This window comes from Chenopodium album, chromosome 17 (assembly GCF_948465745.1).
Source record: "Chenopodium album chromosome 17, dcCheAlbu1.1, whole genome shotgun sequence".
Taxonomy (NCBI): Eukaryota; Viridiplantae; Streptophyta; class Magnoliopsida; order Caryophyllales; family Amaranthaceae; genus Chenopodium; species Chenopodium album.
Window position 1 is genome coordinate 47,036,252 of NC_137850.1, and position 72,089 is coordinate 47,108,340.

Here is a 72,089-nt window from a genome sequence, read left to right on the forward strand (position 1 = left end):
TTTAATTTTAATTTTATTTTAACAAGGAAATTTTGATTTTTACCACCTTCAAATAACGACTTTGTCGAATTTACCACCTCCAAAAAAAAAAAACATTTACTTTACCACCTCATAAAAAAATTTAACATCAGTTTTACCACCAATCACCTCCAACTAACGGATTCCGTCCAAAAATCCGTTAGTGGGGCCTACCTTGCACACGTGTCGTCATATTATTGGGTAAGTTTTAAAAAAAATAAAAAAAAAAACAAAAAAAAAATAAAAAAATACCCATCAAGCAACCGGTGGTTGCTTCCACCGTCGGGACCCCCACCGCCGGACCGGCTACGACCAGCCCCACCACCTAACCGTTACGACCAGCCCCCACCACCTAACCGCTACCTGCCACCGTCGGGACCCACAACCACTGCACCGATTTAGACCTCAAAACCCTAGCCACCACCTAACAACTACGACCAACCCCACCACCTAACCGCTACCACCGCACCGCACACCACAGCCGCACCGATTTTGACCCCCTTTCCACCAATTTCCGACCTCAAAACCCTAGCCACCACCTAACAGCTACGACCAACCCCACCACCTAGCCGCTACCACCGCACCGCACACCACAGCCGCACCGATTTCTACCCCTTTTCACCAATTTCCGACCTCAAAACCCTAGCCACCACCTAACAACTACGACCAACCCCACCACCATCCAAACCCAGACCAGAAACCACCGCCAGCTAGACGCGAAACCACCGCGACCCGAAACCACCACCACCCAGACGCGAAACCACCGCAATCCACCCCAGCCAACCTAACCCCAAAACCAACCTAACCTCAGACCAGGAACCACGCCACCCAGACGCGAAACCATCGCGACCCGAAACCACCACCACCCAGACGTGAAACCCACATGAAATTCCGATCAACTGAGGTAGTTTATTTCGTTGCTGGTTGGTTGACATGGAAGATCGGGGAAGATGAAGAAGAAACGTCAAAAATGTGGGCCCTACTAACGGATTCATGGACGGAATCCGGTACTTGGTGGTAAAATTAAATTTTTAGAAATTTTGGTGGTGATAAAGTAAATCTTTTTTTTTTGGAGGTGGTAAATTCAATTAAGTGGTTATTTGAAGGTGGTAAAAGTCAAAATTTCCTTTTAACAAACAATTTTTTTTAATAGGTTTTAACAAATAGTTGGTACTAATTGATTAACAATAATTTACTATTTTTAATTTTTTTTTCAAAAAAAAAACCCACCTAAAAATTAAAACCACCATCACCAGCCCCAACCACCTCCCCGCCGCCCATACCATTGAACCAGACTATGCCCAGAGCCGCTAGCCCCAACGGGCCAGACCCAGCTCCTCTGCGATGTTCGCCAACCCTGCCCTACCCTCTTGCTCCACCACTAAACCACCATAACTAACCATTATCGACATAACTCGACATTAAAGTGTGGGAAGGGGAGAGAATGAAATCGATACGTGGTCAGGGGATGGGGCCGAAATAAGGGCGTGGGGAAAGGGAGGGGGTCGAAAAAGGGAAAGAGGAAGTGGAGGTACCGGAAACGTGGCAGGGGAAGCGGAAAGAGGTCGGGATCGGGACGGGGAAGGGGTTTTTCGAGGGTGGTTGGTTGTTCATATCATGGGGAAAGGAAAGGGAAGTTGACGGTTCAGGCTGGAGTTGGGAGGGTGGTCGGCCGTTGCGGCGCGGTGTTCCGATGTTAGCCGGCAGGCGGAGGGTCGAGCTGGTGGGTGATGGGAGGCCATAGATGGTGGTTGGGCTGGAGGGTAGTTTTTTTTTATTAATTTAGTAATGATTTTTTTGTTTTTTCTTTAAAAAAATAAATTAGTTTTTTTTTTTTGTTTTGATGAATCAGATGTCGACACGTGTCATGAAACCTGCTATAACAAATTAAATGACCGGCTGGGACCATTCAAAGCGAATTGACATTAAATGTTGAATTATTATTAAAAAATAATCAAAATGTGGGATTATTTTGAACGGATGAGATAAAGGTGGGATTATTGCGGGCAATTTTTCCTAAGTTAATAGGTAAAAGGTTTTAAAAAATTTGGTGAACTAATTGCTTTATTTGGAATAGCGAGAAAGGGCGGGAATATTTTTAATATTAAAGTGACACGTGAAGCTATTTTTTGTAGTGTCCTTTGTTTCAATATAGTTACTAGTTAATGCCCCAGCCATGCTCGGATTTTTTATTTAATATATGGTTGAATTATCTTTATGTATAATATAGAAAATTAATTTTGTTTGATTTTTTTTAAGATGTATGATGATTTAATTAGTATCAAAATTAACACACCTCGTATTTTATTCGGTCAAAAATGAATATGGGATCTTAAATAATAAGATAAGAATAACTTCAAGTTTTTTAAAAATAAAATTAAATTATTAAAAGAAAAAACACAACCAAAAAAAAACAAAAAAAACTCTTATGTTTTTGGGCGGGAAAATATTTTTGGATATTTTTGGTGATTACTTTAGTCTAGAATATATAGTTATAGGTGAGTTTATTTCACTAATTTAGCTGTTTTTTTTTTGTGTGTGTTATTTATTTATTTGCATCATTTTGGATATTTCAAATTGCATAAGCATTTTGAGAGCCACCTTAATAGTATGTGCTTATGGAGGATTGTATTATGATTGATGAAAACTGTAGAAAGCTAAACTATGGAATTTTGGAGTTTCGGGTTCGAAATGTTTGATTGGTATATATATACTAATAAAAGAGAAAAGCTAAACTTTGGAATTATGGAACTTTGGTATATGCAGATTTAAAATGAATACTTGGGTAGAGTGGCTTATATGTATCTGCACCAGAATCATATTTGAAAGAACTTCTGCATGAAGCATATCAAAAAGCTTCTAACACAGATATTGCATGAATGATGTTCAGTCACCAAACTCCGCCTTTCATTCATTTTCTGCTTAATATCTATTACGAAACTAATGACAGTTTGTCACGAGCATATCGTGTTTCACCATCCTTTTTATCCATCCCAGACCTATGTAAAAGATTGGGATGGGGATGATAGATCAGCCCATGATATATATACACACAAGCCAATATCTGGTTTGGTAAAAAAAGCATAGTACTGGGCACAAAAGATGGACCAAAAAAACCTCGAGATCAAAGGCAAGGTTTGCGTAACAGGGGCCTCAGGGTATCTAGCCTCTTGGCTGATCAAGCGCCTCCTTTCGTCTGGCTATTTCGTCATTGGAACAGTCAGGGACCCAGGTTCATCCAATTTTCTATGCTCTTCTGGACTTTGTGCTAAACTAAGTGTTAGATGATTTGTATGGACTAAGGATAATTTTTTCTTATAATGTATTCTAAACTTCTTTCTATATATTGATTATGGGGCTCTACTAATAATGAATTAATATGTGAAATAATAGGTGATAAGAAAAAAGTGGAGCATCTGTGGAGGCTTGATGGGGCAAAAGAGAGGCTGAAATTTGTAAAGGCTGATTTAATGGAAGAGGGAAGCTTTGATGAAGCAGTTAATGGCTGTGAAGGTGTATTTCACACTGCTTCCCCTGTTTCAGGATCCAAGAAAGACCCAAAGGTGATTACTCAGCTCCAAAATGATATTACATTACTTGTTACTTGTTTATTTTTTAGGATACTTGTTATAAGAGTAATGGGAGTTTACTATCAATTGTGCCTGCAATTTATATTTAAAAGTTTTTCTCAATATATAATTTTAGGACTATCTATTTATTGAAAATAAATTCTTGTAAAAATAATCAGGCAGAAATATTGGAACCTGCAATAAAGGGAACATTGAATGTGCTTCGGTCATGCAAGAAGAACCCATCACTAAGACGTGTGGTTCTTACCTCATCTTCTTCAACTGTTAGAATAAGAGTGGATATTGATCCTGATGTTCCACTTGATGAATCAGGTTGGAGCTCCACTGAAGTTTGTGAACAATTCCAGGTGCTCATACTCATAATGTATCTCATGCTGTTAATTCTATTATTTTCATTTCATGGACTATGAAACTGTTGTTTGTAAATTGAACAACAAGAATTCCATCATTAGCTATTTGTTATGGAAACCTTTAACTTGTAAATACTTTATAGTGATTTCTGTATTCAATATTACAACTGAACTGTGTTAGTTTGCAAATAAATAACGTGTTTCCGCATGAATATAGGTATGGTATGCACTGTCAAAAATCGAGGCAGAGAAAGCAGCATGGAACTTCTGCAAGGAGAACAACATCGATTTAGTGACTATTCTTCCTGCTTTTATAATTGGACCTAGTCTTCCGCCTAATCTTTGCTCTACTGCCTCTGATGTTCTTGGCTTGTTTAAAGGTATCTGGACATCTGAACAATAGTTCCATAGACTATATCGTCTTGAATCATTCACATAAACCATATACTACGTATTTTTGTTTATTTCTTAAGAACTTCTTCCTCCTTCTAATTGCTCTTCTGAGAGGATAAAAAGTATCGCCATCTATATTTTTTTTTTTTTTTTTTTTTTTTTTTTTTTTTTTTTTATACTTATCATGTTATTAACTATTCAAATAACTAACAGGGGAAACAAGCAAGTTTGAGTTTCATGGAAGGATGGGATATATTCACATTGACGACATAGCTCTGTGCCACATCTTGGTTTTTGAGCATAAAGAAGCGCATGGTCGATACCTTTGTAGCTCCACTGTTATGGAGCATTATGAATTAGCGTCATTTCTAGCATCCCGATATCCATCTTATCCTATTCCAAAAGGGTAAATCACTTCACCTTTAACTATTTATTTTTAATGAGTTCATCTTTTAACTGTTTGATAGCTAGCATGAAGGCAGGTTTTATCTACATGAGAAATATGAGGTGGTATACTTGTATAGCATTGATCAAACACCAAATTTAGTATTGATTTCTGATAGCTAGTACTGTGTACTATATAAAAGACATGAGAGTTTTCAAAAAAAAAAAAAAAATATAAAAGACATGATGATCTAGTAGTCTATCTAAAACGAAGTGTACCTACTCTAAAGCTCACGGGATCACCAGCACTAATGGTGCTCCTGGGTCCAAATTCGTTTTTCTCATGTCAAGCATGTGTTGTGTGTCATTTATCAGGTTCACGAAGTTGGATAGGCCATATTACACCTACAACACTTCCAAGATTGAGAGTTTAGGGTTCAAGTTCAAGCCACTGGAAGAGATGTTTGATGACACTGTAAAATCACTTATAATGCAGGGCCATCTTCAGGAGACAATTACCACATATACGTGTAAATGAGATCATGGCGCTTAGTGCTTTTGATAAAATTCCGTACTACTATAAACAAAATCAGCTTATGTTACATTAGAATTTCAGAATACAACAAAACTATATATGAACTGTTATTTTCGACATAGTTTGACTGCTTATCGCATACTGGTAGTAATACTTGTATTTTTCCATTGAGTTCGTAGGGGAAGCCTGTAATATATACGTTTCATAAAATGAAACAGTGAGCTGAGATTGTCCAGTTTACTCTTTCATATGCATATCACTCTCACGATCTTGAGTGTGGCCTTGTTGCTTTGCCACGAATTTTTGGTATTATCCAAAAAAGTTTGTAACAATGATATATACTGATGATATGTATCTCTGAAAGATAAACATGGAGTTCTGAAAGATTAAACTTGTACAGCACTAACAGTTGAAACATGGAGGTTCCCCTCTAAACACTACAAAGTACAAACATACCCTACAACTTTGCAAGTGCCACAAAGTAGTTAACATAAAATCTTGATTAGATGGGAAACTGCATGTATTAATGGATATTGCAATCAACTTGTGGTGCTAGTTTCACAAAAGAAAACAGTACTATTTCCATGCATGTTTTTTTCATTAAAGCATGTACTGTGTGGTACAACTTATTCTTGATGTGTAGCATCAAATTAATCTATCAGTAATTCTACTCTCATTTCATTTTTGTTTCAAGCTTATCCTTTGCTACTACTGCACACACTCGTTTGCTTTCTCATGTGAATTGCAGAACTTCATTTGCTCCCCCTTCGGAGTTCCAGGTACTCTTTTCTTTCCTTATCTCTTGTAATTTGAAACGCTTCAATGAATTATCGTCGAGTGGGCATGCTTACAGCCTCAAACAGAGTATTTATTTAGAAAATGATGATATTGCAAATTAGAAGATCATGTGGTTAAGTCTATTTTATTTTTATCATGCGCAGGTATGCTACATTGTTACCAGACTTATTGTGGAACATAATTGTGAACGATTAGTGGTTTGTTTTGGTCATGTGATAACTTTTGATTTGGTGATTTTAAAAAAGCATAGTATTATTTGACACAAAAGATGGACCTGGAACAGCCTCAGATCAAAGGCAAGGTTTGTGTAACAGGGGCCTCAGGGTATCTAGCTTCTTGGCTGGTCAAGCGCCTCCTTTCGTCTGGCTATTGTGTCATTGGAACAGTCAGAGACCCAGGTTCATCCAATTTCCTTTCTTTTCCATACGAAAAACACAACACTTTTAAAAGTGCTAAATTAGTATTAGATGATTAGAAAGGAATAAGGATAATATTACCTTCGTTTCATATTATTTGCAATTTTGGAGGGTTGCACAGATGAGGAGAGGATAGAGAGAAATGACAACACAAAAAGGAAAGAAAACATTTGTTGTAATATGAAACACCTATTTTTATCAAATGTTGCAAATAATATGAAACGGGGGCAATATTTTCTTGTAATGTATCTATATACTTCTGTAGTTCTGCGGATAATGATTATGGAGCTCTACTAGTATGAATTAATATGTGAAGTAATAGGTGATAAGAATAAAGTGGAGCATTTGTGGGGGCTTGATGGGGCAAAAGAAAGGTTGAAATTAGTAAAGGCCGATTTAATGGAAGACGGAAGCTTTGATGAAGCAGTTAGGGGTTTGTATTTCACACTGCTTCCCCTGTTTCAGGATCCAGGGAGCAAGACGCAAAGGTGAATACTATACTGAATACTCGTCTACTCCAAAATAATATTACATTGTTTTGTCATACGACTATTACACTTGTATATTATTGTTACTTATTGATTATATTGTTTAAACATACACTTATTATAAGACTAATGGGAGTATGGCATCAATTATGCCAGCAAATTTACATTTAAAATATATCTCATTATGTAATATTAGGACTAATTATCTACTGGAAACAAATTCTTGTCAAATTTTCAGGCCAAAATATTGGAACCTGCAATAAAGGGAACATTTAACGTGCTTCGTTCATGCAAGAAGAACCCATCACTAAGACGTGTGGTTCTTACCTCATCTTCTTCAGCTGTTAGAGTAAGAGAGGATATTGACCCTAATGTTCCATTTGATGAATCAGTTTGGAGCTCCACTGAACTTTGTGAACAATTCCAGGTGCTCTCATAATGTATCTCATATTCTCATGCTGTAAAATCTACCACTGAATATGTTTAGTTTGCAAATTAATAACCGTGCTTAGGTTCGTCACATGAATATAGGTATGGTATGCACTGTCAAAAATTGAGGCAGAGAAAGCAGCATGGAACTTCTGCAAGGAGAACCACATCGATTTAGTGACTATCCTTCCTGCTTTTATAATTGGACCTAGTCTTCCTGCTAATCTTTGCTCTACTGCCTCTGATATTCTTGGCTGGTTTAAAGGTATTTGGTTAAAGTTTGTGTGCTGTATATCCTATACTCATTTTATAATGTGGGAATGTCTTACATAGTTTCACTATTATAAATTTCATGATTTCTTTTATTTCGCGAATTACAGAAGATTGTACATTACTAGAGAGTTATCATCATATTTGCTCCTAATTATTCAAATAACTTACAGGAGAAACAAGCAAGTTTGAGAATAGCGGAAGCTTGGGATATGTTCACATTGACGACATAGCTCTGTGCCACATCTTGGTTTTTGAGCATAAAGAAGCACAAGGTCGATACCTTTGTTGCTCCACTGTTAAGGAACCTTACGAATTAGCATCGTTTCTAGCATCTCAATATCCTTCTTACCCTATTCCAAAAGGGTAAAATACTTCATCTTTAACTATTTTATTGAAGGATAGCATGAAGGCAGGTTCAATCTACTAAATTTGAGTACATAATAATGAGAGAGATATATTATGGTATAATTGTATAGCTTTTTCTTAACAATTCGTTTCTGATTTTCGTACTATGTAAATGATATGATGTATCAATTAGATGTATAACGAAGTAATACTAGTCCATGTATCATGGGAGCACCAGAGCTAGTAGGTGCTCTTGGGTCCAAATCCGATCCGGCTCTTCTCATGTCAAACATGTATTGCATGTGTTATTTTTTCAGGTTCACAAAGCTTGATAGGCCAGATTACTCTTACAACACTTCCAAGATTGCGAGTTTAGGGTTCAAGTTCAAGCCGCTAGAAGAGATGTTTGATGACACTGTAAAATCACTCATAATGCAGGGCCATCTTCAGTAAGTTAGCAGTATCCTCAAAAATGTGTACTTGCTGAGATCATGGTACTTAGACGTAGTGCTTTTGATCAAATTTCATATAACCTTAGAAAAACGTCACTTTATGCTATATTACCTAATTATTTGTATTTTTTTTTCTACTAAGTTTGGCTCCTTGTACAACAAAACTACATGTGTTCTATTTTCTCAACAAAATTTGGCACTTTAATTATCTATCACATAGTCACATACTAGTACTACTGTATTTTTCCTTGATTTCGCAGCTATAAGCCTGTAATATAAATGTTTCATATAACGAAACAAATGAACTGAAATTGTCCATGTATCTCCTTCATATGCATATCACTCTCACAATCTCAAGGGACTAGTTGCCTCACTACGAATTTTTGGTAGAAAAGTTTGTTACAGTGATACACTGATAATATGCATCTCTGAAAGGCAAATCTTGTACTGCATTAACATGCAGTTAAAACATGGAGTTTCCCCTCAAAACACTACAAACATACCCTACAACTTTGCAAGTGCCACAATATAGTTGAACACAAAAATCTTGATTAGATGGGAAGATGCATGCATTAATGGATATTGCAATTAACTTGTGGTGCTAGCTTCCCAAATGAAAAAAATACTATTCCCATGCATAAATTTTTCATTAAAGAATATAATGTGTGGTACAAATTATTCTTGATATGTAACATCCATTTAATCAATCAATCAGTCGTATATATTACCAATAATAGTTAGTATCTTTGTACCAAGGTTGATATTATTTGGCGCATAAGACAAACAAAAACAACGATAATATATAAACGTACGAATAACATTGTTGTATTGGCCTAACACAAGAATTAATCGATGATTAATGTAGTCACAAACTCTATCACCAGTATTTACATTAATTTTAAGTTAGAAAAATAAGTGAAGCAAACTTTAAGAAACGAGTAAAGTATTATTTTAGTTGCGGACTGATAAACATAACCTCATGACGTACAACATAACAATGTCATACCCTATCACAAAAATTACTGGAAATAATTAATGAAGCAAAATCATCGGTCACCACTGTCATATACTGATGTACATGTAAATTATACTCCAAGATATATTCAGAGATCAGAGGTGAATGATAGTACATACGATACCAAAATGTTGGGAGATTTATTTATCTTGTAATAGCAATCAACAGAAATTTTGTAGCCTCATATTTCCCTTATTTTTCTCATCCATGTTATCCTTTCGCTTTCATTTTCTCTCTCTTTTTCTATCCAAATGGGATAGGAAAACGAAATTACAAATTAAAAAAAGTGGTCCTATTTTTATTTTAACTTTCGGTTAATCAAATTAAACTTTTATGTATTTTCTAATTTTCATAAAAAAGTTTCACAAGTATTACTACCTCTATTATGTATTAGTTGCAACTTTAAAATATTTTATATTTTACAAATAATATCCAAAGTTACAAGTAAAATGCTCCGACGGAGCTTGGTCGTATTTTAGAAGAGGATATTAGGGGCGTGGCTATGCCTCGCCTAATCCCTCCCTAGATAGTTGAGTAGTTGTTTTTCTGTTTTAGTTTCGTTGCTTTGTTTTCTTTCTGTTTCTTTTCCTTGCTCTTGGTGCTTATAACCTCATTTGGATAAAAAAAAAAAACAAGTAAAATTTTCCTTATCAACTTTTACTTTAAAAAAAATCTCTCTGTGTAATGTGTTACGGAGTAGTGGAGTACAATGCATTTTTGTAAATAAAGAGAATAATTTCTTAACAAAGAAAATGGATAAAATTATATTTGAACCCTGATTTAATTGTAAATGGTCCCAAGTTTCAAGTGCCTAGAATAATCTAACATTATATGTGGATCTATTAAAAACGCACAATTTTTTTTTAACAATAGTTCCAAATTTATTTTTAGGTGTAGAAACTTTATATTACTTGTGATAATCAGTCAAACTTTATATTATTTATTTGGAAAAAAACTTTTTAATATCTAATTTATTGAGCAAGCTAGCCAATTAGTACGGATTATTATAAGACTCTGAGGGGTTTGGCTTTTAGCCTTTTTGGTAGATATTCAAGTATTTTGGCTTTACTAATTTAAGTTTCCAAACTATGATCATATGAACAATACTCCGTAATCCGTAATAAATATGAAAAGTTTTAACTTTAAATAGGCAAAATTTGTTACAGTATTAAGAGAAAATTAAAACATAAGAGCTTGATTTGAATTTTTTTAAGGTTAAGGATAAGACTAGGAAAGGAGACATTAGAGAACTCTCTCACATAAGTCAATTCCAAAGCACTAAGTATAGTACTCAGATCCGTATTCATATGATTTATTTTTTATTTTATAATTATCAGTTTATTTTGTAATTGTAAGAAGCTTTTAGAGGCAGTTTTATGGCAAGTAGAGGTTCATCACGTATATCGAGAAGCGAATAGAGCTGCGGATTGGCTAGCAAACCAAGGTGTCGTTCAGAACAACCAAATAGAGTTGATTCAATTCCTGCCTATTGAATTAGGTCGAATTTTACATGACGACATAGTTGGGGTGGCTTTGCCACGTTTAATTCCTGCTTAGTTTTTTAGTTTCTATTTTTTTTCCCGGGGCTTTCTGCCTCTCTTTATGCACCCAAACAAAAATTATCAGTTGATGTTCACACGATAGTACATCTCGTATAGTCGTATACTTCCTCTATGGCTATATCTATATATATATACTACGAGTACATATACCGATGAATAAGTACATTAATTGCATGATTAATTTCTAACCATATAGTCATATACTTCTAATCTTATTATTTATTTAACTTCATTAATAAAACCCCTTCAAAAAAAAAAAACTTCATTATAAAAACTGACATACAGATTTTTCTTAGGCAGCAATAAAGATTTTCAGACAAGTCTATAATAACAAAAAAGAGTCATATTTTTAGCATTAATTATTGACAACGAAGAAAACTGAAGAATTAAAAGAGGAAGAAAGAAATAATGTTATGGACGGCCTCCACGTAAAACCGTCCCAAAAAATAGAAGAAATTGATGGTTATGATTTATCGACAAATCAATGTTAGGTAGCTATTTATTTTCAAACAAAAAAAAGGGGTCCAACTAACATTATCATATCATCTTTTTTTTCTTTTCATTTTTGTAAAAAATAAAAATAATTATCATATAATCTTTGTTACTAGTAAAAGCTTAGCCTTTCCTACTACTGCTCACACACACACGTTTGCTTTCTCATGTGAATTGCAGCACTTCATTTGCTCTCCTCTCCTCTCCTCTTTCCAGGTATTCTTTTCTTTACTTATCTCTCGTAATTCAAAATACCTCAATGGATAATTGCCAAGTGGACGCGCTTATAGCATAAACCGAGTATTTAGTTAGACGATGATGATATTATTGCAAATTAGAACATCATGTGGTTAAGTTCTTATTTTTATTATACATGCAGGTATGCTATATCTATATCATTGTTACCAGTCTTATTACGGAATATAATTGTGAACGATTAGTGGTTTGTTTTTGGTCATGTGCTAACTTTTGATTTGGTAATTCTGAAAATAGAACTAAAAGTTGTTGATTAAATGAACGTATCATAGGGAATAGCTAAGGAAGTAGACCATTTTTACTTTTTAGGCACTAAGGCTAAGATAACTTTCACATTTGAAAAGTTTGTCAATCATCAATGAATATACCTTTATATGGAAACCTTAGCTTTATGCTTTTGATACTAGTTATAGTTACTAATTTACTATTGTATGTAGTTAATTCCTGATCGATTAGCTAAGGAATGCCTTTTGTTATCTGCTTCCAATAACTATCTACTACGTTTTCTATCTATAAAATCTTCGTGTCAATATCTTATGTTATGTTCATACTAGAATGGGGGAGTATATTCTTATTACAAAATAAGTACAAGTTTTAATTTCCCCGTCTTTAAATAAAAGTCTAAATAAGGGCTCGAAAATTGTTAAGCCTTACAAGAATTTTTCCGTTTCAGTCAGGGGAATACAATCATCTTCAAGTAGCTATACATGTTCAATTACTAAAAAAATGGAGGCATCAAGTAGCAATGGTATGACATCTAATAAGTGGATGGCATTTGATGCAAACAAGACCTCTAATAAGGTGTCCAAAAATACCGAGATAGTGAATGATGAAGCTGGTATGGCTGAGAGGGCAGCAGAATGGGGGCTAGCAGTGGTACCAGTAAACGGGGGAGAATCAGCCCCATCAACCTCGAATGTCGTGATTCGAATGTCAGGGGACAATAATCAAGGCAAAAACTCGTACGAGAAGGAGTCAAGGAGGATCTCAGAGGAGTCAAATAATTCTAACACATCAGAACATCTTCCTAGAGCGTCACAAGAGTTGAAGGATGCATTAGCTAATTTGCAGCAGACTTTTGTGGTTTCAGATGCTACTAAACCTGAATGTCCTATTATGTATGCTAGTAGTGGATTCTTCACTATGACTGGCTACTCTTCTAAGGAAGTTGTTGGACGCAATTGGTAAGCTTTTTTATGTGTATTTTCTTTTATTATGTACCACAATCTTATTCTTGTTTTAGTTTATTTGTTGAGTTTCTTTCCCTAGAGTAGAGGTAAATGTACATTAGGCGACAATGACCATGTCACAGCTTTCGCAAGTGTCATTCATAAGAATCATAACTATTTTTTCTCCCTAATCGCTCACTTTCTCTTTATTCATGATTTCAATCTCAGTCATTGTTATAATTAAAATTTACAAGTGTAAAAAAAAAAAGAAATAAAAAAATTGATATTCAGATAGTATATTAATATCTCCAGATTAGTAATTCCTTGTGAGAAGAATCTCCTAATGTTTTCTCTCTTCCTTAAACAAAAATAACAAAAATGTTACAAATGTGGTCAAAGAAAGGTGATACGTAAGATTAACAAGTCAAATCTATTTATTACAATTTTAAAATTACTTTTTTTTTTTTTACTTGAATTCCGATGTAAAAGTAACCAAATGTCTAATGTCGAAAATAATTAAATTTATACAAGTCATTTGTGTTTAAAATTGCATAAACCAACATTCAACTCAGACTCAATAGTGGGTGCCCTAATTCAATGACATTATTCATCTATTTTGAGCAAAATCAAATCAAATTAACCCGAACCAAAACTAATTCAAACTACGGAGTACCGAATATGATACACCTAAAACTAGCTTAAAGGGAAGGAGGATGAAAAATGCCCAATAAACTTAAATAAACCCCACAATACCCCCCAATATGACCGATGTGGGAGCATGAGGTGCGAGTCCTTTTTACTTTCCAATTGCCACTCCCACTCATACTCAAAGTGATCTCCTCCCAAAAACTTCCTGCAATTTTCATGGAAACACCAGTTAGTTTCCTTCCTTTAATTTTCCCTGCAATTTGCTCTCTTTCTCTCTCCTCCTGCTTAATAAACAAAGCTTTGAAGCTTCAACAATGGCGGTTAATTCATATATTATGTATTTGGTTGCAGCCGATTTTTGCAGGGGCCAGAAACAGACCAGAACGAGGTGGAGAAGATAAGACAGGCGGTCAAAAAGGGGACCAGTTATTGCGGCAGATTGTTGAATTACAAGAAGGATGGCACCCCTTTCTGGAACCTTCTTACCATTACCCCTATTCGAGATGATAAGGGTCGTGTCATCAAATTTATTGGGTACTTTCTCTCTTCTCTTCTTTCTCCCTCTAAATGTATTGGGTACATTCTAAAATTATTGGGTATATTCTGTCCTTTAATCTTAGATGTGGGTTGGAATTGGGGTTTGTCTAGGGTTCTTAATTTACAAGTGCCATTTGCTTTGATTAATGATTAGTTGTGAATTGTGCTATTATAATTGTTAGCAATGGTTTCCGTGCTTGGTTAATGCTTCTGGTTTGGTATCGGGTTATAAATGATGGTAATGAGAATGAATATGTATGAAATTTTGCAAGGAAAGTCTAATGTGGATGCCTATTATGATTATCGCTTGAGGGGTGGTATTACATGTTAATGGAAATATCAAGAAAAACACAAGTTTGAGATGGGATTGCATTATCATCTACGATGGACAATAGAATGATGATTTCCTTGCTGCATTATAGTTTTAATCCGTTCCCATTACCATACATTTGTTGCCACTTACCAAACAGGCTGGTAGTGGTACATTTGACGGAGATAATAAGATTGTGTATCAAACCTGAACAATGGGGTTTTACTTATGTGTTGTTATATGGTTGTGACTCGAGGCTCTCCCTGTTGATTTAATTTATCGATTCAAGTTGGGTTTATCATAAAGTATTGTCATTAAAGGCAATGCAGTTCAAGACTTGTCTTTGTGCTAGTTGGTTTGGTTAGTAAAAGGAATTCAATGTAATGTGCATTTGAGTTTAGGTGAATGTTCTACATGCATAAAGTGTAGTTATTGACAAAATGTCTGGTAAAGTAGAGGAGTTATTTTGTTTTGTATTGGTCACTTTTGTGGTTTTGAATGTTGGTAAAAGGATGGATTTTGGATGTTTGTTGAATGCGTAAACTATGAATTGACGTAAACATGCTAGCATATTGTTGCATACAAAAATACAGAAAAAAATAATTAATGTCTTAAAATAATTTAGGAGCATGGAAAAAGGAGTACAGATCAGAAATTTTTCTCACAAAAAAAAAGCAAAGAGAACTTTAATAAAATCATGTGTTTTGGGTGCATTTTCTGGCTTCATTTCCAACTTTCTAGATGTGCTACAGACTAGGAATATGTTCAAGTTAGTGGCAATTCCAAGAGGTACATTTTCTAATGTGGGCTGATGCCAAATACAATTTGTGACTTCACCTGAAATTCACTTTGTTGCAACAGAATGCAGGTTGAGGTCAGTAAATTCACCGAAGGAATAAATGACAAGGCATTACGTCCTAATGGCTTGCCAAAGTCACTAATTCGCTATGATGGTATGAATTTGTAGATCATTGTTGTTTTCCTTGTTCTTTTCTAATTTTGTACATGTCTTGTTATGCATGACAATTGACAAATTTTACTTTCAATTGCATCAGCTCGTCAGAAGGAAGCAGCATTGGGTTCCATAATAGAGGTTGTTCAAACTGTGAAGCAACCACGATCTCTTAGTGTGAGTAACATCAATGCTGAAAAACAGGAGGTTGCAGGGAAATTCAATCTCGATTATATGCTGCCAAAATCTGCAGAAATTGACAATGTGGGAACTCCTGGTAGGCTGTCAACCCCTGGTAGGGAGACTCCTAAACTTGACGCATCTAGTAAAGATTCTGACAAGAGCTCTAGAAAATCTGCGCGTATATCTTTATTGGGGTGAGTCTAATAACTTGAAATTCATTATGTTATAGGTCATTGTGTTATGGTAGAGTAGAAAATCTATGTGCTTGGAATTCTTCCTTCTTTTTGACATGTTTTTGGCTGTGCTGTTCTCTTTTACTTAGTTTCTATTTTAGTCTAGATTCAGCTTGCATGTTTTTATTTTGCTTGACAAAGTAGGATTCCCAGTTTAATTAGTATCCCTAGTTCAAGCAAATTCCTAGATGAACACTGTGCTTGTTCATTAGATTTTGACAATTTTGTTAAAACCAAAGATACTTATTGGAATCTGTGCTCATCTTGCTGGTTGTGATTGTCGAGAACCCTTAATCATGCGATAGTGTTGACCTATCTATATTACTTCTTTGTTTCTCTACTTAGATCCACATCACTATAAAAAAAATTGCTTCACAAAACTCTTGCTTGTCTGCAGTTTTAAAGGGAGGTCCTCTGCAAAGCATGAACGACAACCAAGTCTTGAGCCAGAATTTCTTATACCGAAAGACATAGATCGTCCTGACAGCTGGGAGCGTGCAGAAAGAGAAAGAGACGTACGACAAGGAATTGATTTAGCAACAACATTAGAGCGTATTGAGAAGAATTTTGTGATTACTGATCCCAGGCTTCCAGATAATCCAATTGTATGTTTATTGTTGCAGAAGAAATTTCTAGCTGTTGATTAGTTTATCCACTTAACCTATAAGTTACGATACTTCTAATCCTTATCTTGGAGTTCCTAAATCCTAAGCCTCCAGATATTAAGCTATTTTATCTTTAAGTAAAAATTGAGGCTGCTTAGCTTTCCAGAAACTGACACGAGCTCACTGCTTCATTTTGCAGATTTTTGCATCTGATAGCTTTCTTGAATTGACAGAGTTTACACGAGAGGAAATTTTGGGAAGAAACTGTAGGTATGAATTATTCATATCCTATTTATGATCTTTCCTCATCTATGAGGAGGTTATCGCTGGGAATTGCATGTACTGTTGGCTCTTTATGGTTAAAGACTTCTTCGTATAACCACTTAAGTCTCTTAAACTGATAGTGGCTGCCTTGTACTTACTTGTGTGGTAATCGCTGGTTTCACTGCTATGAACCTGAAACATGTGACTATAAATCTTACTCAGTACTAGGGATTGGCATATCAATATCAGTGTATTTGTATTAAGAATCCCTATAGCAAATCAACTTGAGCAGTGAGGCACATGTTTATCCCTATGTTTAATCATAACCAACACTATGGATCATAAACAGGTTAGCCACATGATTGTGTCAATGCTTGTAAATGCAGAATTATTATGTATTATCAACATTTTTTTATTTAGGGCACTAATGCACGTGGAGCTATAAATAAGTCTAGTGTGAACTTCATCCAGTGCATTTGCAGTTCAGTAAACTATTTAAGCTTGAAATTAGTGTTGATGCGTGTTACAGTATCTTAATTTGAATGCTCATCAGTGAGCTTGAACTTGATGTAATGTTTTTTTTGTACATTGAATACATTCCAGTTTGCCATTTTTCTTGTCTCTAACATGAATATGTTTCACATTTTAGTGCGAGTACTTACTGATTGTTTGCCTTGTAGTGTCTAATCTTAAGTGTTAAGGAAGTTAGAGTTCAAAACTTTTATTTATATCTGATTTAGTGCAGGCTATTCTCTGCCTTGTTATTTTCAACTAATATTGCTTCCATCTATGTCTTCATCAAACTTGTAGATTTCTTCAGGGACCAGAGACAGATCAGGCCACTGTCCAAAAAATAAGAGATGCTATCAAGGAGCAGCGGGATATCACTGTTCAATTAATAAATTACACTAAAAGTGGTAAGCATATAGCTTTGATACGTAAACAGCTGGAAACATATTAGATAAAAACTGTTATGAGCATTGATTGACAATCTACTACTGTTTGGATTGAGCTTGAATTTCTCATTTTTTTGGCTAGTTAACTGTATGACTTGCGGTTTTCAGGGAAGAAGTTTTGGAACTTGTTCCATTTGCAACCCATGAGAGATCAGAAGGTATACAAGATTAGTATTTGACACATTAAATCAAGTTATGGCTTAAAACAAACCCAAAGCTGTCAGATGCATTTGGATATGGGAGTTAGTGTTGCAACATAAATCTATTCCTCAATTTCATTGTTTTATGTTCTCTTGTATTTCTGTCTAGGGGGAGTTGCAATACTTTATAGGAGTGCAATTAGATGGAAGTGATCATGTTGAACCATTACGTAACCGACTGTCAGAGAGAACAGAACAACAAAGTGCTAAAGTGGTATGTTATTTGGTCTAACACTCTATATCTTGTAATCTCACTAGAATTACAGAACTCATTTCAACCCTCCCTCCCCCACTCAACGTCCAGGCATGATATGAAATCAATACTTGACACTTAAATTCTTTAGCCCTGCACCCTTCATCTTGAATTTGAATTTTTCCATGTTACACTTCTGGATCTAAGCCAGAGTTTAATACTCACATCCATGTCCAAGCATGTTATCATTTTGGTATTGTAAAAATATAAGCTGCAGCTTCACTGAACTGTGGTATTTAATTGAAATTTAGTTTGGCATTTTAATGGTTACATACTAATTTAGCACACATTGGGCTCATCAGTTATTAGAAAAAGCTATATATAGGCTGGCTAACTGTTAAGTACTTACTGATGATCTACATGTGTGTGTGTGTGTATACTCCCTCCCCCCCCCCCCCCCCCCCCCCAACACACACACACAAACTATGCATACTTGTAATTGACATCATTTATTAAAAATTGAGTATTGTTGTAACTGAAATTTTATTGTGAGTATTGTGCATATTCTTCTGTTTCACAATGATTCTTTCTAGGTCATTCATGTTTAATTTGTGATTCTGTACATCTGTAGTCATGTTTGGGATCCTGATGAAGTATTTGGCCTCTCTCTCTTGTTTTTGTGTTTTGTTAGAATATTTTGGCAATTATACATGTAGTTTGGCTGGTATGTTGTCAGTTTACTAACAATTTTCATAATTCTCTGTTTCAAATAGCTGAAATTTCCTTATTTTTCTGTCTTTTATTTTTTTATTGCGACAACATTTGAGAGCCTCGGTTTTTTCTTTCCCATTCTACTTTCAGGTCAAAGCTACTGCAGAAAATGTTGATGAAGCTGTTCGAGAACTTCCCGATGCCAATTTGGTAAGGTACCTTTCTTGTACTGCATTTTAGGATTATGGACTCCTAGCTTATCTGATCATAGTCATATTTTTGGCATTTAGCTTTCTAACAAGTTACTTTAGACAAACAATAATACCTGTAAATTAACTTAACACATCCCTATCACGCTTATTTTAACATTTCTGTACTATTTATCCTTTTCATTTCCAACAGTTTCACGTAATTTTTGTTTTCCTTCATTTTCTACTTTCATTTTTTATTTATTTAACTTTAACAAAATATCTTAGTCTTCATGTCAATCCAAAGTACAAAGTTAATTATGAGGCAAACAAAGTAGTTTCACCAATTCCTAGCTAGTTATCTCTGTGAGCATATCAATCCAAAGTACAAAGTTAATTATGAGGCAAACAAAGTAGTTTCACCAATTCCTAGCTAGTTATCTCTGTGAGCATCACCAATACCCGGATAAAGAAATTATCTGGCTGCATAATTTAGAATTTATGTTGACTTGTTGCTGAAGCAGCCTTTTGATATTACTTATTTTCCAGAGGCCAGAAGACCTGTGGGCAATTCATTCTGAACCTGTTTACCCAAAGCCCCATAAGAAGGGCTCCGCCACTTGGGATGCAATCCAAAAGGTTTGATAGGGTCATACATATGTTGTCATGTTTGGTCAAAAAAAAAATTTGTTCTGTTTTAACTGGTATCCTCTAAAATATTTTAGTTACTAAGGCTTTGTGCTGAATCTCTTTGGCATTTTAGATTACTGCTGGTGGTGAAAAAATTGGTTTGGATCATTTTAAGCCCATAAAACCATTGGGTTGTGGTGATACTGGAAGGTACTGCTGCTTTAATTTTTATAATGCTTCCTCCACCCCTGTACTATTGGCAGTAGTAGGCTCCTTGTAATAGTTTTGCTTTTGTTCAAATTGATGTGAGTACTGGTTTAATTATCTCTTTTGCGACATTGAGCAGAAACAGGTGTTTGATGTGTTTACACTTGCTTGCATTTTGCATGTAGGAAACTGCTAGAGTGCTTGGCTCGTATCTTAATTTCCACATAGTTTTAAATTAACAAATTCTTTGATGGGAGAATCCATTAACGACTGCCTTCATGTAGCACTTTTGGCAAGTTCGTCCTACAATTTTTTTAAAAAAATATTAAAACTTTATATGAACATGTTTACACTACCTTCAGATAGATCAAATTAGCCCTCATTGATGAAATTTGACTCTGTCTTGACCAAAGAGGGTAACAAGCATCACCATTTTGCCTGTGAATGACAAAATGATGACCAATTAGAGGTCATATCAGGTATTGTACATAACATCTCAAGGAAACTTTTGAAAACATAAAATTCACACCTTGATTGGATCAAATCATCACAATTTGGTTGCAAAAACCAACTTTAGTTCCTACATTCCAAGAGTCAAATTTTAGCAAACTACTCAATTTGGTACTTTCTGGAAGAGGAACTTACCCCATGCAGTCATGCTATTGTGCTACCATTTTTACTATTTGGTCATGTTCTTGAATCAGTTCACTCATTCTGCTATATACTCTATACATTTTTGTTTCACCATTACTTGACTAGTTGACTGGCAAATAATCTTTTTCAAATATAAAAATTTGTTGCTCTGTTGCTTCTATATTTTGTTTATTGTACTACCTCCGTTACATATTAGTTGCAACTTTGAGCTTGACACGAATTTTAAGACAAAATTTCATAATGGTAGATTAATGAAATAAAGAATGGGTAATTAAGTAAGGTAGGAGAGAGAAAGTGAAGGTAATTAATAAATTACCAACCACCATCAACAGCACCCACCCCACCACCGTCAAACAACAACAACAGTCCCATCACCGTCGACCAACAATAGCAGTCCCACCACTGTTGGCCAACAGCAACAGTCCTACCACCGTCGGCCAACAGTAGTTATCCCGAAGTCACCCACCTCGCACCTTGAAACCACCCCATCTTAACCCAAACCACCCTGAAACCACCATATCTCAATCTGAACCATCCTGAATCCACCCCATCTCAACCCAAACCATCTTGAAACCACTCGCTCTCCACCTGAACAACCCCGAAATCACCCTCTCTTAGCGCAAACAACCCCGAACCACTCCATCTTGGCTCGAACCACCATAACTACCCGGAACAACCACCCTCACTCACCCCCAAAACCACTCACATTCAACCTAAATCGGCCCAAAACTCACCCTAAACCACACCTACACCACCCGCACTCACCCTAATTTACCCATAAACCGCCTCGATCCACCCCAAACTAGCCCACCCACCCCCTTAAACTATCAGATCTGAATGAACTTTTATCAAAAAAAAAAAAAAAAAAAAGGAACACAAGAGGAGGAGGAGGAGGAGGCGACTTTGACGGTGGTGATGAGCTTCGACGACGTTGAAGTTAGTGTTTGATCTGGAAACGATGACGTTGAAGGTAGTGGTTGATTTGGAAACGGCGACCGTAAAGGTGGTGGTGGGTGTCTGATTTTTCGTAGGAGATGAAATGGGAAATAATGATTTTTGATGATTGTTGATTTAATTGGGTGACATTATTATGTTAAATAAGTTATATTAGGAATTTAATGAAATCTGATTTGGGTAGCTAATTGTGGTTTTGAACTCTTTAGTAAGGGTATATTCGTACTTTTATTGAAAAAAAACTTACTAAAAAGGGAAAAAAATGGAAAGTTGCAACTAATGTGTAGCACCCCTAAATGGCAAAAGTTGCAACTAATATGTAACGGAGGTAGTAATTACTGTCAGATCCCGTTCTTCCTAGCATGCTAATAGAATTATATGCCAATTAGTTTACTGTCTTCATTATTTTTTTTTTAACTTGCTGCAGTGTTCATTTGGTGGAGCTGAAAGGTTCAGGAGAACTCTTTGCAATGAAGGCAATGGATAAAGCTGTGATGCTGAACCGTAATAAGGTGAATCATTTATAACATGATTGTTTTGGCTAATTTTATCATTTTTATATTTAATTAAATGCAATTGCAATATCTTGTGCTCATGTCACATTACCTGGCTGCAAATTAGCTGTTTCTTTCTAACCTGATATTGTTAACCTGTTTGGTTGTTTTTTTGGAAATTTGGGGTCTGGGTCCTGTTCTTGCGCTTTGACATGTATCTTTTGCTCTGATTTGATCCATACATGTGTTTTTTGGGTCCACTTTTCTCTTTTTGTTTCTGTCTTGTATTTCAAATATCAAGTGAAGCTGCATTATTAAAAAAAAAATAATAATAATAACCTAATATTGATAGTATTCTAGATTTCATAATTACTTCTCAGTTTTCTATTTTCTCGCGGGCATTTAGCATTGCATGAAAAATCAACCTTGTATTGATAGTATTTTAGACTTCATAATTACTACTCAATTTTCCTCTTTCTCGTGGGCATTTTGCATTGCATATTAATTTTGTAGCACTCTGCCTTTGAATTAAGAGGAATATTTTTTAATTTTAGAAAAGTGTGCTTCTTTCTGGTATGTTGCACCTTATGAACAATGAGAATGTGATCCCTTCCATGAAGTTGGGAAGCCTTCAGAAAAGCTTTTGTAGCAACTTGGTCAAGAAAAATGTACAAGTCTTTGAGTTCCTGTATTTAATTGACTGTATGTGATGCCTGAACTGGTTTAGGAGATTCCCTTTTCTTGTTTCCACTGTGTTAGGATAGATATCTAGACATGTTGGTTGAATAAATTTTACGCTGTTATAACACATCTACTATACCTGTGAAGAGGATCTGAAATACTTGCTATTTGATTACAGGTGCATCGTGCTTGTGTTGAAAGGGAAATAATTTCTATGCTGGATCATCCTTTCCTTCCTACACTATATGCTTCTTTTCAGGTCTTGATATACTTGCCTCTATATTACTTTTTTTTTCTTCCTTCACTAGCTTCTCAGTACATAGGTCTTCATCCTATTCTCCAGACTTGCATTATACAAAAAATTTACTATGATATACCAAACTTGTTTCCTAGGTCTGAAAATGCATGTTTCTTGAGCATCTCCTGCTTCCTGAAGCTCGTATTTACTATGCTTTTTAAAAATGTTTACTAATAGTTTGTATATAGAGCTCACTGTTTCCATATACTGTAACTTGTCAATAAACCTCTTGGATCCATTTAGTTCCTGATTATATGTTATCCAAATCTTAAATTATGATGCCCATGTCTCAGACTTGAAAACAGAAAATGTTAAAGCTCGACGCTATATGGAATCTCAATGACTTCCTATGTTCCCTACTGCATTTTGTGTTTGGATTTTTGCTGTTTCTACTGGATTCAATGGAAGGTGATTTATTAATTATATTTGTAACAAGTGAAAGCTGGAAAGTTATTTTAATTTTAGCAAATTTTACCGTATCCATTTTGTATCTCTTTATTCTACCAAGTACTGAAATTTCCACTGAAATTTGATATTAGTTATTTAGTAGCCTCTATCAAACTGCATATTCTTGACTATTTTAAGCTTTGAAGTGGATGTACTAGACAATAATTTTATGTTATGCCATGAGTAAAGCTAGAATGTTCATGTTGCACTTGCATTATTGGAAGAGATGGAATTACCATGACAACCAATTGGTAGTTAGATACTTAGATGGTCATCATTGAAATCAGGCTGACCTGAGGGCTGGAAGTTGCTTGTATATATGTATATAAATAAAGCTGTTGCTTTCTTTGTGAAACTATGAACTGTATAATTTACTAATCTATACCTAACTCCTGAATCTTCATTTTATTAGTTTTCTCAGTAGTTATCTTCTCAATGGTGTTTGTTTCACTAACGTATTTTTTTTTTCTCAGACTTCTACACATGTTTGTCTGATAACCGACTTCTGCCCTGGAGGAGAGCTTTTTGCTTTGCTTGACTTGCAGCCATTGAAAATTTTCAAGGAGGATTCAGCTAGGTGCGTTGGTGGCTCCAACACATTATGTTTTCTTGCTTAATTTACTCATCATTGTCTCTGTCTTGTACCCTGTATCATTGTATAAGGGAACCCACCATTTGTTTCTTGTGGTTACTAAATGTATCTGTATCATCATGGTTTTTAAACTAGGTGCTTCAGCCTCTTGCTTTGTCAAAAATGTCATTAGACCAAATTTCTTTCTTTGCAAAAACTCGCTCACAATCTGTTTGATCACTTGGTGCAACCATGGCTTTATTTACTTAAAACTAAAATTACATTTTGAGTCACAATCTTTGTAATTTTATTTGTCTGTGTTGATTCTGCTATTGACTTTTGACTGATGCCTAATCTTCAGGTTCTACGCAGCTGAGGTTGTAATTGGACTGGAGTATCTTCATTGTTTAGGTACTTTTGACAATTTGCAATATTGTTTTTGTACTCATTGGATAGAGTTTAGCTATTGTGTTAGGGGTTTTCTTTTTCAGAATATATTAAGAATACTTCTTGAATTTTTTTTTTTCCCCATGATGATTACTTCTTGAATATAGTTGAACATAAATTAATTATGCTATAAAGCATCAGAGAAAATGAAAAATATTCCAATTACAAGAAAATTCTCCTGTTTCCAAAGTGAACCCTTATTCTTCCTATATGACTTTCTTTAAAGATGTGTAATTTTTTTTAAAGTGTATACATAATTGTGCTAGGTTTTGTGGTTCCCTTTTGCTTCAAGCAATGGACAATGCAATGGTCACAATACATTCTACATATGAAAGTGCATGTAGTTATTGACTTTCCATATGCATCTTTTTATTGATCCATGACAAACTCACGCGTCTGTTTTTAGTATGTATAATAGTTATAATAAACCTCTCTGGTTTTCAAATTAGCGGATTGGTGCTATATCTTTTATCTTAGTATTGGCAATGATGTCTGTCCTAGAGTACACATATATATTCCACTTAGTTGGATCATATCCTATCCTTTGATAATCTTCCTTTGTGCCTAACTAGTTGACTATCATGACCGACAATCTGGAGATTTTCGATTTCAGATAAGAATTAAGATGCCAATGACGTAGTGTAGTGCCAATTACGTAGTGTAGTGGATGTGTGTTTATTTTTTTTCCTTCGCATGATAAGATGAATCTCACAATTTGTATCTGGTTGCTACATATGGCTGAATTTCTTATGTCATATTGTCCTTTTATTATTCATTGTTTCTAACTAGTTTTTACATTGATGTGGAGTAGGTATCATATATCGTGACCTGAAGCCTGAGAATATACTACTGCAGAAGAATGGGCATCTTGTTTTAACGGACTTTGACCTCTCATTCTTGACAGCCTGCAGACCTCATGTATGTGTGGACATAGATCAGTTGAATTATTATTAATGTCATCACTTAAGCTATTTCTCATATTGTGTGAACCTTTTTCTTTTTTTAATCTTGGCAGATAATAAAGCCTCCACAACCAAAGAAAAGAAGATCCCGAAGTCAACCACCGCCGACTTTTGTAGCAGAGCCAGCTACCCAATCTAATTCTTTTGTCGGAACTGAGGAGTACATTGCTCCTGTATGTTTTATTCTTTTCTGTTAACTTTTATATGTTTTAATTTCAACAAGTATTCCTCATATAACCTGATTATTGCATTTTAGAGCTTGTCTAGCACTCTAACAGTAACTGCTTGACTTTGTTACCAAAACCTGATAAAATTATTGACTATATACCTGTTTTCCTAAATTATTTTTCCTAACAATCTATGAAGTAACTGTGTCCCTAATCCCTATTTATGCTATGTAATTTGCTCAATTACATTAATTTTCTTGAATTATCAAGTATACATGCTGTCTAAGTTTTAAGTGTATATAATTGTATCAGTATGTCTCGTAGGTCTCTAAGTCTTCTAATAGGCAATTACCTTGCTTCTTCATATTGGAGCTCTTACATGTCTTTGTATTTTAGGAAGTTATTACTGGTGCAAGCCATACTAGTGCTATTGATTGGTGGGCTCTAGGTGAGTATATTCAACTCTAATATTTTTGTTTAATATATCACTTATTTCTTATGTGGACACACGAAGCTTTCTTGAGGAGTTCTGAAAATGCAATTTTTAGTCTCTCTTCCAATATTTTTTTTTTGTTAATTTTTTAATATTTTGTTTGAGGAGGGGGCGGGGTTGAAGTGACTCTCACATGGTAGAGGTCCATTGTTTCACATACCTTTGTTATTTCTTACCTGATGTATCACAAGAGAATATCAGCAGGCTTGTGAATAAATGGAGCTTAAGCTTTTTCCTCTTATCCCCAGGAATTTTGTTGTATGAGATGCTTTATGGACGTACACCTTTCCGGGGTAAGAACAGACAAAAGACATTTGCAAACATCATGCACAAAGACCTCACATTTCCAAGCAGCATTCCGGTAAAAATTCCTGTTCTTGAATATTATGTGTGTATGTATTTTACCTCTGTCTTTCTATTGATACAATTTTTGAAAGATCTATTTTGAAATACGCATTGATACAATTATAACAAGACCTCTTAAGATAGTGTTTTATTTTATAATAGTATAAAATTACAGTCAAGTTAAACTTTGATCTTCAAAAGGAAGATGCTAACTTGTTTTAGGAATGGAGTATTGTGCAATAATGTAGTATTTGCTGTATTGTCCTCGACTATCATTTGTTTGGTCAAAAATCTGACAACGTGGGTGTAGCCTAGCACCATAGCAGAAACTCAGGTTTTATATTGTACTACTTATATGGTATATAGTAGGTGAAAGCTGCTGCAACCTCTTGCTAATGCAGTAATTAGTGCTGAGAGGCCCTGTGAGCTTGTTTGAGCTGACATAGACTATCATTTTTTTCATAGAATGGCCATGGTGATTAAAATTTTAAAGTGAGGTCTCTGATACTCAAATTAAATTATTAAAATAATTACAGCAACTTGGACATTCATTTGATAACATGGGCAGGCTTTTTTTTATAACTCCCCCCTTGCTTTAACATCCCAGGAGAACAACTTGAAGAGAATTCACATTTTAAGATACGTACCTTTAGTTTAAATGATACTCAAGCTCTTTTCTGGTGCTCTTTCACCTATGGTTTGATTAACCATCATATATTTGCTTAATTTGAAACTTAGACAAATTTGAATGGGGTGTTGCTTTGCATCTATTGCCCTCTGTGAGGAATTGATGCTCATTGCAGATAACATGTGTAACTGGATATTGCAGGTGAGTCTTGCAGCAAGACAGTTAATTTATGCGCTATTAAGCAGAGATCCTGCTACGAGATTGGGATCTCAAGAAGGTGCCAGTGAAATAAAAGAGCATCCTTTTTTCCGTGAAATAAACTGGCCTCTGATTCGTTGCATGGTAAACATTTCTCTCATCACTTTCTACTTTCTGCAAAAGTTTTATAGCTTGTCTCTCTTTAACTATGGAAAAGAGGTGGTGATAACATTTCATGTATTGCTTACAGGACCCACCGACCCTGGAGGTGCCTCTTCAATTGATTAAAAGAGATCCAGGTGCGAAGGAAGTCAGATGGGATGACGATGGAGTTCTTGCTTCTCCTATGGACTTGTTCTAAAAGGTCTCCTTTTTTTTTGGGTGAAGTAATAACCATACTAAAATTACACCATTCGACATTTCTGTAATTGCTCATTTAACAGCTTGTTCAATATTTTAGTTGATGTGTTTCCAACATGTATACAGGATTATCAGTTGGCAGAAACCAAATTATAAACTTCAATGCATAACTGAGAGGCTCATCACTGGAGAAGATATCTTGTGATTCAATAATTTTTGTGATTTGTACATAGAGGATAATAGGAAGAGGTACATAATAGCGCGAGGTAGGATATTTTTAGTGTTGCTTTTATGTCTAGTGAACGACTGTATGATGCTTTTGTATATTCTAAAATCTAACATTGTAATTTTTTGGAAACTCAAAGAGCTCCTCTTCCATGCATGTAAGCTTACGATAGATGAGAGTTTGTTTAGCTGAATAAGCTTGCCTTAACTTTTGTCTATGAACAACATAAGCTTGCTTTGCTTAAGCAGAATCTGATCTCTCCATTTTAGAATTCGTGTTTTCAAGACAACAAATAAAACACGATAAATATTTTTAATAAAGTTATAATGCACCACTTATGTTAGTAAGACTGGTGACAAAATAAACAAAATTAGAAAAGTAAATACTTATGGGATTTTGCAATCGTTTGCATAGTACTCCATAGTAAACTTCACACCAACATAGGCCAGAAACAATACTCTCACAGCGGTAAGTCCAAAGATAAGAAGAGATAACTACGTAGCATAAAATTGAGATCGAGAAGTCTGCAATACATTATAGATGATAAATTGCGCACAAAAAATTGCAACAAAATTCAGTATAATACTTCTATTATTGCAGGCATATGTAACAATACAGTAACAAAACACCTGTAAAAGAACATTTAAAACAGTAACAAAATACAATGGATACAAATTTAATAACGAGAACCATCTAGACAGTGTAGTACTTGTGGAAACTGCAACAATACACTATAAGGAGAATAAAGATATTTTCATTAAAAAAAAAATTGATTACAACTTCACTAGAATTTGGCCAGGAATAGAGGTGATCATCGAATATGAAACTCAGCTGGTGACAGCAGCCTACTTTGTGGCCTGTGCAATTATATTACTGATAGAGCTTTCTTGCTCTTTTGCAGCCTCGACCAGTGAATCCTACAAAACCATATCCTCAATGTTAGCTGACACATACAGCAATTGAGTACATACAACATTCAAGTAGGTATTGCACCTGTGCAGCAATCAGGCGGGCAACTGTTTTCTTGCTCGATTCTTGCAACTCACCAGCAATCAAAATCTCGTCAAGTATATAATATGCCTATCATAACCATACCAGACAACATATCAGAAAGAAAATTCTAACAGAAAAGATTGTGAAATGTCATATTGCGCAAGGCATACTCTTACCTTGTGAAAGTTGAAGATCAAATCCAATTCACAGACCTGCAAAGGAGTTTAATTCTTCTTTAGACATAGAACTCGTAACAAAATGAGAAAAGAAACCACCAGCGGGCTACTAACAGTTAAGGCATATAACTCACACTTCCAAAATAGCGGTCCAGAATCTCAACAAAGTGATGGATAATTTCAAGAACCTCTAGTTCGTTGTCATTCTGATCAATGCACATGCAGAAATACAAACTTGCATACCTGCATGGATTATCAATGTAAGAAAACATGAGTCCAGAATCGGTTATGAGGCTCAGAAATAAGAAAAAATTCATCAAAAATAGCATAAACAATATCAAACCAGAATGAGGTTCAAAATAAGAAGATTCATCAGAAGCAGAATTATTTTTTGTAAAAAAAAAATCTTGTCACATAAAATGGCATAATGCCAAGGGTGGGCAGATATCGAGCAACTTTTGAAAATCCAAACATTAAATGTCTTCGCAAGAAAGTAGGTGTGGCAGACATTGCAGATAAATTAAGGGAAAACCGTCTGCGTTGGTTTGGACATGTAAGACGGAGACCCGAGGGTGCACCGGTGCGAAGAGTGGAAGAGTGGGACCATGGAGGGATTAAACGAGGAAGAGGGAGACCAAAAATGACTTGGTTGGAAGGAGTGAGGAAGGATATGAAGTGCATGGATTTACGTGAGGATGAAGTTTTGGATCGTAAGGGATGGAGGAGAAAGATTTATGTTGATGACTACACGGAATAATCAAATTTGGTTCATGTTAGCCGACCCCACCTTCGGGATTAAGGCTTTGGTTGATTGATTGATTGATCAGAAGCAGAATTATTTTTTGTAAAAAAAAAAATCTTGTCACATAAAATGGCATAATGCCAAGGGTGGGTAGATATCGAGCAACTTTTTGAAAATCCAAACATTAAATGTCTTCATTTTGAGATCAAGAGAACTGTATGGTACATGAAATCTTGTATGATAAGATGCAACAACTCGACGATATAAAACACATAAGCTTATTCATCAACTACAGCAGAAAATTTACTTCCTCTGTTTCTTTTTAGTTGCAATACTTTCCTATTTCGGAAATTGTTAATTACTTGCAAGTTGCAACACTTTTCATTTTTTGACATTTCTCTCTCTATCTCTCTCCTGCCTACATAGGTCCCTTTTATTTTTCTCTCTATCTCTCTCATCTTCAAAAAATGCCTAGGAGACCGTGAATAAAAGTGTTGCAACTAAAAAAAAAACTGAGGAAGTATTAAAAATGCGTAAGCAAACGGATGGAAGATACTACAATTTGCAAAGATGGAGGTATTTTCACAAAGCAGCAGCCAAATTCTTAGAAATATAGCATAAAAGGCTGCTGGAGCCATTAAAAAATACTCCGTAAAAGAAAAGGTCGCTGACAGTAGTATCCTACTAAATTCTAAAAAGCTCTTCAATTCACATAATAGTGTGAGGAAAAGGCCACTACAGCCAAAATACAAACCTGTCCCTTCAGCAAGCTCTGAATTCCTAGTCACCTTACAATAAATTAGTAGAGCAGTAGCAATTTGAGTAGAAGAAAGAAAGGGGGGACTTGTCTTTTATATTATGACTCAAGAGAGCTTGATAAGGTATTGAAGGCTTTTAGATAAGGCAGAGAATTTCAAATGACTCTTAACAAGGACGAATCCCCAAGAGATAATGTGCAAGAAACTGCTTAAACAAAGGCATCAAATGGCAGGATTGGCAGGGCTGAAAAAATTCAGTTCAGAATGAAAAGTTAGCATATCTTTGACCCTGATCTCCTGGCCAACATGGTAGAACAGATCCTTCTTGTTGAAAGAAGAAGTAAATAACTAAGTCCCAAATAATTAGAGGACATACTCACTGCTTCACCTATTTTCATAGGCCAAATGGTTATTCTTGGTTCTAAAATTCTAATTACTTATGCCAGTCAAATTTACAGATGACTGATTCCTACACCCTTTTATAACTCTCCACCAAGAACAACTCTATGACTCTTAAGCAACCATAATATGGTTATATCGTATAAAAGATTGCCAAGTATGATTAATTTCAGCATGTTGCATGTCAGGACTCAGTAGTAATATCTGCCAAGCATAATTAATCAATTGATTTTGGTAATACTGCGAATGAATCTCACCAGGTGACGTTGCATTTATAAATTTTAGCATAGAAAACATCATAACTAGATCAAAACTGAACCCACATTTAGCATAAATTATTGAATAGTACACCACATGGCATGATCATTTCAATGAAAGCAAGGCCAAACCTAAACAAAAACAATACCTTCTGTAAACGACCTTTAAACCTTTCCAATCTACAAAGTTACAGAGCTTCGGACCCCGAGAGAGAACCAATCCACTCAGTTCGCGAACAATCTTCAAAAAAAAAATGCAATTTCTCGTCAAAAAAACAAATAAATGAAACTAAATTATGCAAAAAAACTAGTATAACCACCAAAATTATTGAAATTTCACCTTTGTTCTTTCCTTCTGAGCATAAGGTGAATACCATTTCGTCAACCTCACTTTCCCTTGTCGATTAATAAGAACCACGAACTGAATCTGGAAATCACATTTCATTATTTCAACATTTCATATTAAACCAATACTATATACCCAATTTTTTGCACAATGTATCAATCAATTAATCTCATATCCGTAAAATTAGGTTGAAATCTATCAATTACGAGTCAAAAATCAGCATTTTTCCATCAAAACAACTACATTAAACAATGTGATGATAACAATCCCGCAAAATTGACGAACATGATCAGGATCAAAAGTAAATCGCGAAATTAGGGCAAAATAACTACTATCATTGATCACAATTCGACAAAATTACAGCACAATTGAGCAATCTTTCAATGAGGAAGCATGAAAAACAACAGAAAATACCCCAATTAGAAGATCAAAATAGTTTCTAAGTTTCGATTCTATAAATCAAGCACAGAGAATTAGATCGAATAAATCGATTCAAAAGTATAAAAATCGCTCGAAAAAGAATGAGAGAAGAAGAACAAGTACCATTGTTCCAGATGATGGATGGAAGCAGCGGTTGAAAGAGGAAGAAGAGGAGAGAGAAGCTAGTGTTCTGAGCTTCAGAGGTGGCAAATGTGCAGTCGGGTCATAAATCTGATCTTTCTCAATTCAATTGAATTGGGGTTCTAAAGTTATTAGTGAGTTAAGTTTGTATGTGTTGGGTTAGTTCATGGCATTGTCTCTAAAAGTGGTCTTATCAATTAGGAAATTACTCTCTCCATTTTCAAATATTTGCTCCATTTTTTTTTTGCGACTGTTTTTAAATACTTGTTTCATTTCTTCATTTGGAAAGTTTTTATAATATTTAATTTATTTGTTTCAACTAGTGGGACTCAATTGTATTACTTTTATATTATCTCTCCTCCAATTTACCTTCCACTAACCCCACTATCTCTATATTTTATTATTTCTCCTAAAACTCCGCACATGAAGAAATGAAGCAAGTATTTAAAAATGGAGGGAGTACTTCGTAACATCACTATTATGATGTGATGTCAATGCACTTTATTGACACGTTGTAATTTAATATTAAATCAAAAAAATTCGTGCTTTAATTTTTTTATACTCACGTATTAGACTGAATGTGTGTATGTGTTTTTTTTTTTGTTTTGTTTTGGTGAAGGAGTATTAGACTGAATGTTAATTTGTATTTAGGCTAACAGGGGCCTTTAAGTTCTTTTTATTAAGCAAGCTCAATTGGGAACGTGTGCTCTTACGCAATAACAATGAAAAAGGAATACCGTATAATCTATATGAATCGATTTTTGCCAGTATAATAATGCATTTATGCTAATGTATTAATTGGAAACTTATAGTGCGATATTGACTATATATACAATGTCATCTAATTGTATTGACCTAATTACGAGATGATTTGGAGTAGGGGTCTCTTTTGGTATTGTACCCTTAATTCTAAATGAATGTGAAGTATAGAGTCATGCAAACTTTAATTGTTAGAATTACTTTCCTAAATTTTTGAATTTTCTCATATTCACACTTGATAGTGAGAGTTTACATTACATTAATAAAAGAATATGTTATGAAATGGATTCAACATATTAATAGTTGTTTAGGCTTAATGTCAAATAGTTTGATGGGTTCATAAATATAGGCTTCCTTCATTTGTTGATATAACATCCACTCAAAATGGTTTTAAATCAAATAATTGTATCATTATCCTTTTTAAAAAAAAAGAAATATTTGTAAGTATCATTATCTCTATCCTCATCACATAAACTGCTAATGTCTCCCGTTTTACAAGTATTATATTAATTAATTTAGAGATACACATGGAAGTTGACTTGGTAATTTAATTATTCAACTCAATTAAGTATTAAGAGTGGATGGATTGCAACAAAATTTCTAAGATCTTATAAATGAATGATTGGTGAGTATCATCAGCACTATCATGCATCATGCCATGTGGTGGCATAAAACACAAAAATATCATCATGGACGAAACATAAAAATGTACTAAACTCATGCATGTGCCATCTACTTATCATGAATTAAACATAAAAATGTTTCACTAATTTTTAGCATGTGTTACCTACTCTATTTCTTTGCTTAGCTTGATATGGTTTCTCTTGTTGACATTTATGCTAAAAAAATTAGTACCCAAGTCAAATTATTACTTTAATTAAAAAATAGGGAGAAAAATGAAAATTCAACATATGTTTAGGAAAGATGATGAATTGATGATGGGATCATGATGTCTTAGGCCTTTGACTTTCACATAATTTTGGCAATGTAGTTAATTTTTCAGTTTTAAATTTTATATATGAGCAATTGCTTAAAAATGATGATATTCGGTGAGTTTATTTTATGGATAACTAGGAAATTAAGAATATTTCAAATATGTATCCATCATTGACATATTCTATTCAATTTTTAAAATAAGGTCAACAACATATATAATAAACTCTTTTTATTACATAATAATGAATAAATGAATTAATTACACAAATTGTGTAGATCTAATTACATACTCAATCTAATATACCTACAAAAAAAAAATATATATAGAAGGGGTAATTTTTTTCCTTTTTTTCTTTTTTTTTTTGTTTTTTGGTATAATCTAGCTAGTATTCAAAAGCAAGATAGAATGCTATTGCATGTAGCATGGGATTTGCTTCCATGCACATTCAAGAAAGAAGACCTACAAAGAGGACATGTAAATTGGTTCCTTTCTACCCATTTCTCAATGCATGCCATATGAAAAACATGGCCACATTTAGAAAGCTTGCTCACAAAATCTTCACTCTCAAACTCAACCAAACAAACCGAACATGCTTCATCGTCGCAATCTCCATCTATGATCACTTCACTAGTACAACCATTGATCTTCAAATCTCTATATTGGCTCATTGGAAGATTGATCGAGCATGTTTCCATAGAATCAACACCCGGTGAACGGTCCGAGCACTCTAGGGTGTGTTGATGTAGGCAAAAGAAAAACCCTAGGATGCTAAGAAGAGCATGTTTAGCTTGTGAGTAAGGGATGTATATACAAGTGTAGAAAACAAGGGTAGCCATGCATAATTTTGACTCATAAAGACAAATCATTTTTGATTAATAAAATGAAATTTTTTGTAACACTTTTTGGTAGGTCGGTTTTTCAGTTTTTGTAGTGGCTTTGGAAAATAGATAATGAGGATGATATGATATTGATTTGAATGAATGATTATGGAAAAGCTACGAAGATAGAGGTTTATATAGAGGGTTAGCTTGGTATTAAGATATAATTAGTATCTTAATTAGCAAGTGAGTTCTGACTTTTTGGGGTGATGAGAAGACTATTATTATATAATTAATTAATTGTATAATATAAGGTTTGAAAATGTAGACTTGTAGCCTCATGTCAATGTCATATGGGGTTAGCATTTTTTAATAAACGGGTCGTCTTGAAAGTCTTGAATCCGTCCGGAGGATCCGGGGCCGGCGCCGACCCCACAAACTTCTTAGTACTTTTAATCACTGTGATTAAGAGGGTAATTAACTAAAAATGGAAGATTCTAACCGTCATTATTGTCAGTTTGCCACTACTATAACTTGCTAAAAGTAGAGGTGTTAACATGAGGATTTCCACTATTTATGTAATGTGTTAGTCATCAAAATCTGTGTCAATTAAAATCTAAATCACTGAAATTTTGGAATGGAGCTAATGAGATAGATTTAGAATATACCTACCTAACCTGACTATCATCATATTTACGCATTTTTTTTATAAATTTTTGTATTAACAGAAGCTACGGAAAACTAATGCTCAAATAATAGATATTAAGATGAATCAAACAAAATATCACTTGATCTTAGCCAAAAGCCGTCGTATAAGCTAGTCAAGGATCGATCATCTACTACAATTTTAAGATTTATCATTATTGGATAAGTATGTCAATCCGGGCCCAAGAAAATTAAAACATCACTATCCCTCTAAGTGGATTGATATGACACGACTACGTACTACATTGTATTAAGACAAATCAAACAAAATGCGACTTGATATTAGCCAAAAGACAATCATCTAAGCTAGTCAAGGATCAATCATCTACTACAACTTTAAGATTTATAATTTTTGGATAAGTATATGTATATTGATCTGGGCCCAAGGAAATTAAAACATAACTATCCTAAAGATAGTCTTATGTGGGTTGATATGATTCATTACTAATTTACTACAAGTACATTGAATTGTATGCATCAATGCATGTAGCATGTTCTAAATTTAATTTAAGCTAGAAATGTGGTTAGGATAGATTTTGCAAAGCCAATTAATTTAATTTACTACGTACTAACTTGTCTAGGTATGAACCAAAAATTATTAGACCTGAAACTTATTTATTTTAGGCGGAAAAAAAAATGGAATTTCCCGGTCAAGTTCGTTTAGGCTACGGTGACCAAGTAGTCAAGTAGATGTAGTGGAACAACCATTTTCCATAATATGTCATCAACTCATCAGCAAAGAACATGGTATATATTAAAAACTGAGCAGAAACTCTTGCAAGTAGGATTAGTTTATTAATGAAATTAAAAGACATCAACATGATTGGCAATGTTCTAATAATCTCTAATTTTGCTATACAAGTTGTGAACATGGCTTCTGATGGAGATAATGCTCATAATATTGAGCCTATCATTACAAATATTAACTACTACAATAAACAAGATCAGAGCAACTCATTATCAACTGGTTGCTAGATATTTTGATGATAAGCAATTATTTAGGGTCTATTCACTTCACCTTAATTTAAGTTTAGTTAAATTCAGCTCCTAATTTCATTCTCTCATAAAATATTCATTTCAACTCTATTCAGTTAAGTTTCAGTTCAGCTCGGTCAATTCAGTTCAGTAAATGTAAACATGTCCTTATTTACTTTAATATGATGGCAAAATAATTAATTACTTAGGTCTAGAATAACACTGAAATGCAACTTTAGTATCGAATTGAAGTGAAATCCTGTCAATTTGGGATTACAAAAACATGTTCAAACCCGGCTATTGAATTTCCAAGTGACTTATGTGAAAATGAGCATGATATATTATCGATAACCATTATATTTTATCGACATCCACATTGCACAAATAATGTGAAGGTTAGAGATGTTAAAACACAAAATTACGACTCCATAGTTTAATTTGTACTTTGTAGACCTAGATTCTTGACAACCTCAAACTTATCCTACCAATTGGAGGCCATCAAAGACTTGGTGGCAAGATTCTTCAAAAGACAACTTTTAAAAAATTTTAAATAACAAAATCCATGACTAAAGTCTAAGCTTCAGATCCTTTTTTTTTTTTTTTTAATAATTAGGGCAAAAATAATTTAGCTTCCTACAAATTTTTGTTATGAGGGATTGATGTGAGGGGTATGGACTCTCTTGATAGCATAATAATAAGTCACCACAATGACACCTTAAACTATCAATGCTTTTGGGAGATGATAATGTGTGCCGATTTACTACCTCCACTTCGCATTACTCGCAACAAATGAGACATAAAATATTCGTTTATTGCGAGTAATGCGAAGCATAGGTAGTATTATTAGTCGGGACTATATATGACATGACGGGATTATAACTTATCCTCCGTTTCAATAAAGTTGGGACCATTCTTTACCTTTAAATGATAAATCCTAGGAAATTTTGGAAAGTCATGAAGTCAGGTTAAAGAAGCCAATTTTATAAATCTTTCATTTTTTATTTCTTTTAGGGGGGTTGACTTCTTAAATGGACAAGTAGTGTGAAATGTAGTTAATTATAAATGCAGCCACAACAAGCTAGCATGTAATAATATACTATAATATATATGTGCATATACCAAGAAGTAAGAAATAGTCTCTCTTCTTTCCTTTTCTGGTCCCTTTTCTTAGCTTAAAAAATATTACAAGAAGTTGACATATAAATGTAGGCAACAAACAGGTAACTTCAAAAAATAAAAAACAATAGGTCAAAACTCAAATGACAAGGAATATGCATGGTGCACCTAAGTTTCTAGATAATAATATATACACAGCCCTCATTCACCTACTTTGATATAGTGATAAACCATCATTTTTTTTTAGCTGTAATGACTTGAATAACAGGAAGTCAATTTGATATGCTTCAAATTCACTCTTGGGGAGAAAAATACCCAAGATTACAACGACGTTAATATACAAAGCAGCCCCCCTTCCCTCATTCCCGGTTTTATGCGACATTGATAGCCAAAAAACTCTCATATAGACACTATATACATGATGTTCATATCAAAGAGGCATGTAGCACCTCAGTGACCTATAAGAGCAATGGCACGTAAATACCTATGCATACGATGTTTACATGTATCTTGGTGCTGGGTTACCCTTAAGATCATACCATGAATGTATGTTACATTATTTAGATATTCAGACTTTCAGAGCTGAACACCCCAGTAATAAAAGAAAATTCAAAATTATAACCAAGTAAACAGGGCAGCTAAAACGGCAGAATTAAAAAACAAGGGTGACTAGTAAACGTGGTGATGACTTCTATTCTCTCTTGACCTTCCTAATTACTCCTTCTTTGGCAGGGGGGAGTTCTGAGGGTCAGGTGATTAAATGGATGAACTGCGTCAATGCGTCATCCATACAGTCAGCGGGTTAAAGAATTTCTGCTGCCATTGTGATAGGGAATCTACAAGTTAGTTGTTAACATAAATTATGGTACTTTCGCACGCTAATTATGGACGTGCCTACTTCAATACAAAAGTCACTATCTCTGCGCTAACAGCTGATTAAAGTATACTAATATCTTGGAGAATCATTAGGGATAAACTAATATTAATGGGTGGTAACACCTTAGGAATAATACTAATGTTCATTCATTAAATTGAGAGACCTGAGCATAAAACCACCCAGCCACGACCCCTTGGAAAAATAATACCATTTTCCTTCAACTTGAGGCTAACTTAAACTATAAGGATGCCTTAAAATAAAGACCGACCAAATCACAAAGATCTTCTGCAGTCTTAAAAAATTCCTAGACAGATGGGTGTGAGAGCCTAAATTAATAGGATGCCTTCTCGTTTCAAACATCCCTTAAATAAATGATGCATCTCTCCAGTAATGGCGGACCACGTGCACTTCACATCTCAAAAATTAACAGAGTATTCATAACGGAAAACCCGTTTCTTTCTCCTGCCTTTCTAAATCCAGAATAGACTCGTATTTCATTCATTAGTTGCAAAAAATGTGGGTACAGTACATGTAAGCTAGAAGAGCAATAGGGAAGAGACAATTACCCGAGTCATCGCATAACCAAGTGAGTTGAAATTAGTTGAAAGGCAAATCTTGAACCTGCAGTAAGCAACCAAAAAAAATTCAGACAGAGTCCAAGCCTGCACATCGACTAAATTATATTCACCGGAAGGGGAAAAAGTCAATTATTGAGTCGACTTTACATGCTATTGTGCAATGTAGCATTCATTTTCACTTTGGAAATATTGGAAAAGAAGATTTTCAGACATGCAGTCAAATTTTATTGAAGCAGAAAAATAAGGTGTTTGTCTTGAGCTACATCTAGTGGTATCCTAGCCAATGCGTCTGGGCATCAATAGAAGAAAGTAGCTAAATGATATAAGGATTAATTAACAAAGAAATGACACATTCATTCAAGCAATCAAATCTATATAGTAGAACTACGATAAACAATGAGGCTGAAACTATGACTCAGATAAACTAGAAGGAAAACATAAACTCTGACTTCATTAGAATAATTTAAAGACTTGGCCTAGATGTTCATTACAACAATCTAAATGCTTATCAGTCATATTCCAGTGCATCATTCTACACAAATAATATTGAATTTCTGAACAAGTAAACAATTAAAATAAGAATGTTAAGTGGAAGCCAAGGATCACACATGATTGGCTCTTTGTTTCAAGTTAAACTTAGTGCCCCTCACAATGTTTCCTCCTTATGAAGACCAGCCAGTTATGAGATAAAGGATCTACAAGAGACCAGTTAAAGAAACTATAAGGGTTTTATGGGTCATACTGTCATAGGTTTGATAATTTGAAGATTTAGACAAATCGTCACAAATATATATCCATGAATCTAGAACTACACATTAACCATTAAGTTAAGAATCCAGATTAACTCAGTAAAATCCTGTCAGATTTACATGACTTCTAATCACACCTAATTTCTTGCCAATTCACACCAAAAGAAATAGAGCAACATCATCACACTGACACCAGGGCAACTCATTCATTGCACACAAGTCAAAGTATTTCTCAAGCAAGAATATCATCAGCAGTGTTAACTCAAACACATCCATGGAAACATTTTCAGCTTCAAAGATTAAAACTCACAATACTGGGGAAACCAAAGATTACAAGCATTTAATATGCAGCAAACCGTACTATGAAATCAGAGAATGAGATATTATAAGTTTTCTTATTGGTGTTTTTTTCCCAGGAATGTAGCTAGAAGAGCACCCATTTGAAATGATATGGACCAAGCACTCACAAGGCATGATGTTTTCTGTCAATGAATGAGATTCTCTGTTGCAATTTTCTCCATCAGAGTACATTAACTAGGCAATTAAGTGAACTTGATAGCACTTTTTTTTCAACAGCCTGAAAGTACACAATGGCCAGAATCATGCTAAATGCTTGAGTTCTTTTTTTAATATGCCTCAAAGGCCAGTCATTATAATATGATTGCTGTTCAAAAGAATTCAACTCGCATTTGTCCTGAAATAACATAGCTCCAAGCAGAAATGAAAAAATTCACTCCATAAAAAAGAGAAGAAATCACAAAAACAGGTCTAAGGAAGATCAGGGTCAAATACAAATTACATTGCCACCAAACTAGTCTTACATTCAGATGGTGTGCTAGACATGCAGCCCCGTCATAATAGAAGTCTCATAATTAAGCAGATAACCATATACAATGTCCTGGTAACCTGATCCCTTAGTTACTTTTGCTGTAGATTTGGTTTTAGAGGTACTTTTTAGATTTTTGGCACTTAATTTTCAATGGTGTACATACACTGATACACTCAACCTTGTACGCTCATTGTTCATAAACCAAATTAATGATACTTCGTATAAAGAAGCTTGGTATAACTGTTTATCATAGTTATTGGATCAATAACATTTTTTTTTTTGTTTTTTTGAATGGGGGAGTGGGGAGAGAGGGAGGTAGTTAGAGAACCAGAATGACTATATAAAAAGCTCTTTTTATTGATAAAATAAAGTTAGTTGTTAAATATAATAGAACAAAATACGTAGTATTTCATAGGATTAATGATTTTTGACAACTACTGAAAGAGTGACAATGTTGAAACACTTAGTCTAACCAACAACTCTTCTACAAGCTACCATAAGGATAGAGAAACAAATAAAAAAACTTCACAGGCATGCTTACAGATCATCTTTTGGCATGGGAAGCTTAGACTGGCCTCTGTGTGGTCTTCTTAGGCCCAAAGATTGCTTCCCATACCAGAGGGGATGTTGGACCATTCTTGTCCAAATAGGTTCTAACTGCCTTCTCATCCAAAAGAAATCCCTTTTGTTTCAATGTAAGGATAATATTTTGTGCTTCTTCAACTCCTTTCTCCTTACAAAACTCAAGAACCAGCTCAGTGAATGTAGTCACATTTGGAGAATGACCATTTTCCAGCATTTCCACACAAAATTCAACAGCATCGTCCAATCTCTTCCCCTTGCAAAGACCTCTGATCAAAACAGTATAACTAAATGCATTCGGTACAATCCCATTGTTCTGCATTTTCCTGAAAATCCTCTTAGCATCATCAAAGTTCTGCGCCTGGCAAAACCCTTCAACCACAGCCGTATACACAACAACCTCCGGCATTGAACCCTTCTCGCGCATCATCCCAAAAAGCTTCATAGCTTCATGGACCAAACCATCCTTACAAAGCCCATCAAGCATTGCCACAGCATTAGGAATCAGACCACTTTGTTTCATTTTCTTAAAAATCTCATCAGCTTTCTTAGGCGCCACCATATTCTCTTCCTGAGGCTGCACCTCGGAATCCTCCTTCGCCTTGGCCTCTTCCTCTACCTCATCAGATTTCTCTTCCACCTTACTTACATCACCAAGCTTAAACTTGTCAAGAAATTCACTCTCTCCCCCTTCTTTCCTAACCCTTTCCTCGCCTTTTGCCGGTCCCTGCCTATCCAAGAGCTCGCTAACTGATGGCTGATAGTTCTTCCTACCCTCTTGATCCCCACCCAAATCAACCCCTCCAGCCCCACTTCCTTCATCAAAATTAAAGGGATTTTTAAACCCATCATTTCTTCCTTGACGCCTATAATTACGATCTGGGTAATCAGTTTTTCCATTAAATTGAGGCATTTGTTGTCTATCACCTCCTGAAGACCTAAAATTTTTCTGGGGTGCATTATAATCTCCTCTATTCTTCCCAGAAAACTTCTTATCACCATCATCAACATAATCATCATTTCTACGACTATTATAACTATAATTTCTGAACCGCCCATTAAAATTATGACCATCCATTGTTGAACTAAACAATTGCAATCTCAATAATAAGGGAAAAACAGACCCATTTGAATTAAAATACTTGGAAATAACAGCAAGGTTCGAAGCTTTACCTCTTAAAGATCTCATCTTAATCTCTAATTCGAAAACTTGCAGAAATTCTTTGGGAAAAATCGAGTGATGGATAAGAGAACTGGGGAGCTGTGAGAGTGCGAGAGACGAGGGTTTTGGAGGGTTTAGAACTTTAGGGATTTTGAGTTTACGAGGGTATATTAGTCATTTGATGCCCGTTTGAGTCAATGACCATAATCAATTTCTTTTTTTTTTTTTTGAAAAACCCCAAGGGGGGAGCTTAATTAATCAAGTCAACGGAAGCAAGTTCGAAGTACATTAGTCGGGAAATCACTAGTGAGGTTAAAACACAAGAGTGCCCTCAAGTAGGCCACTTTTTCCAGAACGCAGTTTGGGATAACCGTAACCGTGTATATTGGCTGGTACAGCCACTCTATTGTCCACTTCTAATAAACGTGATTGACCCAATTCTGGATCATCTTCTGGAATCGTATAACTGTCAAAAGTGAGTGACTGTTCATCGGAACTGTTATAGTCCGAATACTGTACACTCTTTGGCCAACCTCCCAAGGTTAAAGATGGGCCAATTCGTGAGCTACTTTCTTTCCTCCTCTCTTCACAAAAGACCAACTAACACTACTAAAATTAGCACAAAATAATAAAATGTCTTCTAAAATTAAAGAGAAAGAACTAGAGTCGTATGAATTATTTTTTAAAGCTTGTACTACTTGCAAGCAGTCGCTTTCTACCACCAGCTTGTCCAACCCAGCATCCTTCGCCAAATGTATACCAAACAACACTGCTTTAGCCTCAGCAACAGTCGTTTCCCACCAGTGAAGAGAGTGAGAAGCTCCACACACCAACACAACTCCATCCTTATCTCTGATGGCAGCATCCAACCCCGATCCCAAACCACCAAGAATACCCGCATCCACATTTACCTTACACCAGCCCGAGCTAGGAGGAGACTACGAGTCAGGTAAAGGCACTCCAGCAGCAGTGGGTTTCCTGTTAGATAATACATCACATACTTCGCAGTTGGTCTTCTCAGCATAGCTTACAATATTCTCAGGAACAGGCGCCACACCTTCCATTAACTATGAGTTGTGTGCACCCCAAATTGCCCAACACAGAGTAATAATTCCCGCAGCATCAAAATCATCAAACTCATTTAGACATCCCTCCCACCAATCAACAATGTGGCTGGTACATGACAAAGCAACATGAGCAAATCTGCTCTTTTGCTAGACATCACGAGCTAGCTTGCAGTCCCTAAGTGCGTGCAAAGTAGTCTCAAAATCCCTCTCACAGATGCAGCACTCTGAGTCGTAGTCCTTGATTCGATAGCTAATATTACGGCGAGTGGGAAGAGCATTTGGCAAGCTCTCCAAGCAAAAACTTTAACCCGAGGAAGGGCTTGGAGCTGCCAAATTCTTTTCCAGGTTGTGTGAGCAGCAGCCGAAGGAGCATCATCATTACCCTTCCAATTATCATCAAAAATGGCCTTATAAGCTGACCTCACCATATATTCCCCACACTTTTCCAAGTCCCAACATAGACTATCACATGGCAGCCTTGAACTCAAAGGGATGCTAGCAATACGATCACATTCAAAAGGCAAGAAAAGCTAATTCAACTTCTCATAATTCCAACAAGCAGCATTCGGAAGGAGCAAAGAACTTACTGTCAGATTCACATCTTCATCACCACGAGGAGAAACAATCATACGTGACAGAGTACCAGAGATCCATGGATTACCCCAAACCCGGACAGACTCACCATTGTCGACCCTCCATCTCATCCCTCTCCTAACTACCCATGCATCTTGCTTCTGCTATACCCCTCCAAATATAGCTTGGATTGGCACCAATGTCGGCCTCCAAAAAAGAAGAATTTGGATAGTATCGCCCTTTAAGGACTCTCTCCAAAAGGCTGCCCGGCTTCATCAATAACCTCCAAGCTTGTTTACCCAACAAAGCCCAATTAAATAGCTTGAAATCCCGAAAACCCAAGCCACCTTCATTCTTCGGTCTACAAAGCTTCTTCCAAGCTAACCAGTAAATCTTACGTTCCCCCTACTTCTGACCCCACCAAAACTGTGAAACCAACGAACGAGGTTCATCACAAAAAGACGATGGAAACTTAAAAACACTCATCGCGTAGGTAGGGAGAGATTGGGCCACCGCCTTTATCATAACCTCCCGACCCGCCTTAGAAAGCACCATCCCCTTCCAACCTTGCAGCTTCTTCCACAATTTCTCTTTAACACCTCTCGTTATCACCCTCTTAGATCTCCCTACCACCGTAGGAAGACCCAAATAACGATCATGAATATCCACAATACGAACCCCAAGCATACCCGCTAACTCAGTATGCTTCGCCTCCAAAACACCCTTATTGAAAGAAATAATCGTCTTATCAAAATTAATTTTTTAACCCGACGATAGCTCATAAGTATTAAGGACCTCTTGTATCACCTCCGCATCACCCATAGCTGCTCTAGAAAAAATAATACAATCATTTGCAAACAACAGATGACAAATAGATGGAGCAGAAGGGGCAATACGAACACCCCTTAGGCTACCCCTCTCCTCAGCCTCTCTAAGCAGATGCGAAAAGACCTCTGCACACAAAATGAACAGATAAGGAGAAATCGGGTCACCCTGCCTAATCCCCCTCCCCGGGGAGAACTCATCAAAAGGCCGACCATTAACCAACACAGAAAAAGTAACCGACCTCACACAATCCATAACACTACTACTCCAATTATGAGCAAAGCCAAACTTGTCAAGAACTGCCTCTAAAAAATCCCACTCAATCCTATTGTACGCTTTTGACATATCCAACTTCATGGCCATACAACCATCCTTATTCGGTAAATTTTTCATATAGTGAAACAGTTCGAAAGCCACAAGAATATTATCCGTTATCAGACGACCAGGGGTAAATGCACTCTGATTTACAGATATTGTAATACCCCGTATTTTCATACGTATTTTCCTAATTATTAATTAGGAATTATTTTATAAAAAGGGTATTTTAGTAAATTTATTATTTGGAGCCAAAATAATATTTGAATTTTGGCGCCAAAAGTATTTTGAAAACTAATCATTATTTTGGATAAGATTTATTATCCATTTATCCTATTTTAAAAAAAAACCGGATTATTTATATATTTCGGATATTTTAATTAAGGCAAAAGCTATATTTTATTATTATTTTAATAAGTCCGAAAATATAATTTATTTAGCTAATAATTTCAGATTTTCTTATGTATAAAATCAGATTTTATAAGTTAAATTATTTGGTGAATATTTGGTATTTTATTATTTAATTATCTATTACAATATATATTATTTACACAATTATTTTTAATTCCTTAAAACTAGCAAATATATTCCTAAATACTAAATAGGAAGGCTGAAAATATGAGCTTAGGAAAGCTCAATAATTTCGGCCATCCCATAAAGATTTTGGGAAAATATTTTGGTAATGTGTATTTTTAATTATCTCCCTAAAATCTCCTATTTTCCATAATTCTAATTCTCCATCTTTTTGATATCCAATTATTATATTTTGTTGCCATTCATTCTTCTTAATTATTCCCCAAGCAATTCCAATTTCCTTAATATTTTTCATGACATACATACCTTCCATATTCAATTATACACAATCCCTTCAAATATCAAAACTTTCCTTAAATCTTTGCTTACTTCTCCAAGTAATCTCTTAAACCCTAATTACCATAATTATTCCTACATTTTCCTACCATAATTCATGCACATACTAGCCTATAAATACCCCTTCATACCTCTCACATTCTTCACACAAATTCTCTTCTTTTCTTCTCCTCAATTTTACACAAATCATCCCGTCCATCTTTGAAGCCAATTTTCGGGCACTTCTGGTCAGTTTTTGGGGTATTGCTGTTTCACAGAAGATTGTTCCTCTCGAAAAATCCTTGAGGTTAGGCTCAAGAATCACTCAATTCGGAGCTATATTGAAGGAGTTATAGCCTCTGAAAGTTCTGCCTATTATTTCCTGCGCAAATCCAATTCTTTTCTTCTCCTTTTCTTTTATTCAATTATTATTATTATTATTATGGGAGATTAATATGAGATTATTATGAGTAGTTTTAATTATATAAAATCATGTTTTAATAATATTCATGTTGAATTAATTTAAGAGGTTTATGTACATATAGTTAGGAGGGTTTAATTTAATTATTTGTGATTATTTGTTAACCTTATATTGATTAAGGTTATATTTATTTGTAGGGTGTGTTCTATCAAGATTCTTGAGGTTCTTTTGGTGTGTTTACTAAGCAAGGATCAAGGTACGTTAGGTGGCTAGATACCTTTGAAAGTGATTGGTTTGAATAACATGTTTTATATGATTTGATTGATGATTGAATTAAATTGATTTGAATTGTGATTTTGAAATAAATTATGTTCGGAGGTATTGATAAAAGTATTTTGAATGATTGATTTTTAAATCATGTTTTGAATGGTTTGATCGAATTACTTATCATGTTTAAAGGAATTGATTTGAAAAGTTTATTGATTTAAATAAAAGGTTTTTTTCAAGGAAGAGTTATTGATTTTGAAAAGTATTAATATGAGATTTTTATTCTCAAGTATTTATTTAAAAGGTTTTGATTTTTAAAATATGTGGAAGGAGTTTGAATTATATTGGAATTATTCGATATTAAAAGGATTTATTATTGAACCATTGAAATATTATTATTAATGCTTTATAAGCATGTTGGTAATCCCACTATGCGGATTTGGTTTATTGATAAGACTATGGACTTTGTATGACCTAGTCTTTCCTCAAGAATAGCCTTGTAATATAAGGAGACTAGCTTGGGGGGTGTGCACACTTGGGTGAGGAATTGAATTTAAAGAAATTGGTTCAAAAAGGAATTGGATTTTTAAAGGAATTGGTTAATCAATTATTTTACATGTTGAATCATTGGAATTGGTTTTGAATCATGAGTTTTGGAATTATTGGATTATTTATTGGAAATTGGTTTTAGAACATGTTTGCGAATAAATTGAGTTTACATTATCCAGCACTTATCGTACTTAGCATATTTTGCTAATCCGTATTTCCTATTTGTGTTGGTTCGCCCTGTTTACCGTAATGGTAAGCAGTGTTGACTATTTTCAGGTGGAGTCATGAATGAGCATATGGGAGTCCCGGGATTTGCTTCACCTAGTTTAGGAATGTTGGTCTTGTGTTTATTTTAAGTACCCATAACTTCGGTTACTATTTATGGTTATCATTAATAAAGAAGAGTATTGAAGTTTCCGCTGCAAAGTATTGTTATTTTTAGTAAGTTGAGTAGCCTTGCGTAATCACGCGGCGGTAATACGCCTAAGTCTATCTCTACGGTATAATTATACGTATTATACTAGTATTTCCGTAGAGGGAGATTTGGGGGTGTTACAGATATAATCTTGTCTAGAAAAATTTTCAGACGATTTGCAAGCACTTTCGAGACCAACTTATAAACCACATTACATAGAGAAATCGGTCTAAAGTCCACCATACGATCATCATTATTTTTTTTCGGAATAAGAGCAATATAAGTACGATTCATGAAATAGGGAATAGGAGCACCTCGAAGAATAGACAACACACAATTTGACACCGACGGACCAACAATATGCCAGTAAGATTGAAAAAAATAAAGGACACATACCATCCGGGCCCGGTGCTTTAATAGGGTGCATTTGACTCAACGCAAATTTAACCTGATCATCACTAGTGTACTCGGCTTGCAAAGCCAAGTTCATGTCCCCGTGACCCTTGCTTGAAATGACTGTAAAGCCTACTCGATCAAAGGAGGGTTGGATGAAGTGAACAATTGACGAAAATAATTGATAGAAACACAACCCACCTTCTCATCTCCTGAACAAACCGTTCCATCATCATCGATCAACTTATGAATTGTATTGCGCCTCTTCCGACTTGAAGCTCTTTGGCGAAATTTTTTGAATTTCTATCACCCTCGGACAACCATAGAACACGAGACCTTTGCTTCCACAAGATTTCTTCATATTGTACGAGCCCTGCTATATCCCTCACAAGTGCACGCCGCTTCTCAATCTGAGCAGCAGTAAGTCTACCCTTGTTCAGTTTTTTTAGCCTAGCACGTTTCTTCTTTTACTCACGAAATATGATGCCAAATTTATTAATACTCCACTCCTTCAAATCAGAGGTACCAGCTGCCAACTTAAGCTCCAAAGTTGACCCACTATTCCAAGCATTCTCCACTATCCCCTCACAACCGTCATGAAGCTGCCAAACTTGTTCGAATCTGAAAGGTTTATCACCCTACCTTTCATTCGACTTAGACTCAACGAGAAGCTTAATCGGGGAATGGTCAGACCACTCCCTATCAAGATGCACCAAATTTGCCCCAGGGAACCTCAACATCCAAGACTCCGTAGCTAAAGCCCGATCAAGACGACATTGAGTATTATGCACACCCTCTCTACCATTATCGTATGTGAACTCATAACCCGAGAAGGGGACATTACGAAGGGCACAAGTGTTCACCGCATCTCTGAAATTATTCATTTACCATTCTGCCCGATCATTACTACCTTGTTGCTCGGAGTCAAATAAAATTACATTAAAATCGCCAATGCAAACCCAAGGCAAATCAGATTGTGAAGCTAAGTCAGTAAGCAATCTCCAAGACAAGTATCTGTTCGCTACCTCCAGCCAACCATAAAATCATGTAAGCCTCCACTCATCATCACTCCCATTTCGAACCACAACATCAACATGATGGACTGACATAGTACGAAGAGCCACGTCCAATCCCTTTCTCCATAGAAGAGCCAATCCCCCCGACCTACCCATCGAATCGACTGACACACCCTCAAAATCCACCAACCGGTCCTTAATTCTACCAAATTCAATACTACTCAACTATGTCTCTGATAAGAAAATCAAAGACGGGGCCTCTCTTCGGATAAGATCCCGAAGACCACTAACTGCAGAGGGATTGCCCAACCCTCTACAATTCAAACTTAAAGTACTCATGGAGCTTGGCGGGGTTGTTCCTCGACAGCCGCCGCCACCCGCAATCCAGTAATTTCATCACACAAAAGCACTTTCTTAGCCACCTCATCATTCACATCCATAAATTCAGAAACATTCCTCCCTCTTTTACCCAACACACTGTCATCAACAGTCTCCATATGACAGTCAAACTGCTATCTATCTTTAACAATCCTTTTATATTTTTTATTTCTCCCTTTAGTAGTGTTATTCTCTCCAACCCCAAACACAAAAGGCATTACCTCATTCTTCTCACCTGCATTTAATCCCTGAACCCCACAAGGTTTTGTCATAAATTGAGGGGCTAACTCATCACTCACCTCCTGACTCCCCACCTTATTAGCAGTCATCAGACCCTCCCCTTCACCTCCTCTGCCCACACTCTCCAATTCCCTCCTCACCTCTTCTCCACCATTACCCCTCTCCTTGGAAACCTCCAAAACCGAAGATTTTGAACTGTGCAACTCACTCTCGCTACTATCATTCCCCTGCCAACCCACCAATGTCCTCTGCTCCTCCCCACTCCCCTCAAAATCCACCCCCTTCTCACGCACCACATCCTTTTCTTTAGTAACAAAAAGTGTCCGACGAGCAGCAATCACATTTTCAACTTCTTCCACCTCCATCATCCTTCAATTCCCTTCCTCGGTGAAGCCTTAAGCCACCTCGACCATAATCTATTTCTAATCTATCTTTATTACTCAAAACAAAATTCACAAGAACAATTTTAAACAAATTTGGCCAGTTGTTAAACACTTTTTCGAACAACGAGCTTAGTTGATTAAAAGTTTGGATATCATTTAAGTTTTGAATCAAATTTCGTCGTTTATCACTGGTGTTTCTCTCTAAAAAGAAAAATGATAAGGAAGAAATACATACTTGGAATTTGATAAGCACACATGGTTTTTAGGAGAAAGATATAATATACTTTTACCATTCCATATTACTAATATAGTCGTGTTATTTTGACAAAAGCAGTACTCCGAATAATAAAGATGTACTCCATAAGAGAGATTGATATAATTAGGAGAAAATACACACTTATTTATCTAAAAGAGATTTCCAAAAATAACATGCTAATTAGACAAAATTGTTGATTTATTTACGACCTTGTCACTTGATAAACCAATTTTGTTTATTAAGCCGATAAAATAGGGCTAAGGGCTTGTTTACTTCACCTTAAATTGAGTTTAGTTCAGCTTAGTTTAATTCAGTAAATCAGTAAATGTAAACAGGCCATAACTCATTATAAATTGATGACCTTTTTAGAAAACGGATTTTTGATGTTACAAGGTTATAATAGTCATCTTAATACATACTTGTGTCAATTACCATAATGTCCTCAATGGAAAGAGATAGATAAGATTATGCCTCAATTTCAGAATGTCTAGAGGACTGAGAGTAGGAGAGAGACTATAGAGGTGAAGTTTGAAGCAGAGTGCTCTGTTTTTCATTCTTTTTCTGCCATGCTTGCTTCTTCATAATCGAGGAACCCCTCTTCAAAACGTTTAGGTAATTATCCTTTTCATTTTTCAAAGCTTAAATATTTGATATTGTGCTCTTTTTCCTGTAAATTGAGGTCTATAATTGCAAAAAATGTTAATTTGTTCTCAATTGTTGCCTTTTGTCTAATGTAGTTTCAGCATTATGAAAAATTTCCCAATTTTAGTTTAATGGTGAAATTGGGTAATTGGAAATGTAAATTTGTTTAATTGCATTTGTAATTTATTAATTAGAAACTTCTTACTCGAGGTAGAGTGTAATTTAATCTGCTATTTTTTTGCTAATTTTCTATATTTAATCTGCTATTTTTTCCGAATTCAAATGTTAATAATCGAATTTTTCTGTTGTTTATGCAACTTAGCGAGTTTTTTGGTAGTAATTGATACTTCTGACTTATAGAGAATTAGGTCTACTGGTCAATTTGGAGATTAATTTGGTCTTATTGAGTTTGTAGATGAATTTGTTTTTTTTTTTTTGGGTCAATTTGGAGAATTTGTAACTGTTGGGTCCTAAATAGCATTATAGCAAAGGCATAGTCCCAAAAATGATTTGGGGTTGGTTAACATGAATCGTCGTAAGAACTCGTAGTTGTTGATGGTTAGATAGCTGTTTCATGTCCAGGTTGACCTGGTACGCTGCCTTGACATTGCACATTGGTAAATAAATAGCTCAATTTCTGATTTGTAGAAAATTATGGAGGTTTGTAGCAGCCAAAACAGCAGCACTGGTGTACTGTGGTTCTTCAAGGATAAAGGATTTGATGACAAAAGCATTCAGGACATGTTCAAACGGTGCAAGCGGCTCGAAGGCTTGCAAAGGGAAAGAGCTTCCCAAAGTTGGGATTATTTGAGAAGCATTGGTATCCCAGAGAGAAAACTACCATCAGTAGTTCTCAAATGCCCAAAAATCCTGTCATTCGGTGTGGATGAGACACTCGAGCCCATGGTTCAGTGCCTTAATACACTTGCTACAAAACCTGAGGAGGTTGTAACAGCTATTATCAAATTCCCCTATATTTTTTCTCACAGTGCAGAAGGAAAGCTGTGTCCTTTGTTAGGTTTCTTTGAGGCCCTTGGGATTCCTGAAAAGCAACTTGGTAAAATGGTGTTGGTCAATCCTAGAATCGTAAGCTACAGCATCGAGCCAAAGCTTACTCAGTTTGTGGATTTCCTTACCAAGCTCGGGCTTAATGAGGAAGGGATGATTGGTAAAATTTTGGTGAAGAACCCATATCTCATGGGTTACAATGTTCAGAAGAGGCTGCAGCCTACAGCAGAATTCCTAAAGAACGTTGGTCTTACAAAAACAGATCTTCAGAAAGTTGCTGTAAACTACCCTGAGGTTCTATGTCGAGATGTTGAGAAAGTTCTCAAGCCAAATTTCGATTACTTAAGGAGCTCTGGATTCGGTGACAATCAGATCGCAGCTTTGGTGTCTGGTTACCCCCCTATACTGATCAAAAGCATCAAAAACTCCTTGGAGCCGAAACTGAAGTTTCTGGTGCAAGTGATGGGGAAAAGCCTTCAGGATGTTGTGGAGTATCCTGATTTCTTTCGACATGGTTTGAAAAAGAGCTTGGAGTTGAGGCAAAGGGTACTGTCTCAGAAGAACATAGATTGCAGCTTAAATGAGATGCTGTACTACAATCGAAAGAAGTTCTGCTTGAAATATGGATCAACCTAGGAAATCCACAAGCGATGCAACCTTTTTTTTGCTTTTTCCAGTTCCTAATGGTATTTAGTTCTTATCAGTTCTTTTTAGTTGTAGACTACTTTCATAAGATATAATATATTGCTTTGTATGATTCTGTTTCTTCAATCAAAATGCACTAATGCAGAAATTGCAAGAATGATCTAGTACAATTGATTTTTGTATTGAATAAATCAAAACCTTCAAAGGAGAAATCAGAACGCATGAACAACTTCAATGGAGGAGGAAGACAAACCTTGCCCTTAAGGGTTAACCTTAACAATGTCATATTTCTCCGATTCTTTTAGGGTTTTTCGTTTTATATATCAAGGTGAGTAGATGACCCATATTAATGTATTGAATATACTAATTTCCATCCTTCCTAATTCCTTGTATATGCCTAAAATAATTTTAATATCAATAGCATATCAACAACTACAACAAACATTCATACAAAAAAAAAGACCGCTTACACAATTGACAAGATAAATTTATCAATATTATTAGAAAAAAGCATCGATAATATCATGTAATCATCGTCCTTTGATTTGCAATGAACTTGGAGATTCATCTTTCCATCTAACTCATTAATGATTCCTACATGCGTTGATAAGTCCCACTTCTTGAGTGCCTCGCACCTACATATTACATGTATTGATACAAATAAGAGGAGAATCATAACATGTTTATACACAATTCGATCCATTTTGGACTTCTGGAGTTAAAAACTATATCAGTAATTACCTTATTCTATATAAACTCTTATGAATTTTAAGGTCTAACTATTGAGCCTTTTATTGGGGTGGTTGAGGAAGGGATGGAGGATGAATTTCATGAATTATTTATTAAGGAAACTAATCCTTTTAGAGTTGTTTTTTTCTGAAAAATTTATGTTAGAGATATCACATGTCTCTTGTAATCTTGGTTATTATCTTTATGACTTTAATGTACATCTTAGTTATTCTGTTAGCCTTAAATGCTCAAAGTAACTGTAACATCCTAAGGGTGTTTTTTACACGAGTTTCTCTAATACTCCGTATGAAATTATAGTTCTTATCAAAATTAATTGTACTTGTAATTTGAACTTAGGTACGTAATATGTTTTTTTTGAGGGGTAGGTACGTAATCTTTATCAATCCTTATTTTAAATTATTTTTCTATAACTTATTATTTTTCTATGCTAGATAACATATGCATTGTAAATTTTGTATTGTCAAAGAAAACATCACAAATAAGATCTGTCTTGAAATCGGAGCGATTTTTTTTTTTCCAAAAAGGTTTTGTAACAAATTTACTTTGAATATCATATATGAGCAAACTAAATATTCAACTTTTTTAAAAAAAAAAAATCAAGGCTAATTAGAATTGAAGCTGCATTTTACTTCATAAAAAAAGAAATGAAGCTGTTTCAATAAGTTTGATATAAAATTAAACCATTACACAATTAAAGTTATAATTGTAGGATTATTATTACACACTATAATTAATATAAAATTATAATCAAAATTTCAATGTTAAAACATAACCCGCCGTCTTAATGTCAATATAACATAATCATCTATTTTTTCCAATCCGAACATTCACCTCCATCATACCTACAAGGCCCTGTCTCATAAATATTCCACACACAAGCAGTTCCACATTTATCATCATCTCTTGAAGATTTATAAACATCAAATCTCTTAAACGTTTTTCCCCATCTAAAGCCACAAAAGTATAAAGTTGAACCAAAGAAGTTTGGTTTGAACCTAAACACATATGCTCCGTTATATGGGATGTTATGTGTCCCTAGATCATCGTCCCTCGATTTGCAATGAACTTGAAGATTCGACTTCCCCTTCAACTGATTATAAATTCCAGCCATATATTTTGCCTCGCATGTACCAATTACATGGAGAGATACAACTAGGAGGAGGAAGAAAATAGCGTGTTTATGCATAATTTGATACAATTTGGTGTAGGAAATTAAACTGAGTTTAAAGGTTTTTTTTTTTTTTTTTTTGATGGGATTTAAACCTATACTTTTACTTGGCTTTTATAGGGCCATAATAATTATGAAGAGAGATTGAGAAATGGAAGATTATTGGACTAGGAAACTCTTTGTTCAAAGTTGAATATTGGCTTCTATTTGTTTGGAAAATCTCCAAACTTTTCGCGGTAGTTAAGGCAAGCAATTCATAATCCGGAGATTAATGGGGAACATACGCCTAGAGTTAAAAATGAGTAACAAATTATGTCTTTAGAAATCATATACAAGTTCCTTTAGAAAACTTTTTAAAAAATGGAGATGAACTTACTTAATTATAGCCCGTTTAATACGTCTGAAAATTATACACGGTATATCAAATTATCGGACATCATGCAAATTATTGATCGTTACTGTAAAAAGTTTTTATCATTTGATGAAAATTTACAGCCATATAAATGGAAATAAATTTAATTTGAGGATGAGGAATACTTCATGCATGCATCAGAATTACAATAATAATTCAATGTCAATCAATATTTCTGAAATTTACTTATTTTATTAAGTTTGAGTAATTAATTAAATTGTTACCCTTGAACATTTGATCATTAATCATATTTTTAGGTCTTGATTAAAAATCCAGTGTTGGTTAGTTCATTGGTTTACTTTGTTTGATCAATTATATTTTATTACTCCCTTCACCCCTTATTAAAAACCAATTCATTGCATTTTATCAATCATTCGATCCTCAATCAAATGTATAAGGAAAGGTGTAGGTCTTTATTTTTCAGGTTATTGCCCTTAATTATTAATTGATAGGTCGAGCTAGTTTACTCTGCCCTACTTTTGAATTAAGGTAGTCTGACTTAAACTCGAAACCAAATATAAATCATAATCCTCCAAAAACTATAACTATATAAAAATCCAATAATTTAAGGTACACGGTATATCCAGGATTGGAGCATATCGAAATAACAACTTTTATTATTAATAAAAGATAAAATTTACAAATAAATAATCATGCATGTCTATTCTAATAATATTGATAAATATTATTTGATGTAGCGGAGCAGGATGTTCCATATCAAGGCTTGTACGAATTCGGGTTTACGCCTAGTATACTTGGTATAACCAAGTATAATTATGAGTTTGTGTTTGATAACAAATCACATTGGTTTCAAATATACAATGAACGCAGGGAACATGATGTTTGCTGGAGAATGTGTTGGTGGATTATTTATCAAACTGGTCCTTGCTATGTTTATGGGGTTGATAGTGGTATTAATGAATTCAATGGTGGTCCTTATCAGTGTTTTCCTTGGAACAATTAGTAATTTATATGTTTAGTACCTAGTGTAATAATGAGATTAATAATTATCAAACTATGGGGAGAATTTTTGAAAGTAAAATTATATGGGGAGATTAGACATGCATGATTATTTATTTGTAAATTTTATCTTTTATTAATAATAAAAGTTGTTATTTCGATATGCTCCAATCCTGGATATACCGTGTACCTTAAATTATTGGATTTTTATATAGTTATAGTTTTTGGAGGATTATGATTTATATTTGGTTTCGAGTTTAAGTCAGACTACCTTAATTCAAAAGTAGGGCAGAGTAAACTAGCTCGACCTATCAATTAATAATTAAGGGCAATAACCTGACAAATAAAGACCTACACCTTTCCTTATACATTTGATTGAGGATCAAATGATTGATAAAATGCAATGAATTGGTTTTTAATAAGGGGTGAAGGGAGTAATAAAATCTAATTGATCAAACAAAGTAAACCAATGAACTAACCAACACTGGATTTTTAATCAAGACCTAAAAATATGATTAATGATCAAATGTTCAAGGGTAACAATTTAATTAATTACTCAAACTTAATAAAATAAGTAAATTTCAGAAATATTGATTGACATTGAATTATTATTGTAATTCTGATGCATGCATGAAGTATTCCTCATCCTCAAATTAAATTTATTTCCATTTATATGGCTGTAAATTTTCATCAAATGATAAAAACTTTTTACAGTAACGATCAATAATTTGCATGATGTCCGATAATTTGATATACCGTGTATAATTTTCAGACGTATTAAACGGGCTATAATTAAGTAAGTTCATCTCCATTTTTTAAAAAGTTTTCTAAAGGAACTTGTATATGATTTCTAAAGACATAATTTGTTACTCATTTTTAACTCTAGGCGTATGTTCCCCATTAATCTCCGGATTATGAATTGCTTGCCTTAACTACCGCGAAAAGCTTGGAGATTTTCCAAACAAATAGAAGCCAATATTCAACTTTGAACAAAGAGTTTCCTAGTCCAATAATCTTCCATTTCTCAATCTCTCTTCATAATTATTATGGCCCTATAAAAGCCAAGTAAAAGTATAGGTTTAAATCCCATCAAAAAAAAAAAAAAAAACCTTTAAACTCAGTTTAATTTCCTACACCAAATTGTATCAAATTATGCATAAACACGCTATTTTCTTCCTCCTCCTAGTTGTATCTCTCCATGTAATTGGTACATGCGAGGCAAAATATATGGCTGGAATTTATAATCAGTTGAAGGGGAAGTCGAATCTTCAAGTTCATTGCAAATCGAGGGACGATGATCTAGGGACACATAACATCCCATATAACGGAGCATATGTGTTTAGGTTCAAACCAAACTTCTTTGGTTCAACTTTATACTTTTGTGGCTTTAGATGGGGAAAAACGTTTAAGAGATTTGATGTTTATAAATCTTCAAGAGATGATGATAAATGTGGAACTGCTTGTGTGTGGAATATTTATGAGACAGGGCCTTGTAGGTATGATGGAGGTGAATGTTCGGATTGGAAAAAATAGATGATTATGTTATATTGACATTAAGACGGCGGGTTATGTTTTAACATTGAAATTTTGATTATAATTTTATATTAATTATAGTGTGTAATAATAATCCTACAATTATAACTTTAATTGTGTAATGGTTTAATTTTATATCAAACTTATTGAAACAGCTTCATTTCTTTTTTTATGAAGTAAAATGCAGCTTCAATTCTAATTAGCCTTGATTTTTTTTTTTTTAAAAGTTGAATATTTAGTTTGCTCATATATGATATTCAAAGTAAATTTGTTACAAAACCTTTTTGGAAAAAAAAAAATCGCTCCGATTTCAAGACAGATCTTATTTGTGATGTTTTCTTTGACAATACAAAATTTACAATGCATATGTTATCTAGCATAGAAAAATAATAAGTTATAGAAAAATAATTTAAAATAAGGATTGATAAAGATTACGTACCTACCCCTCAAAAAAAACATATTACGTACCTAAGTTCAAATTACAAGTACAATTAATTTTGATAAGAACTATAATTTCATACGGAGTATTAGAGAAACTCGTGTAAAAAACACCCTTAGGATGTTACAGTTACTTTGAGCATTTAAGGCTAACAGAATAACTAAGATGTACATTAAAGTCATAAAGATAATAACCAAGATTACAAGAGACATGTGATATCTCTAACATAAATTTTTCAGAAAAAAACAACTCTAAAAGGATTAGTTTCCTTAATAAATAATTCATGAAATTCATCCTCTATCCCTTCCTCAACCACCCCAATAAAAGGCTCAATAGTTAGACCTTAAAATTCATAAGAGTTTATATAGAATAAGGTAATTACTGATATAGTTTTTAACTCCAGAAGTCCAAAATGGATCGAATTGTGTATAAACATGTTATGATTCTCCTCTTATTTGTATCAATACATGTAATATGTAGGTGCGAGGCACTCAAGAAGTGGGACTTATCAACGCATGTAGGAATCATTAATGAGTTAGATGGAAAGATGAATCTCCAAGTTCATTGCAAATCAAAGGACGATGATTACATGATATTATCGATGCTTTTTTCTAATAATATTGATAAATTTATCTTGTCAATTGTGTAAGCGGTCTTTTTTTTTGTATGAATGTTTGTTGTAGTTGTTGATATGCTATTGATATTAAAATTATTTTAGGCATATACAAGGAATTAGGAAGGATGGAAATTAGTATATTCAATACATTAATATGGGTCATCTACTCACCTTGATATATAAAACGAAAAACCCTAAAAGAATCGGAGAAATATGACATTGTTAAGGTTAACCCTTAAGGGCAAGGTTTGTCTTCCTCCTCCATTGAAGTTGTTCATGCGTTCTGATTTCTCCTTTGAAGGTTTTGATTTATTCAATACAAAAATCAATTGTACTAGATCATTCTTGCAATTTCTGCATTAGTGCATTTTGATTGAAGAAACAGAATCATACAAAGCAATATATTATATCTTATGAAAGTAGTTTACAACTAAAAAGAACTGATAAGAACTAAATACCATTAGGAACTGGAAAAAGCAAAAAAAAGGTTGCATCGCTTGTGGATTTCCTAGGTTGATCCATATTTCAAGCAGAACTTCTTTCGATTGTAGTACAGCATCTCATTTAAGCTGCAATCTATGTTCTTCTGAGACAGTACCCTTTGCCTCAACTCCAAGCTCTTTTTCAAACCATGTCGAAAGAAATCAGGATACTCCACAACATCCTGAAGGCTTTTCCCCATCACTTGCACCAGAAACTTCAGTTTCTGCTCCAAGGAGTTTTTGATGCTTTTGATCAGTATAAGGGGGTAACCAGACACCAAAGCTGCGATCTGATTGTCACCGAATCGAGAGCTCCTTAAGTAATCGAAATTTGGCTTGAGAACTTTCTCAACATCTCGACATAGAACCTCAGGGTAGTTTACAACAACTTTCTGAAGATCTGTTTTTGTAAGACCAACGTTCTTTAGGAATTCTGCTGTAGGCTGCAGCCTCTTCTGAACATTGTAACCCATGAGATATGGGTTCTTCACCAAAATTTTACCAATCATCCCTTCCTCATTAAGCCCGAGCTTGGTAAGGAAATCCACAAACTGAGTAAGCTTTGGCTCGATGCTGTAGCTTACGATTCTAGGATTGACCAACACCATTTTACCAAGTTGCTTTTCAGGAATCCCAAGGGCCTCAAAGAAACCTAACAAAGGACACAGCTTTCCTTCTGCCTTGTGAGAAAATATAGGGGAATTTGATAATAGCTGTTACAACCTCCTCAGGTTTTGTAGCAAGTGTATTAAGGCACTGAACCATGGGCTCGAGTGTCTCATCCACACCGAATGACAGGATTTTTGGGCATTTGAGAACTACTGATGGTAGTTTTCTCTCTGGGATACCAATGCTTCTCAAATAATCCCAACTTTGGGAAGCTCTTTCCCTTTGCAAGCCTTCGAGCCGCTTGCATCGTTTGAACATGTCCTGAATGCTTTTGTCATCAAATCCTTTATCCTTGAAGAACCACAGTACACCAGTGCTGCTGTTTTGGCTGCTACAAACCTCCATAATTTTCTACAAATCAGAAATTGAGCTATTTATTTACCAATGTGCAATGTCAAGGCAGCGTACCAGGTCAACCTGGACATGAAACAGCTATCTAACCATCAACAACTACGAGTTCTTACGACGATTCATGTTAACCAACCCCAAATCATTTTTGGGACTATGCCTTTGCTATAATGCTATTTAGGTGAAAATAGTATAGTGCACCCGGGTGCACCATGCGCATGGTGCACCCGGAAAGAACATTAGGCTTATTTTAAAGAACATGAGGAAAAAAAAAAGAACATACGAGTGTTTGAAAAAGAACATGCTAGTATTTGAAAAAGAACATGCATAATAGTGTTCAACACAAGAACATGTTTGTGTTTGACAAAGAACATGGCCTCCGAAAAGAACATTAGACATATTTTAAAGAACATGGAATAAAAAGAACATGTTAGTGTTTGAAAAAGAACAAGTCAGTGTTTGAAAAAGAATATGCTAGTATTTGAAAAAGAACATGCATAATAGTGTTGAACAAAAGAACATGTTTTTGTTTGACAAAGAATATGACTTCCGAAAAGAACATTAGGCATATTTTAAAGAACATGGAATCAAAAGAACATGTTAGTGTTTGAAAAAGAACAAGCTAGTGTTTGAAAAATTAACCTTGTTTGGTTATCTTCCAGTTGGCTTCAATTCATTACTATTCTTCTTTCTCCTCTAATTGTTATTTTTTGAACAACTTGTACTTTATAGCTTTAATTATTTTTTTTTTAAAAAAAAAAAACCCAAATTTACAAAATTAAACACTTTGACTTTAAAATTATTGACGAAAAACAATTTGCATGTACAAAATTTATACTTACATTTTACTTGAATCCACCATTTGCTTAAGTTTGAAGGTTGATTTGTTGAAATAAGTTCAATTTTTTTTCTTGGGTTTCACTTTGAAGATGAACAATTTTGCTATTTTGAAATTTTTTTGAAAAATAGAAAAAGATAAAGAGAAAAGTTATGGAGAGAGAAAATGAGTACTTTGGAAATGATTTTACCCAAATTCATTGAAATTCTTAAATGAAAATGATGGTGTAAAGGAGAGTAAAAATTGGCAGTAAGAAAGAGAGTGATAGGAAGGGAAAGATGAGTGAGAAATTGCAGGAGAAAAGAGTGATGGATTTTCAGTTGCAAGAAAATAAAAACATGTTCATTTTTTACCCATGTTCTTTTAAATATACTAAATGTTCTTTTGGGCGCACCATGCGCATGGTGCACCCGGGTGCACCAACGACAAATTCACCTTCTACCATTAATTACTTATTTACTACGTTTTTTCTTTTCTTTTTTTACCATGTGTGGCTGAGCCGCTGAGTTGTTAACTTGCGAACTGGTGAATGGTGATTGGATGCAGGTTATTATCTTTGACTAATCATGCTCAGTCTACTTTACATAAAATACTACGCTCACTTAATTTAACTTTTACTGCGTGATGATTGGTTGTTGTCATCGACTAATCATGCTTATAGTTTATTACAGAAAGATGAATATTATTTATTATCCTTGGACTATCTAACAACCATTGCTTATTTTTTTACTGTGATGATTGGTTAGTTTACATATATATGGCGAAAAGTGATTGGATAGTGCAGCAATGGCATCGGATGAGTGAAACTGCACGGCTTCCGATGACATTGGTCATTACAATACTGCTTTATTTTTGTGAAATGATAAGTCATGAACTAATATACTAATCATAAGTCGTATGAACATAACACATTGGTGAAACTGAGTGATTTAGAAGTGTGAAAATATACAATCCGAAAGACCAGGAGATTCATTACCGTATTATTTGCAACACGCATGTGCAGGGGCGGATCTATGTAGGTGCATGGTGAGTCACGTGACTCACCAGCAAAAAAAAAAAAAAATTGATTTTTTTTTTTAAAAAAAAACATCAAAGAGACCGCCTATTATAGATAGGCGGTCTCTTTTCTGCTATTGCTGCCTAACACTTTGTCAGAGTTTTATAAATAACAAAGAGACCTGTTATTTAGATAACTGGTCTCTTTTCTGCTGACATTGAATATGAATCTTTGTTGCGCTGATTTCTTTGTTTCATTAAAGAAACCTGTTATATTTAATAACAGGTCTCTTTAAGTTATCTCACTATTTTATTTTTTTGTACTCCGTATAATTTTTTAATAATTCTTATTTCTATTTATACTATATTTGCGCAACCAATTTTAATATTTTCCCACAAAGCTTATCAATTAAGTAAAAAATCATAAAGTTAATTTAATGTAATAATTTCATAGTACGTACTATTTGTTTGTAACATGTTATTTATTTAGAGTACGTACTTTCGACTTGTAAGATTGAATTTTTAAATACATTGTAGTATGGATTTTTATGTCCTATTTTTGAATTGAAATCATTTTGATGAAATATATATATATAATTTTTGGATTGAAACAAGTGATCAGTTATTGATGGCGACTCACCAGTTCGAAAATCCTGGATCCGCCACTGCGCATGTGTTACTTCATACTTGAAGACCGAGGATTTGTTTGAACTACTTTGTATATAAATTAGGCTACATACCGACGACCCAGTGTACTTCTTTGTATATTTTTGCACTTCTACCTACTCTTCTCACTTCACCTCAAAAAATAAAAACAAAGCATTAATCAATAAAAATCTGGTTGCATTCCAATAAGTAAAAATTAGTTATACTCTCTAAATCAATTTTGATTAGTAAAAAATTAGTGACCTCGTACAATAAATAACTACTATTCCATACTATTAAGTAAAAAGTTGTTTTAATCGGTGAAAATAAATTAATTTATCAATTTTGATAAGTGATAATCAAAGTTTAATCATCATATATAAAAATCAAGCGAACCAAATAGGGTCTGCAAATTTTTGGATACTTCTAACACTGCACAATAGGTGGCATATGAGATGTATGTAAAGTGGCCAGTGGAACGAAGTAACGAACCGGTTTAGGTGTGCCTTTCGGTATCGACTAGTTCATAGCAAAGCCAGGCTGTGGGCTTGAGATCTAGGATTGGGCTGGTAAGGAAATTGGGCTGGACCTGTTAACATGCCTTTTCTGGGCCTGTCAGAGCCAGCCAGGCCAAACCGGCTGGGCTTAAAAAGCCAGTTAGAGCCAGGCTGACTTTTAATACGGTTAGGCCCATGAACCACTCACCAGCCTTGCTAGACCCACGTTGGGCCAGGTCTTAGCAACAGACTGGGTCAGGTGATCTCAGAACAACAGAGACCTCCGGCCACCTCCGGCTCTAGCTAGATTATAATGCTCCAAAAACTCAAAACCAAACCACAGTTCAGAAGACAAGGCATAAATTTTTGAGGGAAAAAAGCAATTCTGCACCTTGTGTGGGAAGAAAGAGAGTGAAATTGTGAAGCTCTAAAACACTTGTTCACTGACGGTACCATTAGCAAGCGATGAGCCGGAGACTAAAGGCTGGTTGAACCTTTTGCTGCAGAATGCAAGGAATGATAAAATTAGCAACCATTCTGATTGTAAAAGTGCATTTTGACTATCGTCTATCATGTTGCGTTGTCCATAATACGAATGCACCTCACAACACATCAATACAAAATTAGAAGTATGTCACATTTTGTATCATAAGAGTTTTTTTTTTCTATAATTTTTGCTCCTTAGTGACTAATATCTAAAACAAGTTAAAGAAAATCCTTGGCTTGTTTTTGGCAACTTACTCTGTCAAACTTAGTCTTACATTATGGACTTTAACAGAAAGCTTCAACTTCTGGTCCTCCACATCTTTCAGAACAGCTAGCAAGTTACAATTTTGCATGATAGATCTCACACTGCTTGTTGATATTCAACAACTCCGCTGTAAATTGCGGGATTTTCTTAGCCTTCTCCTGTAGCATAACAATTCATTAGTAAACTATCAGCACAAGACAAGAAAGTAGCATCATATTCTCGCAGCACTATTCTAAATGTTAAATGTCATTAGTTAATAATTAGTGCAGCACTCACAAAAAAAGCTTGATTTCCACTGCACATTGATAGTAAAATAACATTCAAAATCATAATAAGCAAGCCAGTAAGCAATGATGCTTTTGCATAGTAATGGAGTTTGATCATAAGCAGCAATGCAGCATGGTCATACATTTGGACATGGCAGACAGATACAGGTTAGGAAAGAAGACCTTGAGTTAAAATGATCCATATTTCACAAATGCAAAAGCAGGATAAACCAGTGAAACTCAAATAAGCAGAAGCTAATTGGCAATAATGTATAGCCAGTAAAATTAATCATGGTCCATCAACTCAGCAGTGATGCTTCCACATGTTCTACACATATAAGATTTCAAAGATTCAGAAGTAGCACAGTTAAGTATTCAACAAGAATATAGAAAAAGGAAAAATGTACAATTCCCAAAAAAGGATTTTCATTATTGTACTATTTGCAACAGATGTGTTACTTCTTATATGACTGTGGGTCTATATACACTTACAACGTCCACATTATTAAGTTTCAACAGAAAAAACCAATATAAAAAGATGCTAAACTAAAGTAACTGCAGCAAATTGCTAAAGATGTATATAAAACTACTTTACAGCAATAATTTTCATTCCTACAGCGTGCTATGCATCCAAGCCCTTCATTTGACAGAGCGGGCATGTATTTTTGATGATGAGCCACTGTTTGATACAGCTTGTATGGAACTCATGACCACAACTCAACTCTCCAATGTCTTCTCCTTGAGCATACTCTTCCTGCCATGATAACGTTTCAAGTCAGTAAACAAAAAAGGAAAGGAAAAGAGGGTAGGTTAACCTCATGCCATGGTAACGTTTCAAGTCAGTATAACAAACTGAGTAAAGGCAAGAGAAGGTTAACTTCATGCACTGCAACATTTCAAGTCAGTCCAATTCTCTTACTCAAATAAATAATTCACAGTCATAGATATGATGTGATTAAAAAAATCTTTTATATTAATTCTCAGCTTAAATCTCTTCTATCAGCAACCACGTTCTTTTAAGAGAAACATATTTATTTCCAGTCACAAACCATAATGATGTTGAAAAAGGTAATAATTTTAGACATCCTAAAATACTATAGGAAAATTTGTCAAGAATAAGCCAACCTTTGCCCGGTTCGCTCAAAAATAAGTCAACCTTTCGATTAACTCAGAATAATCCAACCTTTATAGGGTTTGGCTGGTATCCACTTTAAATGAGTCAAGTGACCTGCAACCGGTTATTAATGTTAATTGTGACACGTGTCAGAATATGGTTCGTCATTTTTCTAATAATAACTAATTAGGAATTATCATATGATTATTTATTAAAAAAATCTAATAATTATAAATTTTTTTAAAAAAAAGGAAAAAAACCCCAACCCCCCTCACCCTCCCCTGCCAGCTCACCCCCCCTCCCCTGCGAGGCTGCCGGTGGCTGGCGACCACAAAGTTCCCCGGCACCGACACCGACGGCCTATACCCCCCACCCACGACGCTCCCACCCAACCCCCATCCTTCCCCTTTCCCCTTTCCCCACCCCGACACGACACCACCCCCTCCCCTTCACCCCCTGCCGGAAACGACCCCCCTCCCCCGTCTCCCTGTCGAAGTCGACCCCTCCCTCCCCTTCCCCACCGTTAGTCGACCCCCCAAACCCTTAAACCCATCCTAACGAAACCCTAACAAAATCGGAATCGGGGTTCAAGAGTTTTGGGGTGTCGATTTGACGGTGTGGAAGGGGAGGGAGGGGTCGACTCCGGTAGGGGGACGGGGGGGAGGGGGTGGTGTCGTGTCGCCGTGTCGGGGTGGGGAAAGGGGAATGAGGAAAGGGGAAAGGAAGGGGTGTGGGTTGGGTGGGGGGAGAGGTCGTCGATGCCGGCGCCGGGGAATTTTGTGGTCACCGGCCACCGGCGGCCTGGTAGGGGAGGGGGGGTGAGCTGGCAGGGGGAGGGGGAGGGTGAGGGGGTTGGGATTTTTTTCCTTTTTTTTAATTTTTTTGAAATTTATAATTATTAGATTTTTTTAATAATTAATCATATAATAATTCCTAATTAATTATTATTAGAAAAATGACTAACCACATTCTGACACGTGTCACAATTAACCTTAATAACCGGTTACAACATGTTTTGACTCATTTAAAGTGGATACCCTATAAAGGTTGGATTATTCTGACTTAATCGAAAGGTTGACTTATTTTGAGCGAACCGGGCAAAGGTTGGCTTATTCTTGACAAATTTTCCAGTACTATATGCGACTACAAGTCTACAAAGTCAGATAGAGGGAGCAACTCTCTTATACGATATGACTAGAAAATCAATACTTACTCTGCATATGCAACATATCTCATCATCTGAAATAGGTTCTTTGACAGCACATTCATAATATCTTCGCTTTAGAAGCTCCATAATGGTTTCATCACTTAAACCAGAACAAACATTCCCAATATGATCTTCTAGAGCTAACAACTCCTGGAACATAAATAGCATTGTGTTAGGAAAAAAAGGTGACCCACAAATTGACCTTAGAGGAAAATAAATAGGCAACTATTACCTCATACGACATATTCTCTACGTCAAGTCTCATAACATGGTGCATATCTTGCAGAAACATTCCCACTGGATACCCAATTGCGATGTGATGCACATAGTGCACTGGAAGCATAAGTGCTGCCTGATACAAATGAATTAAAATCGGTGGAACATCAGTACATTTGTATTTCAATATTATGCAGTACAACTGTACAAGAGTAAGCAAAGTGAGAGGAAGATAAAATCAGAGCCAAAAAAAAAAAAAAAAAGAAAGAGAGAAAATGTACAAGGGAAATTATGTAAAAGGGAGCCTTCTTGACGTAAATTAGCAATAAACCATTCCCTTTGGAAGAAGGAGCTGCCAACAGCATCCTGGAAAGCTCAGCTGAATCTGAATCTCACCCTTTTTATGAGTTCCTCTATTTTTGTGCTTAAAAGATAATTATATTGTTCATAATAATATGAAAACTAGTAGGTGCATATTCAGGAAAGGAAGATATAAGAAAACATAAAGCCAAAGAGTTCACTCAGTTAGGTCCTTAGATTGGTCATCAGTCAAAACATATGAATTAAAAACAGACAATAATCAACTATATTATCATAGGTAAAGACAGAACGACAGTGCATTATGGTTCTGGATTTAGTGGGATACTCTTATCCCATTTAATATTCAGTCTTATTCCAAATATATCATTATCCCATTTAAAGCGGATTGACGTTAAAGGTGGGATTATTAAAAAGTAACCCAAAGGTGGGATTATTTTTGGCGGACGCCCCATAGGCGGGATTATTCCGGGCAATTTTTCCTAACTAATATGTTCATAATACAAATCAAGCTCATTACTGAAAACAAGAAGTCTAAACTCCAAATATCCATGCATTATAGAAGCACATTCAACTTTACTTCATTTAGAAGAATATCATTAACCTCTTCTAAATTTCTTCAAAAGAACTCTACATAAGAAATTCTCCAAGATTATTTTCCAATACAATGTAAGCTTTCATTGAAGAAATCAATTATACAAGGATAAAGATGGCATGAAATCACCCAGGGAAAGGAGGAGAAGAAATTGAGAAGCAGGGAAGAAATAAGTTAAAATATCATATTATTTTGATATTTTACAGTTTATTTAAATTCTCATGACAAAACCTTTTCCAAATTCCTTAAAAACACACGATGCAGCATCCTAAAGTTTATAGATTTTCATACATTCCTATGTTTGGTACTAACAAGACTTTACCAAAAGAATAAAGATATGTTGTTAATTATATTGAGTGAAGAAGCTATAAATTCTCCATTGTAATATAATTTATTATGATGGGAAAGATTTACTAGTTAAGCAGAACATCAAATAGAGAATGGAAATGAATCAGATGATACCATATATGATGCTAGGTGACTGAGGAAAATTATAAGAACATGATTTAATTACAGCTATTATTCTAAGATACCTGTGATTGCACCAAGTACATCTGGTGTTCAATCTGTGCACCAACAATATTCCGAAGATGTGGCTACACAAGTAAGAGCAAACATTAAGGCATTAAGCTCCATAGGTCAGCAGCAAGAATAAGTTACTAACTTACTAAGGCAAGACAAATAACATAGGAAAAGCATGAAAAAAAATATGATGATACAAAAGCATAGTAGAAATACAAGGTATTGACTGAAAGATGTAAACACAAAACATGAACAAACAAAGAAATTATTGCTATTTTAAATGATGCAGAACCACTGAAAAATTGAAGTAACAAAATGAAATACTACGTAATAAATTTGAATTAGGCCAGCTGATCCTGTATGAGTAAATATTACATAACAAGAAGTGAAGGTAAAGGCAACAACTTAAGTTAGTGTCTGCAAAGGCTGTTAGTTCTAATAGCGAAAAATGTTTTTATAAGGGAAGATCCAGCCAGGGACTGTCTTCCACAGGGGGTCCAGTTTTTCTTTTACATAACTTCATCCACTCACTCCATTTCTCGGCTGGAGGCCCTTTATGTCCAATTACGAGCGAAAAGTCAGAATAAGCAAGCAAACGGTCAGAGAGCTTTCAATTTCAGAGGGTCAAGCCAGATAGGATAGAGAAACTAATGTCCAACTGACCATCTCAATCTAGAAATGCTACGAGCAGCTAGCCATAGTAAGTATCCCTGAAAGAAGTTCTCACCTAGAGATATTCTATGGCATTATCAGCAAGTTAACGATAAGAAATTCAAAATCATACTCCAACAATAAATATTCAAGATGTCCGAACAAAAACATATGTATAAAGATGGCAGGTACCAGAATCCTTTTCACAACAGTTCTAAGTGTTCAACCAATTAGATTTCTGTTTAGACAGAATCATCCACATGACAATCAAACTCAAGTACTGAAGCACCCAACATTGCATGATAGATAAAATTATGAAAGACAATTAGGAAAACATGCCTCTTTTGATCAGGGATGTCAAAAAAACAATTTCATAGGAATAAATGTTTTCTAATGCATTGGAATAAAATAGGTGAATCTTTCAGATGAACAATCTTTCTTAACAACACATTCTGCTTATATATCTTGAAGAAGTTGTTGTGTTGACAATTTGACATGTCTAGAATGGTGTACATGATCTCTTAGCAACAAAGAACATACATGACAATGAAACATTGCATCAATGGTGAACGTTGAGGCTCCGAACAGTTGAAACTAGCACATGGAAAAGCTTCGCAAAGTCTCAACCTAAGAGACCTATAAGAGAAATGCAAATATTTGTTAACGGTTGTAACGACCCATGTGCCTCCTACAGAACCAAAATATTACTATAGTGTCAGTACAAGCTCCCTAAAGTATCAACCTAAAATATACAAAGGAAGTATAGGATTTAAAGAAGAGAATAAGGTAACATAAAGCTTGGATAAGTCTCATAAAAAAAATAATAAATAAAAAAAAATAAAAAATAAAAAATTATTGAGAAGAGAAATAAAGAAATTAGTGGGTGTTTGCACATCAGCTTGCTATCACGAAAACAATATCAAAGAGATGATAATCAGGTGACAATTAGGGTTTGCTTGTAAATTTATTCCAAGGTGTTGCTATTTCCAAGACACCAAGATGCCATAACAATATCACTCTGTCATTTAACATGAGCAATTGTAGAAAGGTGGTCACACTTGAAGGTAGATATTGCGCAATGAATGTATAAATCCTTTCAAGATCCTAATCAAAGATGAATCTTTTAGTTTTTTTACAAAAATAGTAATTACAAATATCAATGACGCTATTCAAATGATATGCTATCATCGAGTTTTTTAGATGTGTTCTCTTAAAGTATACTCTCTTTTGAAATTTATAGCTCAAAAGACCCGTGTGCAATAGTCATGTCGATGGTCTATTAGGGATATTCATTCCAGGTCTATTATGATCAAACATGTAAACTGCATGTTTATCCATCATTCCACTTCCGACTATGGTGTGTTCTTAGGTAACAATCTAGTCTCTTCGTTTTCCAAACGTAAGTAACTCTATTGATCTAGACTTGTTGGATGTGTAATATACCGTTTAAGCTTCAATGGCCTCTTATTGGAGCTAATATGGCATTTTGTGACAATGAGTAAATCTCAAAAGCAATTTGATGCCTACGAAGGCACAAATCGCGTTCAAATGGATTTCCACTTAGCACGAGAACAAGTTACTTTAGGGGTTTGTTTGGTTGGCCACAAAAAGTGAAAATGTATAGGGTCCGGAGATTAATAGAATTTCTTAGAAAATTCTTGTAGACAATCCCTTAAAATCACCCCTTATAACAATAAGGGATACACATTAAAAGAGTATACGACATCCTAATTGAAGGAGAATTTACCAATTTTAACACATCATATCATAAGTGTTAAGACAGTTTAGCCCATCGTCGTGATTTGTGACAATGTGTAATCCTCAATAGCAATTAGGTGTCCACGAGTCACATTCAAATGGATTTCTACATTAGCCGAGAACAGGTTACTTTAGGGGTTGCTCGTGTCTAGCATATTCCTTCCTCTTACGCTATGCGAAATCTTCAAATTCTACAAGTAGGATCTACCTCATCAGCTTTTGATCTACAATTCCAATTGGGCTATCGTTCTCCTATCGCTTAGGTTGCAGGGTGTGAGAAAGTTATAAAATAGCTAAGTATTGCTTGGTAAAAAATAGGGGAACTAAAATTTATGTGAATTTGGATAGGGGGGTTTGTTTGGTTGGCCACAAAAAGTGAAAATGTAGAAAGCGTAAATTCATGGGAATTTCCAATGTGCACAAAACATAGGAATTACATAACCGACCCCCCTTGATAACTCAATTCCCATGATTTGCAAAATGTTTTCATAACAACAAAACTTTAGCCAATTCCTAAGATCTTCAATGTGGAATTTTAATTCCAAAGAAATACAAATGCCTATGAAAATTCACGCTATGTTGGCATATAGTGAATGGAAAGGGAGGCGAAGGAAAAAAGGGTATATAGAAAGGGAGGTGGGGAGGGAGAGTGACCTTCCATTTTCCTTCCACAGCTCTCCAAATCTTTCCTTTTCCTTTCCTATCACTTTGTTTAGAAAGCAAAGAAGGAAACAAAGGAAAGGGAGGGGAAAGGTGAGCTCCATTTTTCCTCCAAATTTGGAGGAATAATGCGTATTAAAGAGAGAGAGAGAAAATAGATCTCTCCCTCTCCTTCCCCTTCCTCCTTTAATCTTTTACCCAAACAAAAGAAATTATCCTCCACCCTTTCTCTTCTTTTCCTTCCATTTCCTTCCATTTCATTAAATCCAAACAAAGTGTTATTTCTTATATCAACCTAACAATATCTTAGAATACTTGTGTAGACAATCTCTTATAATCACCCTTTCCTACCATTATGGACATACATTAAAAGAATATACGACATCCAAACTTAAGGGGGATTTACCAATTCTAACACACCATATCATAAGCATTAGATGATTTAGACCATTGCAATATTTAGTGACAATGTATAAATCTTAATTGCAATCCGATTCCCACCAATCACTTTCATATGGATATCCACTTTTTGCAAGAACAAGTTACTATAGGTGATGTTCTTGTCTTGCATGTTTCTTCACTCTTCCACTATGCAAACATCTTCGGACACGAAGAATCTCCTTCATGAGCTACTAGTCAGTAGTTCCTACCGCTTTGATTGTAGGGTGCAAGACGAGGTGATAGGAAATCTTAAATATACTTGGAAACAATCTCTTACAATTAATTAGATACCCCTTTTCTACCATAATGGGCATACTTACAAAGGATACACAACATCCTAACTCAAGGGGAATATACCAACTATAAGACGTAATATCATACACGTTAAGATGATTTAGACACTTAAGCATAAAAAAAATTAAAAAAAAAAAAAAAAAAAAAAACAAAAGGCGAAGCATAAAATATTGGCCTTTGCCATTAATTATGCAAAAAAGAGGTAATGATTAGTGTCCAAACCAAAACCAAACAAACAGCCACAAGACTCATGGTTGATCAGACAATTACCTACACAGTCCTTGAGTTGTAGACTTGGTCTGTCACACTATATCCATGTGTGTAGATGCTTTAAGAACTAAATAATTTCTCTTCAAGCATCACCAACCTATAGTTCTGTACAGTATGTCTGTACCCATAGCAAACTAGAGCTGGAAAAAGCTAAATTTTATTACCAACAAAACCTATCATACATGAATGGAAAAGTCAATAAACATGGTTATGCTACCCAAACCTAAAGCACATAGATGAATGGAAGAATTGTAAATGTGTAACAGATGGATTACTAGTAAGCACCGACATGTAATATCAAGCTTGCAGTCTAAATCTTGCATATCCTTACCGACGTTTCCTAAAGCATAAAAAGTTTCCTTCTAGTTTGCCTTACTTAATCACTTTGCTTCCAAATTTATTTGCA

The 72,089-nt window shown here is 34.9% G+C and overlaps 5 protein-coding genes and 3 pseudogenes across 9 annotated transcripts in view; 4 read left to right on the plus strand and 4 right to left on the minus strand.

Annotated features, from left to right (window-relative positions):
- The first annotated feature begins 3,120 nt into the window (after positions 1-3,120).
- Positions 3,121-5,343, plus strand: LOC145588271 (tetraketide alpha-pyrone reductase 1-like). The gene is made up of 6 exons (XM_081644916.1): positions 3,121-3,250; positions 3,412-3,581; positions 3,767-3,955; positions 4,176-4,338; positions 4,565-4,757; positions 5,111-5,343. The coding sequence occupies exons 1-6, from the start codon at positions 3,121-3,123 to the stop codon at positions 5,271-5,273; spliced, it is 1,008 nt and encodes a 335-aa protein (XP_081501042.1). The 3' UTR covers positions 5,274-5,343.
- A 523-nt stretch (positions 5,344-5,866) lies between these two features.
- Positions 5,867-8,681, plus strand: LOC145588272 (tetraketide alpha-pyrone reductase 1-like; annotated as a pseudogene). Its single transcript, XR_014101569.1, has 7 exons — positions 5,867-6,049; positions 6,212-6,466; positions 6,807-6,972; positions 7,211-7,399; positions 7,504-7,666; positions 7,845-8,037; positions 8,337-8,681. The product of XR_014101569.1 is annotated as a tetraketide alpha-pyrone reductase 1-like (transcript).
- A 2,943-nt stretch (positions 8,682-11,624) lies between these two features.
- On the plus strand, positions 11,625-27,862 carry LOC145589949 (phototropin-2-like). Of its 3 annotated transcripts, none has more exons than XM_081646665.1 (24): positions 11,625-11,756; positions 12,469-12,979; positions 13,964-14,146; positions 15,321-15,412; positions 15,515-15,788; positions 16,225-16,432; positions 16,632-16,702; positions 17,507-17,613; positions 17,761-17,810; positions 17,962-18,066; positions 18,907-18,966; positions 19,494-19,583; positions 19,708-19,784; positions 21,817-21,901; positions 22,743-22,823; positions 23,783-23,886; positions 24,242-24,291; positions 25,139-25,245; positions 25,343-25,462; positions 25,853-25,904; positions 26,198-26,310; positions 27,124-27,264; positions 27,371-27,506; positions 27,607-27,862. In XM_081646665.1, exons 2-23 carry the CDS (start codon positions 12,522-12,524, stop codon positions 27,479-27,481), a joined length of 2,739 nt encoding a protein of 912 aa, XP_081502791.1. In that variant the 5' UTR covers positions 11,625-11,756; positions 12,469-12,521; the 3' UTR covers positions 27,482-27,506; positions 27,607-27,862. The 3 variants fall into 3 exon arrangements, with proteins under 3 accessions (XP_081502791.1, XP_081502790.1, XP_081502792.1); XM_081646664.1 differs by having other exon boundaries at positions 27,371-27,484; XM_081646666.1 differs by lacking the exons at positions 25,853-25,904; positions 27,371-27,506; positions 27,607-27,862.
- A 406-nt stretch (positions 27,863-28,268) lies between these two features.
- LOC145589950 (AP-1 complex subunit sigma-2) lies at positions 28,269-32,076 on the minus strand. The gene is made up of 7 exons (XM_081646667.1): positions 31,921-32,076; positions 31,372-31,458; positions 31,181-31,272; positions 29,010-29,118; positions 28,876-28,911; positions 28,700-28,786; positions 28,269-28,623 (listed from the first exon to the last, which is right to left on the minus strand). The coding sequence occupies exons 1-7, from the start codon at positions 31,921-31,923 to the stop codon at positions 28,552-28,554; spliced, it is 486 nt and encodes a 161-aa protein (XP_081502793.1). The 5' UTR covers positions 31,924-32,076; the 3' UTR covers positions 28,269-28,551.
- Positions 32,077-38,202: 6,126 nt separating this feature from the next.
- Positions 38,203-42,147, minus strand: LOC145588274 (uncharacterized). Its single transcript, XM_081644917.1, has 2 exons — positions 40,823-42,147; positions 38,203-38,746 (listed from the first exon to the last, which is right to left on the minus strand). Exon 1 carries the CDS (start codon positions 42,050-42,052, stop codon positions 40,847-40,849), a length of 1,206 nt encoding a protein of 401 aa, XP_081501043.1. The 5' UTR covers positions 42,053-42,147; the 3' UTR covers positions 38,203-38,746; positions 40,823-40,846.
- Positions 42,148-50,427: 8,280 nt separating this feature from the next.
- Positions 50,428-52,379, plus strand: LOC145589951 (transcription termination factor MTERF6, chloroplastic/mitochondrial pseudogene; annotated as a pseudogene). Its single transcript, XR_014101844.1, has 2 exons — positions 50,428-50,584; positions 51,263-52,379. The product of XR_014101844.1 is annotated as a transcription termination factor MTERF6, chloroplastic/mitochondrial pseudogene (transcript).
- A 6,197-nt stretch (positions 52,380-58,576) lies between these two features.
- LOC145588275 (transcription termination factor MTERF6, chloroplastic/mitochondrial-like) lies at positions 58,577-59,717 on the minus strand (annotated as a pseudogene).
- Positions 59,718-64,097: 4,380 nt separating this feature from the next.
- Positions 64,098-72,089, minus strand: part of LOC145589952 (uncharacterized) — a 14,308-nt gene continuing 6,316 nt past the window's right edge. Inside the window, exons 4-7 of the mRNA XM_081646669.1 lie at positions 67,621-67,683; positions 66,191-66,310; positions 65,965-66,108; positions 64,098-64,391 (exon numbers count right to left, since the gene is read on the minus strand). Coding sequence (XP_081502795.1) covers positions 64,260-64,391; positions 65,965-66,108; positions 66,191-66,310; positions 67,621-67,683 — 459 coding nt within the window. The 3' untranslated portion in view covers positions 64,098-64,259. The remainder of the gene's footprint in view (positions 64,392-65,964; positions 66,109-66,190; positions 66,311-67,620; positions 67,684-72,089) is intronic.

Bases quoted from the DNA above. Each gene is read 5' to 3' on its own strand.
- LOC145588271 (XM_081644916.1), top strand. From the start codon at position 3,121: ATGGACCAAAAAAACCTCGAGATCAAAGGCAAGGTTTGCGTAACAGGG. The intron at 3,251-3,411 runs GTTCATCCAATT...GTGAAATAATAG, and splicing joins TGGAACAGTCAGGGACCCAG to GTGATAAGAAAAAAGTGGAG. The intron at 4,758-5,110 runs GTAAATCACTTC...GTCATTTATCAG, and splicing joins TCTTATCCTATTCCAAAAGG to GTTCACGAAGTTGGATAGGC.
- LOC145589949 (XM_081646665.1), top strand. From the start codon at position 12,522: ATGGAGGCATCAAGTAGCAATGGTATGACATCTAATAAGTGGATGGCA. The intron at 25,246-25,342 runs GTATGTGTGGAC...TAATCTTGGCAG, and splicing joins TGACAGCCTGCAGACCTCAT to ATAATAAAGCCTCCACAACC. The intron at 25,905-26,197 runs GTGAGTATATTC...TCTTATCCCCAG, and splicing joins TATTGATTGGTGGGCTCTAG to GAATTTTGTTGTATGAGATG.
- LOC145589950 (XM_081646667.1), bottom strand. The intron at 28,912-29,009 runs GTGAGTTATATG...ACTCCTTTGCAG, and splicing joins TGGACCGCTATTTTGGAAGT to GTCTGTGAATTGGATTTGAT. The intron at 28,787-28,875 runs GTAAGAGTATGC...TGGTTATGATAG, and splicing joins TGATCTTCAACTTTCACAAG to GCATATTATATACTTGACGA.
- LOC145588274 (XM_081644917.1), bottom strand. From the start codon at position 42,052: ATGAGATCTTTAAGAGGTAAAGCTTCGAACCTTGCTGTTATTTCCAAG.